This window comes from Leuciscus leuciscus (assembly GCF_965113295.1).
Source record: "Leuciscus leuciscus genome assembly, chromosome: 2".
NCBI classification, from domain to species: Eukaryota; Metazoa; Chordata; class Actinopteri; order Cypriniformes; family Leuciscidae; genus Leuciscus; species Leuciscus leuciscus.
In genome coordinates, this window is record NC_138726.1 from 58,467,985 (window position 1) to 58,540,073 (window position 72,089).

General features: G+C 38.6%; 3 protein-coding genes and 1 long non-coding RNA gene across 11 annotated transcripts; 2 read left to right on the forward strand and 2 right to left on the reverse strand.

The window, feature by feature from the left end:
• Nucleotides 1–5,611: 5,611 nt before the first annotated feature.
• Nucleotides 5,612–14,864, reverse strand: LOC309493274 (uncharacterized protein). Of its 2 annotated transcripts, none has more exons than XM_082162446.1 (7): nucleotides 14,432–14,864; nucleotides 13,023–13,130; nucleotides 12,815–12,892; nucleotides 11,484–11,561; nucleotides 10,238–10,305; nucleotides 9,983–10,154; nucleotides 5,612–8,236 (listed from the first exon to the last, which is right to left on the reverse strand). In XM_082162446.1, the coding sequence occupies exons 2-7, from the start codon at nucleotides 13,089–13,091 to the stop codon at nucleotides 8,018–8,020; spliced, it is 684 nt and encodes a 227-aa protein (XP_082018572.1). In that variant the 5' UTR covers nucleotides 13,092–13,130; nucleotides 14,432–14,864; the 3' UTR covers nucleotides 5,612–8,017. The 2 variants fall into 2 exon arrangements, with proteins under 2 accessions (XP_082018572.1, XP_082018571.1); XM_082162445.1 differs by having other exon boundaries at nucleotides 10,238–10,308; nucleotides 14,432–14,850.
• A 2,386-nt stretch (nucleotides 14,865–17,250) lies between these two features.
• Nucleotides 17,251–25,931, forward strand: LOC309493225 (FH1/FH2 domain-containing protein 1-like). The gene is made up of 9 exons (XM_082162375.1): nucleotides 17,251–17,797; nucleotides 18,811–18,954; nucleotides 19,129–19,311; nucleotides 21,718–21,837; nucleotides 21,924–22,085; nucleotides 22,611–22,840; nucleotides 24,347–24,563; nucleotides 24,715–24,826; nucleotides 24,900–25,931. Exons 1-9 carry the CDS (start codon nucleotides 17,354–17,356, stop codon nucleotides 24,926–24,928), a joined length of 1,641 nt encoding a protein of 546 aa, XP_082018501.1. The 5' UTR covers nucleotides 17,251–17,353; the 3' UTR covers nucleotides 24,929–25,931.
• A 413-nt stretch (nucleotides 25,932–26,344) lies between these two features.
• On the forward strand, nucleotides 26,345–39,902 carry hnrnpc (heterogeneous nuclear ribonucleoprotein C). Of its 6 annotated transcripts, none has more exons than XM_082162433.1 (11): nucleotides 26,345–26,457; nucleotides 28,384–28,417; nucleotides 29,894–29,938; nucleotides 32,088–32,353; nucleotides 33,080–33,152; nucleotides 33,240–33,287; nucleotides 33,476–33,499; nucleotides 33,760–33,917; nucleotides 35,611–35,724; nucleotides 37,290–37,408; nucleotides 38,305–39,902. In XM_082162433.1, the coding sequence occupies exons 3-11, from the start codon at nucleotides 29,934–29,936 to the stop codon at nucleotides 38,404–38,406; spliced, it is 909 nt and encodes a 302-aa protein (XP_082018559.1). In that variant the 5' UTR covers nucleotides 26,345–26,457; nucleotides 28,384–28,417; nucleotides 29,894–29,933; the 3' UTR covers nucleotides 38,407–39,902. The 6 variants fall into 6 exon arrangements, with proteins under 6 accessions (XP_082018559.1, XP_082018561.1, XP_082018563.1 ...); XM_082162436.1 differs by having other exon boundaries at nucleotides 26,347–26,457; nucleotides 32,088–32,224; XM_082162435.1 differs by lacking the exon at nucleotides 33,476–33,499.
• Nucleotides 39,903–41,400: 1,498 nt separating this feature from the next.
• LOC309493375 lies at nucleotides 41,401–56,412 on the reverse strand. 2 transcript variants are annotated; one of them, XR_014203884.1, is made up of 3 exons: nucleotides 55,949–56,412; nucleotides 44,388–44,596; nucleotides 41,401–43,077 (listed from the first exon to the last, which is right to left on the reverse strand). It is a non-coding gene; the product is annotated as an uncharacterized lncRNA (long non-coding RNA). The 2 variants fall into 2 exon arrangements; XR_014203885.1 differs by lacking the exon at nucleotides 55,949–56,412 and having other exon boundaries at nucleotides 44,388–45,170.
• Nucleotides 56,413–72,089: the final 15,677 nt, after the last annotated feature.

Sequence of the window (72,089 nt, forward strand, 5' to 3'; positions counted from 1 at the left end):
AAATCCACCAACTTCGCACAGCCATTGAAGAGGAGTGGACCAACATTCCACAGGCCACATTCAACAACCTGATCAACTCTATGCAAAGGAGATGTGTTGCACTACGTGAGGCAAATGGTGGTCACACCAGACACTGACTGGTTTTTGGTAACCGTAGCTTATTAACATTTTTAACAATTTTCCATACTTTCCATACACATCACATCTGCACAAATAAAAAACTGAATATTTCTTCTTCTTTTTTTCTTTTTTTTAAAGAACATATAAACCTATAAACCTTTCTTTTTTTCTAAGAAGGGTGGGGTAGACTGCCCATTCCTTCTACTAAGTGTGGGGGTTTATTCTGCCCCGTAGCAAATCACTCAGTTCACCCAAAAGTACCTGCTAACTATGCACAAAATTTTTCAAGTACCTTGGGGGTCTTCTGTCCCTGGAAGGATATCTTTTCACCGGAGTGTTGAGAAGGACTGAAGCATTATCCGAACACACAACATCTGGTCCAACACCAGAATTTTTGTTTACCAGTACAGGTGTATTAAGACTTGATGTTTCTACTGGCAGTGCTACTGGGGTTGACACTAGGCGACTACGATTCCGACGAAAAATACCCTTAGGTGAATCCACCATGTAAGATCTTGGAGTCTCTGCTTTCGTAATCACAGTCCCTTTTTCTTTAGTGTTACTAATCCACACTGGCTCACCTGGATGCAACTGTGGTAAGTCATGTGCTCTGTTGCTTTTATTATACTGTTTACCTTGTTTCTCTCTCTTAACCATTTCCTCTGCTTTCAGACAATCCATGTCCATCCAGCCTGAGTTCAACATTGATGGAATAACTGTGACAGTCGTGTGAAGCTTTCGACCCATCAGCAGTTCCGCAGGACTATATCCATTAGCAAATGGTGTTGCCCGATATTCCATAAGAGCAAGATATGGATCTGCTGCTTTGGTAAGAAAATCCTTCACAGTCCTCACAGTCCTCACTGCCCTTTCAGCTTCCCCATTGGCTTGAGGATATCTGGGACTGAAAACCCCACTCTTTGGCGAATTTCTTGAAAAATTCTGCACTTAATTGTGGTCCATTGTTTGATATAAACTCCGTAGGAGTTCCATGTCGGGCAAACATACTTTTGAGATGAGTTACCACACCTGCAGCAGTTGTTGATGACAGTTTCGCTATTTCCACAAACCAAAAATAGTCAATCACCAGCGAGTATTGATCCTCTTTCCACTGAAACAGATCTGCTCCGACTTTTGTCCAAGGCCTCTCAGGGAATTCTGTGGGAATCAATGTCTCTGGAGAGGACCATTGGTTTGGAGGACCAGGGGTGACAATGGTTTGTGGTCTGTTTCTACTTGAAAGGAAAGACTTACGAGAAAGTCTGAGAAGTGCTCACAAGCCCAGGTGACAGCTAAGGCCTCCTTTTCAATTTGCGCATATCTCCTTTCTGTATTTGTGAGTGCTCTTGATGCGTAGGCTACAGGTTTAAGCTGCTTGTCACCTTGTATCTGTAGCAATACAGCTCCTAGCCCAAATGATGATGCATCAGCTGAAACAGCTGTGATGGTTTTTGGATCGTAAAGAGCCAGCCCCGGCGGTGTGCTTAGATCTCTTTTAATGTTCTCAAAAGCTCTCTGTTGTTGCTCTCCCCATGCCCCCATATTCTTTTTCTGCAGTAGATCTCTCAAAGGCTGCGTTTTCTCACCTAGGATTGGTAAAAACTTCCCTAGGTGGTTTATCATGCCCATGAATCTCCGCACTTCACTTTTGCTCACACTCCTCACATTTGTTGGCTCGCTCATTTGTGTGTCTGCACGCACCTTTTCAGGATCTTCATGAACTCCTGACTCATCCAGTATCTGCCCAAGGAACTTCCCACTCTTCTTAGAGAATTCACATTTATCATTGAGAGTCACTCCTTCCTTTTGCGGTTTTTGCAGCACAGCAAAGAGACGCTGATCATATTCTATCTGGGACACTCTGAACATTAATATATCGTCCATGTGGCACAAGACTCCTTCTAGACCCTCCAGCATTTGCGACATCCTTTTCTGGAAATGTTCTGGAGCCAACGATATTTCAAAACAAAGTCGGTTGAAGCAGAACCTTCCAAAAGGAGTAATAAAGGTGGTGAGGAGGGCTGAATTCTATGATAAATGAATGTGCCATAATCCTGAGTTGGCGTCGAGTTTTGAGAAGACCGTGGCAAGAGAATGTTCCACGGAAGGAAGAATGTATCATCGTCGTGTCCATCTGCTCCCGTGTCCACTTTGAACAACACCTCAGAATTATTCCCTTTTAGTTTTATCAGCCAGGGGGCATCATTCTGCTCTGTACTAACAGTACCTAAGAATGCTATATCACTTTCTTGTCATGTTTACCTCACTTATTCCTCTGGACTTGCAAACTTTCGCATAATGACCCTTGTCATTTGCTTGTCTCGCTGGGCATTGAAATTTGTTTGAGTTTGGTGAGTTTTTCCACACCACTTACATGAGATGGACTTTTCTGACCCTGTTTGCTTCTCTGCCATCCTAGCAGGCTTCCTCTGCATCATATCTCGTCCTTTATTGTAAGGTCGTTGCTGTGCATGAACAATGTCAACATTTGTTGCTATGTCACTTTTGAAATTGGCTTTCAGCTCCTCTTGCTGTTTCTTTACCAGCTCACTTTGGCATACACGTGTGACAGCCTTCTCTAGAGTGAGTTCAGCATCCTCTGACAATCTTTTATCTCTCAGTCCAACCACTAATCTGTCCCAAATCATTTCACTATATAATTCTCCATAGCCGCAATGCTCAGCTAGGCAATGTAGTGCTGTGGTGAAATTATCAGCAGAGTCTCCTGTTTCTTGCTGTCTCATATTAAACTTTGCACGTTCAAATATTGCATTTCTTCATACTACAAAGTGTTCATTCAGTCGCTCCATGACAGTATTGTACTCACTAAGCTGTTCTGGAGTGAGACACAGTGATGTGAGGATGTCCTCTGCCTCATCGCCCATTGTATACACGAGTGCATTCACTTGGTCCTCTTCTGCTTGTAACTCAAGTCCAGATGCAACTCTAAATCTTTCAAACCCTTTACTCCACTTTGGCCACTCTTCTGGTTTTGAAAAGTTGAACTTTTGTGGTGGAAGTACCTGAAAACCGATCCATTTTCCCTCACGCAGCTCTCTCCTCTGCACGTGTCGAGCAATCTTTTGTCTGTGAAATTTCACATCCACTAGAGTGAATTCTTTGTATCACTCTTGGCAAAAGGGCTCCTCCTATGCTGTTCTTGTGCAATCTTCTGACACCATGTTGTGTTAGGATGGCTATTTATTGATATTTTATGCTGAAGTAAACCAGGTCAGACAAACGTGATGATATATCTTTTTTATTCTCCTCCAAGTCCCCAACTAGGGGGCGGTATTTAACCATATCACATTTAACCATATCCACACCATCCACACTGAATCTCTGCCATTATCAAGACAACACACAATTATAATGACGAGCCCCCAATTATGTTATGCTAGGGCTAATAGGGTATGTAACAAATACGTGATATTTTAACACACACTCTGCATTTAACTCCATTAACCCTGACAAATTGATTAACAAATTACAAATACTGGGTCTGGGAGATCTTCTCTGCCAGTGGATCAGAAACTTCCTCACCAATAGACCTCAGCGTGTCAGGATTAACCATCACACCTCCTCTAGCATTACTCTTAATACCGGCGTCCCCCAGGGCTGCGTCCTAAGTCCAGCCCTCTATTCACTCTTCACCTACGACTGCACTTCCTCACACAACTCTAACACTCTCATTAAATTTGCCGATGACACAACCATAGTGGGACTCATATCAGACAACAATGAAATAGTCTACAGGAAGGAGGTTCAGAACCTGTCAGCCTGGTGCACGGACAACGACCTCAACCTCAACATTAAGAAGACAAAAGAAATAATAATTGACTATAGAAGGAACAAAATAAACCACAACGGACTGTATATCAACGGGAAGGAGGTGGAGAGGGTGGCAACTTTTAAGTTTTTGGGAGTGCACATTGCAGAAGATCTAACTTGGAGCCAGAATACCTCCCATACCATTAAAAAAGCCCAGCAGAAGATGTTCTTCCTGAGGACCCTGAAGCGCAATGGGCTCCCTCAGGAACTTCTGACACGCTTTTATCGCTGCACAATTGAAAGCACTCTGACATACTGCTGTACTGTGTGGCACTCCAGCTGCACAGCAGCAGAAAGAAAGGATCTGCAGCGGGTTGTTAAGGTGGCTGAGAGAATAATTGGCTCTCCCCTACCGAATCTAAGTGAAATATACTCAAGCCGTCTTCTCACTCGGGCCACAAACATTATGCAGGACACTTCACACCCCGGACACTCACTGTTCACTACCCTCCCCTCAGGCAGACTGAGAACCCCCAGCACACGCACAAATAGACTCCGGAACAGCTTTTTCCCCAGAGCTGTGAACATATTACAAAGATCATACGCACACCCGTGCATACAAACATAGATCTCTCATCACCTTTTTACCTTCTCAGTGCAATTGGACTCTGTGCAATAACTGTTGTGTTTATTGTTTTTATTTTTACTGTTTTAGCTGTTTTATCTATTTATTGAGAATGTGTTAGTGTATGTGTATATGTATGTATTTATGCATGCATGTATGTATGTATGTTTATATTTTTTTTTTTATATATTTCTATCTTTTTTACTATGCTGCTATCTGGAGAGGACTGCTCCAACAGAATTTCGTTGTATCGCATACAATGACAATAAAGATATATCATATATCATATCATATCATATCATATCATATCATAGTTAGATAAATTAAGAAAATATGAAAATAAAAGAAACAGGCTAAGTTAATCGATGACTTGTGTGGTGAAATTAATCAGGCAGTGACAGTTATGAATAAGAGTCAAAATCGTAAAGAAACCACAGTGCAGTAGTAAAACAAGAAACAAATATTTACAGAATATATACAAATAATAATTTGGGACCATGAGCGGTGCTAAAGCAAAGAAATCAACCAAACTTACATCATTTAAAGTACTAAACTAACAAAGAATTTTTTTTTTTTTTTGAAAATAAACAAATCTTCTGCAATGAAACGCCAATCAAACTACTATTCGCTCCTAACCTGGTGTGCATAAACAAACTCAATCTCTAACGTGATGCATTGTGTAGATATACGTGACATAATAAACTATCCCTCCTCTCTGGGACCAGGAAGATATTTCGATTGAACACTTCAGTAAAATCACGTCACAAATTAATCAAACAATTAAAGGAAACATAACTCAATTTCACCAAGCAAAAAAACAACAACAAACAGCAAGTCCTAAGACAACCAAGAGAAAACACGCGACTGAATCCTCTCGTCACTTCAGGTTCTTTATACGGAGAAGATGAGTTCGGATTGGTTCCTTTAGGGTGTCGACACGTTGATTAATGATGATTGACAGGAAAACCAACCAATCGCAAAACCTAAGAATCATGACAGTCAAGAATGAAAGAGGAGAAATAAAACAACCAAAAATACACCGCAGATACAACAATAGTATTTGTTAATTGTGAAAATAAGACACTCAAGACTTGCTGTCAAACTATAATTTTATTTCTCTTAAAATCCAGACATAGACTCAATTTACAATACCATTTCCACAGGGAAAATATATATATATAACATAAAAAGGAAAATATGCAGTAAGCAAATATGAATAAATGTGAGATCTAGAATAAGCTGGAATGTGGTACAGATGCACACCGGTAGTGAATCGTTTTAGCGATTATAAACATGCAGCTGATAACTTAGAGGAAAACTGTGAACGGTCACGTTCAGATAATGAACTAATGCAGAGAGATTATGGGAAAGGCTTGTCTGAACTCATTTGACCCGCCTCTTGTGCTTCTGTCAGTGAATAATGCGTCTCAAGACGGTTCAAATGCGGTAAACTGCGGTAAAGCCGTAAAACAACAGCCCCTTTACACAGAGGAACGAATCCATGAACACAAATGAAGAATCAGGAACAGATGAAAGACAGAATAAGCGAGAAGAACTGAAACTCTTAAGAGCATATTTACACCAAAAAAGTAAAAGGGTTTGTAAAACGATTGACGCTTGCATAGATTCAGCCCACATGTGGCGGTGGGCCTTTGGCTTCTCTCCCACACATGAAGAATTAGATAACAGCTCTATTACTGATGACACTGAGAGACGTGCAGTGATTTACTCCATCAAGATGATGGAAGCAGCTGTCCTCATAAATGTTGTGCATGACTTAAAAAATGTTTAAAGGGTAAAAATTTGTTCTGACCGGAAAACATCTTTCTTTTGCACTCAGATGCTGTTATAGGTGATGCAGCCTTTCTACAATCTTCCTGAAGTAATTGCATGCTGGTTAATGTACTAAAGGTCACGGCTAATAGCAGATGAGGATAGATCTTGCTCTTGAGGGTGAACACGGCCTTCATCCTCCTCGTCTGGGTCAAAAAAAACCTCCTCAAACTCACTAAACGCCCACTTTACGCCATCGCATGAAACCCAAGGGAAAAACTACTCCACATTTCAAAGAACCAAGTACATGGTCATTACTAACATCTTTTGTATTATATTAAAAATATAGGCCTATATATATAAATTATGTTCTCATCTTACTAAACTGCTGAGTCCATCAATTTGAGCTCCGGTGCTTTTTATTATTATTATTATTTAAAGCCAATGAAATTTCAATGTGAAATGTAATTAGCCACAATTACAGTCATTTTTCCTTGTGAAGAGATGCCTTCGTTAAAAAAAGTACAACTTTATACTTAATACAACTTTATACTTAAACACGATTATGTGTGGAAACTTGTTTTTGACTAGATACTTTGACGTTTGACACAGTGATTTCGCTTAATTACATTATCGCTGTAATTTCACACTCACGTCATGCATCCAAATGTGCTTTTTGTCAAATGAATTTGATGTCTTTGGTGTTCGATAACTATGGAAGCCTATTTCATCAACCTTTTGAACATAAATCATTCAAACATAAAATGTCCTAATCACAACATAAAAAGTCATAATTATGATAAAAATGTCATAATTTTTGTCATCATTATGACTTTGTATCTCATAATTATGACAGAATTTTTATTCTAACTTAGTATGTCATAATTTTTTATTTTTATCTCATAATTATGACAGAATTTTCAGTTTCATAATTATAACTTAGTATGTCATAATTTTGTATTTTTATCTCATAATTATGACAGAAATTTCATAATTATGTTATAGTAATAGTACATAATTATATGTAATAATGAACATTTATAGTTTCATAATTATAACTTAGTATGTCATAATTTTGACTTTCAATCTCATAATTGACTTTCATAATTATGACTTTCTAATTATGACTTTTATGTCGAGTTTGACTTTATCTCATAATCATGACACTTTATATCATAATTATGAATGTCAATGTTGACTTTTTATCTCATAAGTATGACTAAGTATTTTCATAGTTTCATAAATATAACTTAGTATGTCCTAATTTTGACTTTTTATCTAATAATTGACTTTTTTGTCATAATTATAACTTTTATGCCATAATTATGACTTTGTATGTCAATTGTTTTGACTTTATATGCCATAATTATGAATAAGTATGCCATCATTTTGACGTTTTATCTCATAATTATGAAATAATTTTCTGTTTAATAATTGAAACTTAGTTTTTCATACTTACTTTTTTGTCATAATTATGACTTTTTATCTCATAATTATGACTTTGTATGTCATGATTCTGACTTTTTATCTCATAATTATACCAAAGCATTTTGTTTTGTTACGTGGCAGAAATGGTCTTCCATAGATAAAACTGTACAAAAGAGTTTAAAATGAAATGTCTTGATTAAAAGTGCATGATCTAATATTACTGTACATGAGAACAAATCTAGAGAGAAATGCATGATTCATACAGTGAGGAGGATTATACAGTGATGTTATAAGGCGATGTCAGGTATCTGTGAGCAGTAAGAGGAATGACATGAGAATGATGATAATAGATACGGACAGAGGAACGATGAGTAGATAGCAGGACACAGGCGAGGACAGTGGGACGGGGAACGCTGTGAGGAGCCATTTTCCCCCGACGGGTTTGTCATCCGTCACGGATTGAATGTCTCGCGCGGCACAGCGACAGATGACCAGCGGACGAACCTGAGACACACTCTCCTGCGGGACAGAGAGATACGATCAAGAGGAACCTACAGTCAATCGGGTTGCTTCAAAACACCGGTTCAAATAGTCATTTACTTCATTAATATTAGTCCATATGTGATGTTTTACATATATAAAATTATATTTATTTTATTTATTTATTTATTTTAACACATTTATTTGTATTGTACTAAAGAGTTTGACTTATTATACACAGATTTGACTTATTTTTTAAAAATAATTCAATTTATTAAAAAAAAATATAAAAAAAAATTATATTTATTTTAAGATTAAACTGAGAAGGGTCACATCACTTGCATATTGTTGTCCTATAGTTAGTTTAACTGCTTCTATTGTTCTCATTTGTACGTTGCTTTGGATAAAAGCGTCTGCTAAATGAATAAATGTAAATGTAATATAAAATTGTTTTACTTGTGGCATTAGTTCATATATTAAAATAAATGTCATCTAGTTCCCAAGGCAACATTTTAGTTTAACTTGAATTCCTAAATTTGGAAGAAAAAAAAAATACATAAATAAATAATGAAAACTATATTTAAAACACAGATAACATTTATTTTATCAATTTTTATTTTTATTAGTTTTATATTTTAAAAATATATTTGAGACATTAAAACATATTTTTTTTTATTTAATTTAATAAAATTAAAAAGAAAACAGAAAATATAAAATTAAAAATGTCAATAAAAATATAAAACTGAAAATGTAAATAAATATAATAAACTATAATAATATATTGATACCATATATATATATATATATATATACATATAATTTATTATTCACTAATATGCATATTTTTGTCTATGCATATTAAAACAGTACATAAATAAATATATATTTTTTTAGTTTACATGGTAAAAAAAAAACAATCAGTGCTTTTATTATTTCATTAACTAGGTTGTATTATTTAATATATTGTACTTCTCGAACACAATTACACAATTAAAAATTACAAATTACAAAAGTAATTTCGGTAACACTTTACAATAAGGTTCATTAGTTAAAGGTATAGCGGAGGATCTTTCCAAATTTTAGATAAGACCCGCCCTCTCCACTTTTTGAAAAGTTTGATTGATTCACCAGAATGATTGACAATTAGGAGGACCAATAGTTTAGACTACCCACCAGGAAGTAAAACATCCTCCGCTATACCTTTAACTACCTTAGTTAACTTGAACTACGAATGAACAATACTTCTTCAGCATTACTTAATCTTAGTTCATATTAATTTCAACACTTACAAATATTTTCTTTTAAAGAAATCATTTTTTAAGGACTACAACAAACGGCTGGTAGGGACTACACCACATTCTGACATTTTAGTGCTTGTCTGCGTGAGGTAATCAGAGCTGCTAACACACACACACACACACACACACACACACACACACTTGAAGCACCGCCTTCTGTGCCGGGAGAAGCAGCTCATTTGCATTTAAAGGGACACACACGAAACAACGTGTTTTTACTGACCCTTAAAAAAGGGACAATTTTAACATGCTGTAAAAAATGATCAGGTGTTTTGAGCTAAAACTTCACATACACACTCTGGGGACATCAGAGACTTATTTTACATATTGTAAAAAAAGAGCATTATACCACCCCTTTAATAAATACTGTAACAAATGTTTAGTTCATGTTAGTTAATACATTAACTAATGTTAACTAATGAACCTTATTGTAAAGTGTTACCGTAATTTCAGACCAGATACAGAATAATTAAGACATATATTTGACCTCCAGTATGGTCCTGTTGTGTGAGCGATGAGGGCTGAGTCGGAGACTCCAGCGGTGAGTCCTGTGGCTCCGCCCACCGTCGTCTTCGCTCTCCGTCGTGTCCTGTCGCGTGATTCGCTGACGCTTCCTCTTCCGGGAGCTGATTCGCTGGAGGGAACCCACAATCTGGAGCCTGAACCAATCACAATGCAGAGAAAGAGTCGTAGAAGTGGATGCAGTTCAGCACGTGTGTGTGTGTGTGTGTGTGTCACACACCTGCTGTCCGTGTCCTCGATGTCTGCGTCTGCATCACTGTCTCCCTGAGGATGAGACTGGACACACTCCTCCTGAAACACGAGTCACACACTGAAACACACACACTTGCACTCATACATTCAGAGACGTCCAAACCAAGCGACAACCTTCCGTCTCTCTCTTGAACCCAACACTGAAGTGACGGCCCAACACTAGAGACAGGCTGCAGGAGAGAGTCAGTCCCATAGACCCACATGTTAAAATGCCCAACTTTACAGCAGAAAGAAACATGTTTACAGTCTGGTGCAAAAAGTGGTTTTGGTCTATATAGCTAATTTTGCCCATCATGACAACTGGTGAATGTTTTTTATAACTGTATTAAGTGTATAAAACTGTATTTTATAATTGTATTAAGCCTTAACCCTCATCCTTCCCTCGCACTTTGTAACAAATCTTTCCCTCGCGGGTCAAAATGACTAGATTTAAAGAAATAGTAATTTAAGCACATTCTCACATTCATTCAACTGAAATTCAAATGAACTCAACTAACTTAATTCAGCTCAAAATATCTTACATTGGGTGTCTTTGCCGACCTCTTGTGGAAAAAAAAAATATATAACTCTTGATGGCCTTATATCTCTATATGGAGCAAATGAGCAGTTCCGCTGGGTCCTAAAGTCAGTTTTTCTTCAGTGTGCATTCAGATACACATGTAGACATTATAAAATATTTTTTGTTGAAAAGTTTTAGCATTTTTGGTTTGAATTTTGAGCATTTTTAGTTTTTTCTATGTGTACTGAAGCATTCCTCGCATTCTATTCATTCCTAGAGGGGTCAAATTGACCCGTGAGGGAAGGATTTGTTACTTTTTAAACTCCTCGAATCCATAAAAAAAAAAATTGTGTGTAAATGTTCATGGTTAAAGTGCGACAAAAGTCCTGGGGTCTTGGACCCCTCTGATGAACACTCAATTTTTAAAAAAAAAAGTAAAACCAGAGGGAAGGACGGAAGTTCTGCATAATTAAGGGCGTGGCCACTTGAGTGACAGGTGGATTGCCGCTGATGTCACTACTAGCCGTTTGTCTGCTGTCTGTTAGCGTCACGTCACCTCAGCTAATCCGCCTCTTTGCCCATTTTCGTTTATTATCCATGAGTGATAAACTGGCGACGGCCGGCTCCGCCCACTTTGGACTTCGAAAACGGGTGACGTCACGGACACTATTATTATAATTCATATTTTTTTACAGTCTTTGGTGCAGATGCTCACCTCTGTGCCGTAACCCTCGGAGTATCTGGTGATCATGGGTCTGTTCTTCCCGCACTGGACACACTTCACACGGGAGTCCTGGTGAGAGACGAGACACCACAACCCTTTTTACATCATTCACTTTTACTTAACAGATGATAAAATGGTGGTTGATAAAATGGCTGAAAAAAATCCCATAGATTTACATTGTTAATATTTTTTTAATTATTTCAAAACCATGCATGCAAGTGTGTGAAGCTTCTCTCTGTAAAGGGTCGGTTTTCACCGTTGCTCAGTGAGGCTGCAAATGTGGCATTTTCACTTGTAACTTAAGATAAAGTAATTAAATGAATTAAACAGGTAATTTAAGGTCCTTTTGCAGTTACTGGCTGCTTTCTGAGACATTATGATATGATTATTCCTGTGGCACTTCTGAATATTACAGTCAGACCCTCCAGTGAGTTTGGAAGCTCTGATTATTTTGTGAGACATTTCAATGTATTTTGAAGTCATGTGCTTTCTGTGGGTCTTCATATCAAGTCAGGTCACTGATGTCTGTAGTGCTTTATTCAATAATCAATAGTCAATGAGCTTCACCGTGATAAACTGGACTCTTAAAGATAATAATGTCATTATTTAGCTCAAATTTAGCTCATGTAGTCTCTGGAAATTTAAAAGAAGAATAGAAGCTTATCTCTCTTTGTTATATAACATTGCCTGGACAGAAAATGTATAGATTTATATTATGTAAGCCTGTTTTAATAAATGTAATATTATAAATAAATATATTATATAAATTGAAGTTACATTTTTTTAGCACTGTGTGTGTGTGTGTGTGTGTGTGTGTGTGTGTGTGTGTGTGTGTGTGTGTGTTTGTGTGTTCATTTAATCAAAAATACAATAATATTGTGAAATATTACAATATAAAACAGTTGTTTTATGTGAATATATAGTAAAGTGTAATTTATTCCTGTGATCAAAGCTGAATTTTCAGCATCATTACTCCAGTCTTCAGAGTCACATGATCCTTCAGAAATCAGGATAATATGATGATTTGATGATCAAGAAACATTTATGATTATTATCGATGTTAAAATCAGCTGTGCTGCTTAATATATTTGTAAATACAGTATATCCATGATTCTTTGATAGATATAACGTTCAAAAGAACAGCATTTATTTGAAATAGAATCTTCTGTAACACAATAAATGACCTTACTCTCTCTCTCTCTCTCTCTCTCTCTCTCTCTCTCTCTCTCTCTCTCTCTCTCTCTCTCTCTCTCTCTCTCTTTCTCTCTCTCTACAATATATATATATACACAGTATGACAACAGCCATCGATAGACTCTCACCTCCTGTGTGTGCTGATCGCAGAAGGGTGTATTTTCACACAGACACACACCTGTACTCTGTCCACACGCCCCCATGTTCTGCAGAGAGACCATCAACATGTGTGTTTCACATTATGACACTCACAGATCATCTCTGACACACACACACACACACACACACACACACACACACACACACACACACACACACACACACAGACGTTCATACCTCACAGTCGTTGTCGGAGTTGTCTGAGAAGAGGCCGTTCGAGTCTTTTCTTCTGATTACCTCCATCATCTCTTCCTGACTCACTCTCTCTCTCTCTCACACTTCCACCTACACCGGGCGAGCGAGGGATAAATAAAGACAGAGCCACTTCCACTGAAACTCACACATGCATCACCAGTGCATCAGCAGGCCGAATGCAAACGATCACTACTAAAATAATCACACATATTAGGACTTTGAAAAAAGAGGAGATATTCATCATACCACATGAATCTGTTGGCATTATAAAATGAATTGGTAACACTTTACAATATGGTTCATTATTTAACATTAGTTAGCTACATTAGTTAAAGGTATAGCGGAGGATCTTTCCAAATTTTAGATAAGACCCGCCCTCTCCACTTTTTGAAAAGTTTGATTGATTCACCAGAATGATTGACAATTAGGAGGACCAATAGTTTAGACTACCCACCAGGAAGTAAAACATCCTCCGCTATACCTTTAACGTGAACTAAGATTGAGCAATACTTCTACAGAGTTTATTAACCTTAGTTAATATTAATTTCAACATTTACTAATACTATTTATTAAAATCAAAGGTTGTATTTGTTACAAACATGAACAAACATGAACAAACAATGAACAGCTGGATTTGTATTAACTAACATTAACAAAGATTAATAAATACTGTAACAAATTGATCTTTGTTAGTTCATGTTAGTAAATAAACTAAAGAACCTTATTGTAAAGTGTTACCCATGCATTTAACATTTTCATCTTAGTGTCATCATAGTAGGTTAATTTTGGACTATGCAGTTCGTGATCATTTTAATACATTTCAATGTTTCTATAGAGACATTATTGCATGATGTCAGCAGTGACAGTGATGCGCGTGACAAGTGTTTTGAAGTGGTTGCACCATCAGTCTATCATGCAGCTGTCTGAAACTGAAACCGGCGTGGTTTAGATCATGTTACGAAATGCATAAACTTATATACATACAGTTTTCTTTCTCTTCTAATCATTTTCCCAAGGAACTGCGCTTTTAAGAAAGCCTAGATGAACTGCAGCTCAATCCCACGCGCATCTGTCCCGCGCGCTCATTACGTAATAAATACAGGCGCACATATTTCGTTTGTTCGCGCAGTTTTTTTGAACGCGTTTTCTTCGTATCGTCTCTCGCGAACACTTTAAATAACATTATACGCTTCGTAGCTGTAACACACGTAGATCGAGGTTGACGTCAATCATTTAAAGTCATTATAAACACAAGAAACAAACAAAAAACTGCGAGTTTCATATGAAACAAACGCGCGATAATTTAACAATCGCGTTAAAATGTTCGTTATCAGCGCAACAGAAAATAACACTGCGGTGTGAAGTTCGTAAAGCGCTCGCTCGCCACTTACCTTATCTGAAAGATGACACATCCTCTCAATCTTTTGCGTCCAGAAATACCATTTGATCGCTGGGAGATTTTGCGCGTGTAATATAACTAATCAGGATGGGTCCTTATTCCCGGCGCGCGTGAACACGGAAGCGCTCAGAGTCCCGAAAATGTTTGACATTGTAGTTTCGGTGTCAGTCGCTCGTCGAATAATAACGGTGCGGTCCGCGGGAACGCGCCTGCCATAAATAACATTCCGGAGCAGGGCAAAAGGAGCGTGCGCGCTCCCGGCGTTGAGAGATGACGTATGGCGTTACGAAGAGCCAATGAAATGTCGTCGTGACGATCACAGCAAATACAGCACCATCACTGGAAGTACAAAGATCAGAGATTTTAATGAGATAATAAGGTACATTTTCAAATAGTTGGACATTAAAACATAATAGGCTATTTTAAACCACATTAAAACATAAATATGAATTCTAAAGGAATACTATGACATTTATATTATAATTGGTAACACTTTACAATAAGGTTCATTAGTTAACATGAACTAAGATTGAGCAATACTTCTTCAGCATTTTATTAATCTTAGTTAATATTAATTTCAACATTTACTAATACGTTATTAAAATCAAAGGTTGTATTTGTGAACTAACATTCACAAACAATGAACAGCTGTATTTTTATTAACTAATATTAAGAAAGATGAATAAATACATGTATTGCTCATTGTTAGTTCATGTTAGTTAATACATGAACTAATGTTAACTAATGAATCTTATTGTAAAGTGTTACCTTGTCATTTGTTTCTTATGCTAGATGAGCTCAACCAAGAATCCTTTAGAATCAACAGGATTCTAATGCACAAAATGAAAAGATTTGTTTAGGAGCTTTTTAAAAGGACCAAAAGAAAAAAAAAAGAAAAAAAGGAAAGAAATAGAGAAAGAGAGAAAAAAAAACTGAGAGACATTTAATTTAGCTATTAAAGTCTAGCAGTTGAATAGCTTTATTGAAGGCTCTCTGACTCATACGTCTCTTTCACATCATAAAGAGAACGAATATGAATAACGTTTCACTGATTCTAATCAGAGGTCGTTCCCTGTGGACCGGAGTCTGGGATTGCCCTCTCAAAGCTCCGATAATTAAACATCATTAAACATAATTATAGACAACATTCGGTCCTGTGATGCCAATGACTTCCCCCGAGTTCCCAAACAAACATCAACAGCTTCTGGAGACTGAGCCACATGAGACGCCGTTATTCTGAACAGTGTTCACTTCAGAAACCAGCAGATTCTGTATTGTGCCATTCAGATCAAGCTATTCATATACTATTAGGCCTATAAATGTTCATTACTAGAAAAATAATAAGTGAAAAAATAAATGCTGTAGAAAAAATAAATTCAGCCACATAATTTTTGTCTCTATATCTGTGCTACTAATGTTTTAGAACTGATAAAAACTCTCTATTTCAAACCTAAGGGTTGTTAAGAGTCCTTGAACCATATATATATATATTTAAAGAGCCATTTTATCTGCAGAATGACAGGAAAACAGAAAAACTAATGGCATGTTTATAGGAGCTGAACTGGAAAAATCCACTGCGTGATTTTCTCACACACACACACACACACACACACACACACACACACACACACACACACACACACACACACACACACACACACACACACACACACACACACACACACACACACACACACACACACACACACACACACACACTTTGCTTCTTAGGCAACTTGAACTGAGTTCTTCAACTCTTTTAGTTCATGTTCTTGCAGACAGAAAGCAACCTAAAGACATTTTCTAATTATATATAATGCAATATACTTAGAATTAGACAGTTGTTCGGATCCCAAACCAATCAAGAATCAGCAACAGTTATAGTGATTATTGACCCAAAATCCATATGCAGTCTGAGTCTCAGCATGGAGAGCCTGAGAGAGAGGGAAGGAGAGCGAAAGGGTGGAGACGGAGAGATAGTGAAGCTGTGATATAAACAGGAGATGCTGGAGAGATAAGGAAATTAAGGGAAAGGGCGCAACTCAAATAAACACCGTGTAAACGACCCCTCATAATGTCTGGGACACAGACGGAGTTTCACGTCTCTCTCACACACACAGACACACACATGCTCAACAGAGCGCTTAAATGAAGACGACGGCGTGGAGAACGTGCTAAAAAGGATCCTATAGATGCTTGACGGTCAACGGATGGATTCACTGGGCCTTCTGAAATACACATCACATGATCTGCAAGACTTTCTCATTTGACCCATCAGACACATCAAGCTCAAACCCAGTGTTGACGGAGGAGCTGTTGTTTTATGAATGGATTATCTTTACTAGCCTTTTTTTTTTTTACTTTGAAGAACATGGGAGTATGTTTCTTTATTATTGGTTCAAGGCAAATCTTGTAACGTTGGAGGATCATTTGCAAAGCTGGGTGCAACTATACCGACACTGATCAAGGTAAAGCTTTCCTCTGAGCTGCATTGAGCTGATATTTGGTCATTGTGTTGATTTGGAGAAGAAGCAGAGCCAGGTTCATTCATTTTCATTTCATTTCATTTCTTCATTCTTATTTTGCACAAGCGCACTCGAAACCCCTTCATGAGAGTTCTCACATAACGTTCACCACCTAGGCATCATTTTGCACAACATTCATTTACTTTAAGTTTTTTTTATATAAATCACCAACGAAGACCCAGTGAAATTGTACAAGGCAAATCTTGTAACGTTGGAGGATCATTGGATCATCGGACACTGATCAAGGTAAACCGTCCCTCTGAAGTAGCGATACTGAGCTGATATTTGGTCATTGATTTGGAGAAGATTCACCTCCTATCCATCATTTTGCACAACATTCATTGACTTTCCTCAAGTAAAAAAAAAAAAAAATCCCTAACGAAGACCCAATGAAACAAGCCGAATCTTTCGAATCCCTCATAAGCCACGCCCCCCTGCTCCGCCTCAACGCCCTCGACTTCTCCGACCTCTGGGATGACGAGGATCTTGAGCTGGACAGCATTGATGAAGACTCCTCCCGCATTTCGGCCAATCAGATTGCAGCCTCCCTGGTGCCCCCGCCCCCTCCCCCTTTGGCTCCACCCCCTCCCCCCTCAGCTCCTCCTCCTGTATCCAGCGGGTCGCCGGGTCCGCCAGGCGCTCGTACGCTGAGGCTCCACTGGAGGGCGCTGGTGAGTCTGCAGCCACTGCCGAGAGTGGGCCGCTTCGGGCCCCAGTCCATCTGGGCCGGTCTGGAACCGGTTCATCTTGACACCAATCGACTGGAATACCTGTTTGAGAGCAAGAGCAGCAGCAGCAACAGCGCGCTCTGCTGTCTGATGGAGCGACGGCGGGTAAGACTATGATGTTCACATATACATCTAAAATAAATCTTTCAGTAAAGGCTGGAATTCACTACACGACTTCTTAACGGGACAGATTTTAAAACCCCAAGGTTCTTTATTGGCTCAGTGAAGAACCTTTACAATCCATAGAATCTTTTCCATTCCACAAAATGGTTCTTTAGATATTTTAACTAAGGGGGAAAATATAGTTATTTTAAGAACTTTTCAATGAAAGGTTCTTTTGGAATAAAAAAAAATTGCTGTGAAAACCTGCTTTTTGGAAGGTTTATTTTTAAGAGTATTGGGGGCCCGTGAGAAGAAAAAAGTTAAGAAAAACAGTGTAAAAAATGTAAAAATAAACAAATAATGAAAAATAAAGATTAAATTAGCTAAATAAATAAATTAAACATTGATTAAAAAAATAAATAATAATACATGTACAAAACGGTAAAATAGTGAGTAGAATTCTTCTTCTTTTTTATAATGCAATATAGTAGAAATTAAATATTTTCCAAATAAAATTCAAAGCATATTTATAATATTAATTTTCAAGGTACAAATCTGGTCTTTTTACATGAAAATATATAGCTGGCTTTTGAATGTTAAAGCGGGGGGGGGGGGGGGGCCTTCGTACCAGAACGATCATATTCCGGCATCTAAAATGTTGAAAACGCCGCACTAAACGCAGAACAGACGTTTCAAGTTGTTCCGAAAACAACAACCGTGCAGCTTGTTGCTAGGAGACGTGTGACAAATGTAAACAACACGTGTTCTAAAGTCGGTTCAAAACATCAAACATGTTTGATCTCCTCCGACTCCATGGAATCAAAGTCTGAGGCTAAAAAAACAGAGTTGATTTTCTGTGAAATCTGTCAACTCTAGCTGGCATGGCAACTACAGCTTCATCTCATCCCGACTGCAAATCAGTCAATAATCGTAGTGCATTCCAGCCTCAAGCCTCTACGTATCGAGCTTTTCAGTGTTTCTGCTCCACATCTCTCTCTGTCTGTTGGTTTGCGCAGCAGAAGCAGCCGTGTGTGTGTGTTTTGAGTGTGAAGCGCAGTAACATCATCACTATAGCGCTGAGCGGACTCCCACCGGCTCACCTTCTCCCTCCTGCCATATTCAGCATGGACAACACGGTACTAGACAGAGAAGACATCCAGGTGAGCTCCCTTAGTCATGACATCAACATTCAGTCTCTTTGCCCTTTAATATGGTCTCATTTTGGAAGATTCACCATAGATATGATGATTGTAATGTAGACACATGCATTTGCTTTGAAACGATGTGTATTGTGAAAAGCGCTATACAAATAAATGTGAATTGAATTGGTTCAGAGGTTGCAGATGCTGGTTCCCACTGAAGACGAGCTGAACGTGATCGCAGAGGCTCAGGCTCGGGCCCCGGGCTCGTCTCTCGGCCCCGCAGAGCAGTGTCTCCTGACCCTGGGGACCGTTCCTCATCTGAGCGCCAGACTGCAGATCTGGGCCTTCGCTCTGGACCACGACAGCATGGAGAGAGTGAGAGACTAGACTATCCATTACCCTTCAAATTGCACAAATTGAAATTGCGAATTGAAAATACGCCCAATGGAAACATGTCAATTTCGCAAAAAAGTTTTTCCGCTCGCATGAGGTGGTTTTTCAGGCAATTCGAAAAAGAAATATTTCACAAAACTGCAATGGAAACAGTTTTTGCGCATTTACAGGTCAGCTGACGTAGATGAGGCGGTGTGTTTGGACAGAATACGAGACAGAGTTCTTTATTAAATTCATATAAGACAAAAGAATTACAGGAATACTGGATTCTAAACCTCAAAGAAATGCCACAATCAAGACCTGGAAGCAGATATGAGGGAGAAACACCCATAAAACACCTCATACATCCAGTATAGTTACCATCCATATATCCAGTTCACAAGTATAGGGTCTTTCCTTACCATTAGTGCTTGGATAACACACATGCGTCTCCTTCGATTAATGATAATGGTGGCCAGTGCAGTGGCTGGGATATACGTAAACCTACCAACATCTGTCGCCATGATTTTTTAAATGACTTATCGCGAGAGGAAAAAAAGACGTTTAGTCGTATAACATCGGTTAATGGAAACGCCGTCATTTCACAATAGTTTTTTGTCGACATTTAGAAAAAAATCGCAAAAGTTTTGAGCAAATTTTCACTTGAAAAAATGTCTTCATGCCTTAAAATATCTTGAATGTAACTCGACACCCTTGCCTCATTAAGTATACACGGTTCTATGAATATGCAAATGAGCCCCGCCCCCACTCACTCACTCAGATCAGAGATCCACTGGTTGACGATCACACGGTTACAAGGTAGTTTGTGTCGTCAGAAACACCAGCGATTTCAAAGTGTGTTTTTGAGACTGTCTTTGGTTCACTGCAGTTTTAGGAAGAAAATACTCAGAAATGCTGTCGACTTATGAATTTACACATGGTTTGTCTTAAAGCATATTAAAAACACCACATAGACACATAAACAACATTAAAAACTGGATTTTCACCACAGGGGGTCTTTAAGCATTAACCAATCGACATATTTTTGCCCCTTACCACGATTTGGCCTGCCGTGTAAACACATTAACATGCGTTGTGTTGTGTGGCTCATTGAAGTGTGCATGTGTGACAGGTAGTGATGGGGACGAGACCACCTATGCCGAGTCCGAGTCAAGACCGAGTCTTTGAAGGGTCGAGACCGAGTCGAGACCGAGTCCATTGGTTTTCAAATACAGTCGAGTCCGAGTCAAGACCGAGTCTTTGACGAAGCAAGTCCGAGTCGAGACCAAGTCTTTAGGAGTCGAGACCAAGACCATAAAAACATGTCAGTTTTCATATTCATGATTTAATATCACCCCAGTTAATAATCAAAAGTTAGGCCTACAGACTAAGCTAGATTGGGAATTGTTTAGAGGAGCAGGCTTAACGTCTTAATATGGACTATGCTTTTACTATCATTAAAAAAATCCCTACCACATGCATCATCTTCTGCCTATTTTTCTAAACTGCTTCAACAGTGCTTCTCTGTCATCAACATGTTAAGCCCACCCTGACTTTTTTAATCATAGTTAGGACATGCAGAGCAAATTCAAATTTTCTAGTGGTATGTATTCTAGTGGACTAAGTTAGTGATGGGGACGAGACCGCATATGCCGAGTCCGAGTCAAGACCGAGTCTTTGAAGGGTCGAGACCGAGTCAAGACCGAGTCTTTGAAGGGTCGAGACCGAGTCTCGAGACCGGACTCGAGTACTACATCACTAGTGACAGGAGCGTGACCTTGCTATAGATTTAAGCACATCCAAACAGAGCGAGAAGGGGACGAGATAATATATCACAAACTCTTATAAAACTGTGATCATCTCATGCACAAGTCAAAGAATCCGTAACTGCATGATTGGAGAATATGAGTCTATCATTTTCCCTGTGACATTTTGGAAAACTTTTGGGTTGTTATTTAAATGGATAGTTCACACCAAAAATAAAATAAATCTGTCATCATTTACTCACCCTCATGTTGTTCCAAACCTGTTAAAACTTATTTCTTCTGTTGAACACAAAAGAAGATATTTTGAAGAATGTCAGAAACCAAACAGTTGATGTACACCATTGTGAACTTCCATACTGTTTTTGGAAGTCAATGGAGCCCATCAACATTCATAACCAAGAATAAAATAAATAAATAAACATTTACAAAAAGCGGACGTTTTGATTGTTCAGGGAACATTCAGGAATCATCCAGGAATAACATTTTTATAATTTAATGGGAATGTTTGCAAAATGTTCTTTGGCTATGGGATTATTTATTATTGTTTGAACTGATGTGAATAAAAAGCATGAACTAAAGAGCTTTGAACTGTTGTGATGTCTGTTGTCTGTGATTTGTGCTCACAGTATGTGTGTGTAAACAGGAGATCGCAGAGCCGCTCTTCCATCTGAAGCTTGCCATGGAGCAGCTAGCGGCTAATCAGACGTTTCGCTGTATACTTGCAACTGTTCTGGCCATCGGCAACTTTCTGAACGGCTGTAAGGTGAGAATGCCTGCATAAAGATGTGTGTGCCTGATTACCTGTATCCTGCACATTGCATGAAGGTGTGTGTTTTCTGTTTTGTATAGGCGAGGGGGTTTGAGTTGAGTTACCTGGGCAAACTCTCTCAGGTGAGAGACACACACGGCCGGCAGCCTCTTCTTCATCACGTGTGTGTGTTATTGCTCCAGCTTTACCCACAATCCTCTGATCTCTACTCCGACATCACTGCTGTCACAAAAGCCAGCAAGGTATGTGAATGTGTTTTGTACTAAGAATATTGTGCATTTCTTTAATGTTGGCAGTCTAAGCAAATAATAACCCAGGAAGATGATAAAAACAGATATGACCTCGTTCATTGGAAAGGGAAAGTCATGTTCAGTGCATTGCATTGTGGGAAACACGTGTGCTTCTCAATCATTAGGCTAAGGCTGCATAATGCTTTTGTTGTGTCAAAAGTTTTGACTAAGTAAACATGCATACTCGTTTTGTAAGTTATCCTACTTCAGCCTAATGATATCCAGTTAATTTGAAGCCTGTTATTTGTTCTGGACATGTAGTGACCATATTTCCTTCTCTTGGGAAGGAAACTTGCGAAGTTTTCTTCTTCGTTGGTTCCCCAATTATGCGGTGTGCCCCAAGGGTCCATTTAAGGCCCTCTTCTCTTTTCACTTTAGATGCTACCATTTGGTGCCATTTATAAGAATAAATTTGGACTTGACTCTTGACTCATTTTCTCCCTCTTTTCCTGTCTCTCATAAACAACTGCACTCCAGTGTGACTACACACAAGTGCAACTGAATCTCTCCCAGCTTGAATCCCTTTGTAAAGCATCCTGGGATCAACTAAGACTTCTCGAGAAGGATGGAAAGAAGAAGAAAGGAGGAGGAAGAAAAGAGGAAGGTGGAGAAGAGGCAGTGCTCCATCTTCGGCTCCGCCAGTTTCTGAAAGACTGTGAGGAGAGGTTGAAGGTGCTACGAGCAGTTCACCGCAGAGTCATCAACAGGTAAAACCATTTGCTTTCTACAAATGAATAGTTCAGCCATGAAACTCTATTCGCATTCGGATTGGTTTATTCAAATGTAATGTTCCCAGCCAATCGATTTCATGTATTCATCATTACTATTTCCCAATATAACCTCGACGCATCCGTACGAATGCACTATCGCTCCGCGCAATGCGAGATTTATGTCTACAAAACAAATTTCAAGCATTTAAGTGAACCTTATGAAACATTAATTCAATCCAGTTTGTCAAACCTCTTGACTTGTAATAGGCTTAAAAGGATGGTTCGGAGTAAAATCAACCTAGGGTCCTTTGCACCATGACCTCGAGCCAAAAACCCCCCAGAAGCCTTTTCTCCCTTGGGTGAACATTATTATTAAAGTTAGAGCTTATTTAGAGATATCAGCTGAATGGCTTAGTGCAGGCGCTAATGGATCCAAGGTTGTATCTCGTAAATTACCCCACTAATAATGCCCAGAATGGCACCGAACTTCTACAGTAGAACAAATAGGTTCTGTACTCATAAAACGAGACATTGGAAAGTTTGTAGTACATCAGGAGTTTATTTAAATAACACTTGCCTGATGGTTCATGCTACCGCTAACCCGGACGTCGACGTCACTTCAGGGGTTTGGGAAAAGCACGTAAAAGTCCTGGCAGAAAGCGATGCATAAGGATGTAGTGTAACGACACATTATTATTTTTTCCGAAGTGTTGACAACTTAGTGTTAACTAATAATTGTTGCAAACTGGTACTACCAACAAAATATTAGTGCATTCCTGGAACTGGGCGTCGTTACACTACATCCTTATGCATCGCTTTCTGCCAGGACTTTTACAGGCTTTTCCCAAATCACGGAAATGACCTCGACGTCCGGGTTAGCGGTAGCATTAGCATTAGCATTCCGTGTTTTCACTGCTATATGGTTGGGGGTGCTATGACACATCTTCTGAAAGATTACTGAATCTCCTGATCAAAACAAGAAGATGCAGAAACAAGTGGTATGTTATCATATGTAAAATAACGGGATCATCAACATTAAACAGCATATGAATCAAAACTACCTAATCTTCGATCTACTCCATATGTTTTGATCATCGTTCTGAGTTTGATCCAGATGTAGTGTTTGACAAAAACGTGATTTTCTCAGCTTTTTGCTTAGAATGTTGCTTTTTTTATGAAACTTTCCCACATTCAAGTGTTACCCACATTCAAAATAATGCATGAAGCTAGAATAAAACAGATTTAAAAATTTTTTTTTTTTTTTTAAAGCAGAGTTCTTTCTTTTGACATATTGCATGTTCAGGAATTCATACAGTTGCTGGCAACAAAAAAAAAAAAAAAAAAAAAACGCTGGGGGGGAAAGAGTTAATTTATTGAATATTATTTATTATGCTTTCAGCTACCAATAGTGAGGGATTAGTGTTAAAATCCGTTCCACAAAATTACTCAGACAATGCAAACAAAGTCTACAGGTCCATTATATTCCTTTCTTCTTGCACTCAGATTCCACTCGTTCCTGCTCTTCCTCGGTTACTCGCGCTCCATGGTGAGAGAAACGAGCGCAGAGGCCTTTTGTAAGACCGTCAGTGACTTCGCTCTGGAGTACAGAACTACTCGCAATGCTATTCTTCAACAGAGGGAGAAAGAGAAGGAGAAAGAGAGGGAGAAGGACAGCCAAAACACACCTAAACTCAAAACCAGACTCCAGCAAAGCCCATCTGTAAGTAATGGCTCTAACTCACAAATAAGGGCCTAAACTCCTTTAAAAGTAGCTACACATTCTCACAACATAGCCTTCTATGGTTTTATTTGATGTTTCATTTATATTTTGGAGAGAGAATAATTATGAAGCTATGACTTTTTCACTGTAGGAGAATGAGGAGCAGATGAAACTTGAAGAGGTTTTGAAGACTCCTGAATCATCATCTTTCCGCTTTGACTTCACTCTTCCACGACAGCGCAGCAAGACGACCGACAAGAGAGGTATTATTCGTTGCCAAATTCATTGGTTGCATTCAAGTAAAATTGAAATACATATAAGAATTGTTTGTTGCAGGTTGTCACTCCCGAAGGCTGAAGTGGTGATCTCCAATCCTTGTTCGTTTAAAAGTGTTACCCGTTGATGCGTTAGCTTGTCAACTAATATGTTTTTTAAGTATGGAAACAAAACTTGAAATAACATCTCTTTTCTGTGATTTCTTTTTGCATTGCTACTAGGCTACTTTGTTTATATGTTTTAGTACATTAACGGTACAGTGGTGTAACCTACAATGAACTTTTAAGCATATTCTTTTTGCCTTATTTCCTGTGAATTTCAAATAAATTCAGTAGCCTATATTTCTAATATTGCTTGATTAGCATATCTTGATTAGCAAGGATCTTGGCTTTTTTGTTAAGTGTATTTTTTAATACTATTTTACAACAACCATGGTGCTAATGGTTTACAGATGCTTGAAACCATGCCCTGCTGAAAGAAAAGAAAAGAAAAGAAAAGAAAAGAAAAGAAAAGAAAAGAAAAACAGCTAAAACCAGCCTAAGCTGATTGGCTGGTTTTAGCTGGTCTCCAAGGCTATTCTTTAGAGGGGTTTTGGACGCTTTTTTAGCTGACCAGGCTGGTCAAGATGGGATACCAGCTAAAACCAGCTGAATACTTGGCCAGCCAGCCTTGGCGATCAGCTTAAACCAGTTAAGACAAGCCTAGGCTGGTTTTAGTGTTTTTTTTGTTGTTGTTGTTGTTGGTTTTTTTCAGCAGGACATTCAATATCAAATTGCCTACCATAATTACTACAGTTATTGTTTATTATAACAATTTTAAATGAATAACGAAGTTCTGACAGTGTTTTCTGAACCATTTATGAGAACTGAACTGAGCTGGATGATGGCATCACTGTTTTCTCCAGAGTGGATAGGCTACAGATTGACTAAATTAATAAATGTTTTTTTACAACAAAAATGAACCAACACTTAATTTACTTAAGATGGACTATGACACTATTTTTTTGTTACATTTTCCCCTGTTATCACTGTAAAGCTGCTTTGAAACAATCGGTATTGTAAAAAGCGCTATATAAATAAAGGTGACTTGACTTGACTGAACATTTCTTTCACTTGTGTTTAATTTACAATCAATTTACCACCTTTTATTGTCGTACAAATAACTATTTTGTAAGAAATGTGGTTTACCATAGTACATTTTTGTTTCGTGAATAACTTTATTTCAAATTCAACGACCTAACTGTACGAAAGCTTTCCATTTAATTTATAAATGAGATGAATGCTTTTGTAAAGCGATTAGTGCTGCTCCGAGGGGAGGTTGCTTGCTAACCAAATCCGGCATCAACCAATCAGACGTGCTCTTTATTTAAAAAGAAACGCGTACAAGAGAATGACGCGTAAATCCACCAATCGGTGTCATCTGTTTCTCCGGCGCGTTGAAAAGCAGCCAATGAGATTCGAGGACATGCAGAGCGGGGCGGGGCTTGTGTTCAGTGCGCATTTGCTCGACGCCATTTCGTGCACTCGTCTGGTCGGTGTCTACTGAACGAGCTGGTACGGACTGTATCCACAAAACAGTACAGCACCGAATTTTAATCATTTTTAGTCTTAAACTCCCGGTGAGTATTTTGATTCGAGAGATTTTTGTCACTTTTTATTTTTGACTGACTTTGAACTATCTTTGGAGAATTTTTGTGGTTTTTATTTTTTATTTTTAATGCATTTTTCTGGTCATTTTCTGCTTGGCTTTGGTGGCGTACATTTTGTGATGCCGTGGTAGAGCAGTGGAAAAAAAGAGAGAGAAAAAAAACATATGCTTTGAGAGGACCGCACCATTTTATTTTTATTTTTCAAAGTAGGAGTTATTTTTCACCCCATTTTTTGCAGGACTACTGCTAGAGCAGCTGGTTTATTTGTTTTTTTGAAGTTATTGTGGAGGAAATGTCTCATGGACCGGTGGTTGTGTTTTCAAGATGGGGTCGTTTTTCCCTCCATGTCCTGGATTCAGAATATTTATCATGTTTTAAGACCATTTTTAAGATGACAGACTGTTTCCCCCCAACACGAGTAGACTATTTTTATTCAGCTGTAGACATTTGGACTGAGCGTGTCCTTTTTAATACGGTTATTTGGGCGTTATTTTTGCTCCTATTTTTGAGGGTCGTTGCGTTCCAGAATCGTGTCGATTGAATTTTCAGGCGCCGTTTTTGCAGGTTTTGATTTGTTTCAGCACTTTTAATGGACTGAGAAAACACGTTTTCTGCCTCATGCAATTATCTATTTCAAAGCATGGACCATTTGAACACTTTTTACATTGCATCCAAGGTCTATGCGAAATCATGTAAACGGTCAATCTTTCCATTAAAAGTACATCAAGAATGATAATTGAGCTTGGTTGCATTACTATTTATTTAATAAATGTTTCAAGAAGTGGGCCAAAATCAGTATTTCTGCCTTCGCTCATGTGCTCAACTGCCCCATGCTGCATAGATCTATTCAATTAGATATTACATCATATCTGTGTGTAATCCAAAATTTCAGCCCATGAAGAAGCTCTTGTTGAATGTCTTGATATGAAAATTATATTTATGTCCTCCCTCCCTCCCAACACACACACACACACACACACACACACACACACACACACACACACACACACACTTTGTCGTGTAAGACTTCAATGCAATATCACATTTGAAAGTGGATAAATTTGTTTTATTTCTGTGCTTGATATAGATTATACAAGTATTTGTCATTTGTTTTGGTAAATGAGTAGGCCTATCTTATATGAGTATAGAGTGCACCAAATCATGTTTATCACTTGGCACACATCAGCATCATACTCCAGCTAAAACTGGTTTTGCTTTTATCAATAATGTATGTGTAGATCAGGGGTTCCCAAACATGCGAATCATACACACCCCTGAGATATTGGGTATGAATAACCAGCCTGTCCACCACTTTCATTACATTTGGTTTATTTTATTATCTCAATAGTGTTTTATTATTTCTCTCAAGAATATGTTGTACAATTATTTATATATTTGATTTGATTATGGAATGTGGAGGGAGGAATTACATTGTTTATATTGTAATTGAATCAGTTTCTCTCTCTGCTTTATCACAAGAAACAAGTGTTGTAATGTGACTGCAAAGACAGGATCACTACAACTTTAAACAGTGTTGTTTAATGACATGGGATTGATTCAGTGTTATCTTTGACTAAATTAGATTTTTCACAGAACTTGTGACCCACACTTTGGGAAACCCTGGTCTAGACTCATGATGTCTTTGTATAGACTACAACACACATGTTCTTTAAACTCATGAAGGTCACACTTTCATAATCAAGTCCACATTTTACACCAAATTTGTCTTGAAGATGGATTAGCCCTATCGTGTAGGCTAGACTTCAGGTCTGTCAGCCCAGTGCACTCAATTGGTTAAAAAACAAAACAAAAAAACATTCCCCTTTCTTTAGTGATCTAAAAGGGGCACATCTCAGATGTTCATTTCTGATTTTATTCATTTTGCTTTTTTTGTAGTTTTTGAGGCAGCTTTTTTGACCCACGTCAATCCGTAAGTTGGTTTTACTTTATTCTCCACTTCCGCACCAATCTTCCTGAAAAGTGTGCAGACTAGACTCCCGTTTGTTGTGTGTAGCCTTTACTTGCTTTCGTCACCTTTTAAATCTGCCATAGTTTAAAAAATACTTTATAAATAGTGTATAGACCTGTGCATTTTTGTTTATTTAGTTCAATTAGAGACATTTTCATAGTCTGAATTAGCTTAAGCAAACAAGCTAGCACAACACTAAACCAAAGACACACTGTTTTTCTGAGCAACACTTAGAGAGAATCCCAACATTTGATACTGAGGTCTTTTGAATTTGTGGTAGTGTACTATATAGAGGACAATTGCAAGTTTACGTCTACCTTTTTCTTCATTTCATGTCGTTTAAAAACATATTTTCTGTCTTTCACCGCCCCCATACAAGTGCAAAGATGAGTCTTCAGCATGTTGGCTGCCATGATAGATGCTTCAAGAACAATATTTAAAATTCACATTTTAAATTCATTGATTTCCCAAGAACTTTCATGCTGAAATGCACACATTTACACCATTGCATCTTCATTTGTCAGGGGTGAAAACACTGTATTTACTGTATTATCATTTGGTCTTGAGTCTTGGCTTTATACAGTCATGCTTTGCTATTGAGACATTAATCCTTAAATACCCACATTTCCACCATTGAGAAAACAATATTGTCTTCATTACATTTTACTGTTGACAATTTAATATTAAGACATTGAAATGGTCTTCATTCTCAAATTCCTTGAGGAAACACAAGGGCACATTTATACAGTAATGTTAATATGCAACTTATTACCAATTACAGGTCCAGATTTCCCTAAATTCATGTGTATTTTCCAACTATCTATCATGGAGCCTGAGGAGAATTTTAGTTTTTCATTTGCACAGACCTCTGACTCTCTTTGGCCTTAAACTTTCATCTTTATAATACTGAAATTTCCTACAGACACACTGATATTCATCTCTTTGTGTTCAGTGGTCTGTAATGCAGATTAATGGTGTGTCTTAAGCTGTGCCGAGGGCATCACTTGATAGGCATCTTTTAATCTCCTTTGGCGGCTGTTTCAAAGGGTTTTTTCTTTTTTCATTAGCGCAGGATTTGATGCGTCATTTCGTCACGTGGCTAAGCACACTTTTGACATTTCTCCTCTAAATTAAAAGGGTTTTAGTTTGGGATTGAGTGGGTTTAAATAACACAGATGAGATGGCTGTTCTGTTTCACTTGGGATATCTGTCTGGATTTCATTTTCTTTGCCTCAAGTTTTGTACACCAACCACTGGGTGGCAGCAGCCGAACACTAGACTGCGTGTTTGACCTTGGGAAAGTGTTAAAATTGGTGTGACGTCTGTTTAAAGTGCGGTGGGTTACATCACCCACCCACACAGTACGACCTTCACCCACAATGCACTGCTGAGCAGCAGCTCAATGGTGTCCAATAACAACCCTCTTCTCTCCAACAGAATCAGGCAGACAGACGACTCGACCTGAATTACAGACAAAATGGAGTGAGTTCTGACTATTCAACCCCCAACATCCCCCTCAGCACTCTTAAATCTCTCAATGTGAACGTTATGTGGCGGTCTAAGCGTCCAAAGATATTTCCAAACACCAGTTTGCCGCTCTAACGTGCCATAAGCATTGAAAATGATCCACACACATAGTGCTTCTTAAAACCAGATACATTTTAAAGACACTTCCATGCATATTACTCTTCATCAAACCCATAAACAAAGCAAAGCGATAATAAAACACCTGGATGATTAGTTTCACTTCTGCTTTTTTAGTTTGCATGCAATATCTAAAGTCAGCCCATAAATATCTACGTTACTCGCCCAGTCCTGGTGTGTGAAGATATGAACACCATCGCCCAACAAACTGCATAAACTATAACATACAAGCCCTTCTAGTTGATATGTGAATCTTCTGATTTCAAATGTACACCTAAGCACATTATAGTACAGGAAAGCTTCATATTTGGCTGCTGTGGCTCTGATTTTAAGCATACTAGTTGATATAACTTATGAAACCAATGTGAATTATGATGCTTAAACATTTGATCTTGATTGTTACAAACTGTACATACATCTTGGAAATGTTTGTTCCTATCCCAAATGTCTTGTTTTCTGGTAGTAATAACAATGGACCAATTGAAAATGCAAATAGATCTGGACTGTAATCTTCATGTGGTTCTGTAAGAATTCATTTAAAGTCAACATGAAACCAAAATGGCCACATTTACTCAATAATAATGTGTTTCTGGTCTTATTTGAGCGATTTGACAGTGCATGTTATCATTGAAGTAAAATGGGTTGCGAATGCCGTTTCATGTTGACATGAACACTAACTCCAGAACTGATCCGATCTCACTAGCTGGTTTCCATCCACTTATTTTTGAGAATTTTGGGATATTGCATAAAAAAAAAAAATCTTTAAATAGGCTTTAAGTATGTACTTTTGTATCAGATAAGAAGACATGCGCATGAACTATTATGAGAAACAACAAAACACTCTGACTTTGATCAGATAACTGGACTAACCAGCAGACCAATCTCATTACACAGCATCTCAAATGTTGTTTTAGAGTATGTTTACTTGACAACAACGTACTAAAAATGGTAGTTTTTCCTTTGTGTTTGTCAAACGATGTCAAAACTATCCCCGTTCACACGGATCCTCGAAAACGACTAAAAACGCTGTATTCTGCTGCCATGTGGCGATGTCATTTAGTAAAGAAACACTACGCGCCTATAGACTAAGCGTAATACGCATGACGTCACCGTTTTCACAAATTCGTGTTTTTGTAGTTTACACAGAGATGATTACGGTATAGTTTTCTAAAGTTTGTGTTTTCAGTGCCCCAAAACTTCGTTGTTGTGTAAATGAAGGGCCAAAACACACAAAGTTTTCCATTTTTAGTTGAAAACGGTGTCGTGTAAACGGCCCCTCAATCATTCTGAAATGCCTGCGCTAAAGTCTGTCGTCAAAATGATTTGGTTTAATTCCCTCCCAGAACGCTCTCAGACGGTTGAGTTCCCAAACATCAGGCATCCGAACTCGAGAGAGGACATGAGGCTTCCCCGGTTGCAGCAACTTCCTTTTTATTATTGTTACTTTGCATAAGTTTGGTGAATTTGTTCTCATGAACACATGGGATGGAAAGTGTTTTAGGCGATATTCCAAATTTAGGCTACGCTTACACGACAACGAGATGCATAACTGAGAAGTTTTTCCTTTGAGTTTTCCGTGTACAGACGACGCCATTGTCAAATCGATCCCCATTCACACTGATCCGTAAAAAACGGCTGTATTCTGCTGCCAGGCCAGTAGATGGCGATGAAGCACTATAGACTGAACACGTGATACGCATGTGCATGACGTCATCGTTTTAAGAGATTCACGTTTTTGTTGTTTACACGGAGACCGTTTTCAAAACTTTGCGTTTTCAGGCGCACAAAACGCCGTTGTCGTGTAAACGAACGGCCAAAACGCATAAAAATCTTTACATTTTTAGTTGAAAATGGTTAAATTCGCAACTTTGGATGGAAACAGCTACTGTGGCCATTAGTGTTGTTATCGACAAGCTAATTTCTCGTTTTTCTTTCCCGTCTTTGTCAATCTTCTGCACACCCCTTCCATTCCTCTCTTTTCACCCAGACATTCCCCCACAACCAGCAGCCTGATGGCCAGTAACGTCACCAACAAGACGGATCCGCGCTCGCTGAACTCCCGGGTCTTCATCGGGAACCTCAACACCATGCTGGTGACCAAGGCTGATGTGGAGGCCATCTTCAGTAAGTACGGGAAGATTGTGGGCTGCTCCGTGCACAAAGGCTTCGCGTTCGTCCAATACGCCAATGAGAGGAACGCCAGAGCGGCGGTCGGCGGGGAAGATGGGAGGATGATCGTCGGACAGGTGCTCGGTAAGTATATTTCAAATCAGCAACTAAATCTGATATTAACAGTCCCATAAAAGCGTACATTTAGTTGCTGATTTGAAATATGTCAATTAAATGTGAATTTGGCCAACAGTTTGAGTATTTCCCCATTTCAGTCATTGGGAAATCTCACAAATTCCCACTGAAAATCAAAAGAATAAGAATTATACTTTTCTTAAAGTAAAGCAAACATTTTTGGAATATTAAGTTTTGCATTCTGACACAAAATCTGATATTAACAGTCCCATAAAAGCGTACATTTAGTTGCTGATTTGAAATATGTCAATTAAATGTGAATTTGGCAAGTAGTTTTCGAGACTTCAGTATTTCCCCATTTCAGTCATTGGGAAATCTCACACAAATGTCCACTGAAAATAAAAAAAATACGAATTATATTTTCCTTAAAGTAAAGCCTAATGCAAAATCTCAAGAATAGGCTTTATGGCTATTTTTTTTTTTTGGGTGGAAGCACATTTTACAATAGCATAAGTAAAAAAAAACAAAATGCAATTTCTATGATCCCTCTTACTTTTAAAAGTATAAACATTCTGCCAAACCGTACCGGTAGCATTGAAAGATGTTTTACATGCATGTTAAATGTCTACATGCATGAGCACCTCATGTTTACGGTTACATTCATTCATTTAGCAGACGCTTTCATCCAAATCGACTTGTCCTGTGGTTTAATGTTTAATCTTTCTGCTTTTTTAGATATTAATCTGGCTGGTGAGCCGAAACCTCATCGGTCAAAGACTATTAAACGCTCTGCAGGAGATATGTACAGGTTTGCATTTCATATAATTTTTCTATTTTAAAACGTTATATAGTTTGTGTAGAAGTTTTGTTAATTCTTTGCCTTCTCCCCCCACAGTCCTTCGTTTGATCTGGACTACGACTTTCAGAGAGATTACTATGACAGGTGAGCGCTCGCTCTTGAAAGATTCATGCATGGTTAAACTCATCAAATGCTTTTTTCATTATTCATTAAAGGCTTTTAAAGGGGTCATCGAGTGCCCATTTTTCACAAGTTTGTATGTTACTTTTGGGTCTTCATGTAAAGTTTGTAACACACTTTTTTTGTTTTGTTTTTTCCCTCCTCAAAAACAGCCCTGTTCACAGCGACCCGTTACGGTGCGTCTCTTTAAATGATATGAGCAACTGCATATTATCACATTGCTCAGAAAATCCAAAACAGCTTGATTATTGAGTGTTTAGGCTTTTTGGGGATTAAAAAATAAGATTTTACATTTAAGATTTACATTTATATGCAAACACCATAAAAAAATGAATTTTGCATCCGATGACCCCTTTAATGTCTGTCTAAAGTGGGATTTGACGGAGTGCATGATTCCCGGAGCGTGTGTGTTACTCTGAGCATGTGTGTGTTTCAGGATGTACTCGTACCCGTCGCGTGTCCCCCCGCCTCCCCCTCCCCCACTGTCGCGAGCGGTGATCCCGTCCAAGCGCGCGCGAGTGAGCGTCAGCGGCGGCAGTCGCAGGACCAAGAGCAGCTTCTCCTCCAAGAGCAGCCAGCGCACCTCCCGCACCAGTGAGAGCTTTCCCTTTATACTCACTCTTTATTCCTCAGGGGTCCTACACAGTTTTGAAAAAAAAATAATATATATTTTTCCGATAGTCCACTTTAGACGTTCCACTGACTATAAGTAATTTTGCAACTACATGTCAACTAATGCCGAGTTCACACCGCACGATTTTCGTCAGTAGTCGGGTCACTGTTCTTTTCAACACTGTGTGACTATCTGGGGTAACACTCAGCTTCTGCTGTGTGTGTTCACACTGAACGATGGATCGGCGACAGGAGGTTTCACACTCTGACTTTACAAAAGAAAGATTAGCCGACCACTCTGTTCCGCAAACTACGTTTCACAACCAAACACACGCGAGAAGTGATAAGGAAATAATGCAAGATCACGCGTGCGAGTTCTCGCGTGAGACTGAAATTATTAAAAATGATAGCCTGCAAGAAGGCTTGCGATCCAAATTGCCTGTGCGCTGATTTGCAGCGAAAAGAAGAAAAAACGGTTTATGCAGAAGGGAATGTTGGGGAGACGAGAGCAAGGATTGTGTGTTCTGCAAAGAGAGTTGGGGGTAAATAAATAATTTAGCAATGTGCTGCTGGTCAAGCAAATGTTTGTGCTTTGTTTCTGTTTGATATCACTGTAAATAAACCTATTAAAATACTGATATTGTGGTCTATAACTCCTCCCCGAACTCCCCGCTGTCCTGTATCTCGCTCTCTCATTGGCTGTAGGTCTTCGCCGATGTAGTCTTCAGTCAGAACACATTCGCACAGCAGGATTGTGAATCGCCGACAGCTCCAGATATTTCACAAGCCAAATATCTCACGGGCGTCTGCGATTCTCTCAGATCGCGTCTTTGATCATTCATACTGCGTGATTGTCACTCGCGTGAACGAGCAGCGATTTGACTATGATTTAGGGCATTTGTCGGCGATACACAAAACCTGTCGGCGAGTGAAAATCAGGCCTAAAATCGTTCAGTGTGAACTCAGCATTACGGTCATTAGACTGTTAGGTTAGGGTTAGATATTAAGGTTCGGGTTTGGAGAATAAGTTGACTTGTAGTTGCCAAGTTACTTATAGTCAGTAGAATATCTGTTGGGGGACCAACACAATAGTGTTAGCAGATATTAGGCATACTGATACTCTAATGACAGTTGACGTTGTTGCAAAGTTACTTATAGATCGTAGAATGTATAAAGTGGACTATCCAATTACATTTTTAATATAATGTCTGGATAAGTATGGAAAACATTTTTGTGTTTCCATAGGCTATTGCCCCAATTTAGTTTTCTAAAAACATAAATGTATCATATAAGCAAAGTGTTTTCCTGGGTCTTGAGTTTAGGGGCTTTTGCACCGGTTAGTTCTAGGAACTTACGGGCTAAACACAACACCGTTTTCAACTAAAAACATAAAAAAATGTGTGTGTTTTGGCCGTTCGTTTACACGACTAGGACAGCGAGAGCTTTCCCATGCTGGATTCTCCCTTTTTTACACTCCCCTCTTTAATCACAGGAATACATTACACTTTACTATATATTCACATTGAAAACGGTGGTTTTAAATTAATGTTTTATAGATCTAATATATGTAGCCTCTGTGTTTTGGAGCTTCTTTAAAAACATTTAAGGAATCTTGCTGACCCCAAACAGTAGTATACATTTGGGCTAATAAGCGTGTGTGTGTGTGCGTGCGCAGTGAGAACTGATGATCTACAAACCATTAAGAAGGAACTGACTCAGATTAAACACAAAGTGGATTATCTGCTGGAGAGCCTGGAGCGCATGGAGAGAGACCACAGCAAGAAATCAGGTACGGGCCAGTACATATACTCGCTTCTAATGGCACAAGTTTATATTTACAATTCTGGTTTGTGGTGCAAAAATGACCACCTTTTCATATGGGTGGGCCATCTGGCGATTTAATATGACAGTTGATGGACCCCATTGACATCCAAAAATAATATGGAAGTCAATGGGGTCCTTCAACTGTTTGGTTATAAACATTATTATTCAAAATATCATCTTTTGTGTTCAGCAGAAGAAAAAACTCATACAGGATTGAAACAACTTGAGGGTGAATAAATGATGACAGAATTTACATTTTCAAGTGAACTATTTCTTTAACGTCCAAATCAGTTCAAATCATGTAACGTGACTGTCGTTTATTTTAAAGAGTTATTAAAAGCGCATTAAACTGCAAAAGAGACTGATCCCTACGAGCTTTTTTTGCGAGACAGAGAGAAATACAGACGGGCAAAAGTATACTTGGGGTTTTAAGACTTGCATCTAAACGGTCAAATATACACAAAAATATGTCGGACTTGGCCGAGTCCGTCTTGGCGTGTGTTTACGTAAAGCCAATCAGTTTTGTCTTAAGTTGGGAAAGAAATCGGATGCATGTCATTATATTAGATCCATGCATTTGGTCTTAAAGCCTCATGAAATACCTCCTGCTGTCTGTCATTAATGTCCAAGACAAAATCACTCGCTGCTCTTGACTGAATAACTAGTAGATTTAATAAGAATCAATGTATATTTAAGCTTATACAGTGATGCCTATGCAGTGTGTTTAAAGGGTTAGTTCTCCCAAAAATGTAAATTCTGTCAGTAATTACTCGCCCCCATGTTGTTCCAACCCCCGTAAGACTTTCGTTCATCTTCAGAACACAGATTAAGATGTTTCTGATGAAATCTGAGAGCTGGATCACTCCTTCATAGGCTTCTAGGCAATTTCATTCTGCCGGCCCAGAAAAGTTAGTAAAAACATTGTTAAAATAGTCCAAGTGACTACAGTGGCTCAACCTTTTGTGCGCAAAAACAAACAAAAATAACGACTTTATTCAACTATTGATTTAGTGTGGGCCTCTGAGTGAGTTCACGAGAGTCACGAACGCATGCGCGAGAACTGAGAAGATGACGCTGATGGGTCTCAATGCCGTGTTTAAAACGGTTCTAAAGTGTGCATTTCCTGGATGTCCGAATCATGAGAAACCAACGAGAAAACGTAATAGTGCCTTACCAGTGCCGCCAAATGAATGGCTCACCTTTCACACTTTCCCATCAAATGATCGTGAGCGTCATCTCAGTTCTCGCGCATGCGTCGCGGTGCTCTCTCGTGAACTCGCGTCACACACCCACACAGAAGAAAATCAATAGGTGAACTAACCCCTTAACTCTTGGTTTAATGACTATTGTGAAAACTGATGGTTTAATGCAATACTGTGTGTTCCAGTCTGGATATTCCCGGTAGCACATCTAAAAATTGGGAAGATCGTGATCCATATAAAGGATTTAGATCGTTATAAGATCGTGATATGACATTTTGAAAAGATTGACCGCTCCTACTTTACACAATCACTGATTATTTCTGCGCAGATGTGAAGGGCGCTAAACCAGAGGAGGTTTCCCCACAGCACTCCAGCGGGAAGAAGGAGCGCGAGAGCACGGATATGAACGACTACGAGGACGAGGGAGACCTGCTGGAGGAAGAGGAGGTGAGAGAACCAGAAACAGCAGAGAGAAGTCTAGTCGACTCGCCGTTAGTCGACCAACATTTGTAATAAGTCGTTTAGTCGCAGAGTAAATTAGATATTAGTCGCAAATCACGCAGGCTGTAACAGACAGATCTTTAACGGCAGGAAATCCAATCATTCGCTTATCATTTATCGACCTCAAAAATGGCTTATCACTTGAAACACGCAAGTAGGAGCACTTTACAAGCCTGCTAGATAAATATAAATAAGTATAATAAATATACCCGAGACGCATATTGAAGCGTTTGTGTGGAGAGCTCTTACTGCATGACATACTGGCGCCGGTGCCATCAGTTTAACTTAACATACTCCGTCATTTTTGGTCATACAGTAAAGAGTAATGCAAACTGTGAAGGGTCTTTTATTTTTGTAAAAAATAATGGCGCTTTGTTGATTCGGTCTTAAATGAACCGAGCCTATACTTGCCTCACAGACATGAGAAAAATATTTATAGAAAGCCTGACATTTTTACATTTCAATGAACAAATATTCTTAGACTATGTAATCCGTATGAAACGTCGACTTAATCTCTGCAGCCGAAAACACATTACCAATAAATGATTAAAATGTTAAGACGTCTCAATCTGTTTTTTTTTCCCACGACACATTCATAATCATTGTTTGCCGTTGCGCTGTGGCAAGCCTTATGTGTTGCATGTGATTGCTGATTAGGCTATACGTATTTTATATTGGCAATTAAAGGCGCATTATGATTCATTGCTTATTAATATAAGCGCGCGATTAGTCGACTAATGTCTTAAATGAACTAGTCGACTAGAAAAGTCTTTAGTCGAGGGCAGACATAGAGAAATCCCATATCGCCTCGCTCGTATTCACTCTGCATTTGGTGTGTGCAGATCAAGAGTCGAGGAAGAGAGGATGATGACGAGGAGGAAGAGGAGGGCGAGCAGGAGGAAGGAGAGGACGATGGAGACAGCGCCAACGGAGACAACTCTTAAACGCCACAGACACGGACACACATGCATGCTCGCCGTGAGATATAGAGTAGATCCTCTGACCCTTAATGCACAGCTGAAGTTTCATTTCATAAGTCCAGAACGATTTCGAAGACTCCGTGGATCATGATAGTGAATCTCTGCTTGATAAATGACACTTTTAGACTGATCAATCGCATGATTGCAACTACCTTACTCTGAGATCCTCGCATTACAAAACAGCCAGATGGTAAGCTTTCTGCTTTAGGGTCGATGCTTGTGGCGGTTTATCTCCAACATTGACATTAATGCACAAGTTTGCAGCAAACTTACCATGTCCAGCTGTTTTAAGACTGGCGTCCTGAAAGCTCGAGTGTGTTTGCGTGAGATTTGGAGGAGGAGCTACTGAGCTAGATGTTTTATGATTGGATTTTTAACAGATGGTTATAGGTTGTGAGTAGCTGAAGGTTAGAGCAACAACAAAACCAAAAAAACTAGTTTTGTGGAATAAACCGCTTAGTTTCTCGATACAAATCAACATCCTAAAACAACTAATGTTGGTATACTTGGTGGGACAGTGGTTTAGTGATTGACAAATTGATAGGGCCAATCAGAATGCATCATATTTAGATATTAGAGATCTTAAAGAGACACTAACATGCATTTTGTACCTTATCAATATGTTTGGCGCTAACCGTATTCTGCCAGTACAAACAAATTGGATTGTGAAACCTTGAAGGCAATTGCGTTCCCACTTCAGAACCCGTTCAGGTCCTTCTGGTTTTTTGTTTTTTGTTTTTAAAGTCTTCGACCACTGCGTTAGTTAGTGATGATAACAGTGGCTTGAGTTTGAGGTCATTCACATTTTTAAGCCAGCCTGTGCAGAAAGATAATGCGTTTAATACCCAAGAACGTATTTTTTCTCCAATGCTTTTCATGGTTCTTGTGGTTGTGAAACCCTTCAGTCCAGATCCTAAAAGCACTGTTCATCGTAGTGCTCTTTCCCAACACACACTAGACAATTAATTGATTGGTTTGGCTCATATTAGTCTCAAATGACTCTCCCGAAGCTCTTGATGGACCCTGAACTCATGCAGTAGGTGAAGTTGAGTTCAATCATGTGTGTGTGTGTGTGTGTTGTGTGTGTGTGTGTGTGTGTTTGTGTGTGTGTGTTGGTTCAAGCTCAACAATGTTCCTCTAGGACTTGTTTTGGGAGTAAATGTAGTACTCGTGCTGACCAGTGGGCGGCAGTGTGGCCCAGTTCTGTTATTTAACCTCTCAGAAATACTGTATGATTGAAGGAAACCTTTTTTATATATTCCATAAGGGGTCACTGAGTGCGTGAGAATAAGTTTGGATTGTACAGTCAACGTAATTTTACCTATCGGTTTGTATTTGTGTACAGTGACACTAAGGTGAGTTTGCTTCTGATAAATACCAGATGTGTTTTGTTTTCTTCATTTGTTCTGTTTGTCTTTTGTTTGGTCTGTGTATTAAGTTTCAATAAAACTACAAATGTTCATGACGTGTTTGCTGTTATTGGAGCTTATTAGACTGCTCTTTCCAATTATTAGTCTTACCAATAATGTTTCTTTTCCCCCCAACTAGTAGCCATGTAGTGTGACAAAATGCCATGTGTTTTGGATTTAATTGCATGCAGCCTAATTGCATACAAGCTGAAACCGATATTTGAGTGAGGCCTTCAATCGTATTGATTCACTTTAGGGAAACGATTTGCTTCATTTCAATGAACTAATTAAAAGAGACACTGATTAATTTGAGTCATTTAATGGCGTTCCCAGTAGACGCTGCACTTTATAATCTTTCTGGATGGTGAGTTTATTACTGCTGATTTCTTTAGGGCTTTTGGTTTTCTTGTTTTATTTGATCTGGTGTAAATTTGTGTTTGTTTGCTGTCGCCCGAAATGAAATCTCATTGTTTTAAGGCAGCAAACTGCTTTTCAGAAGAACCTGACTGACGTTAAAGCAGCCTGGCATTACAGTTTCAGAGCTTCTTCAACGTTGCGATTGGTTTTCAGTTCTTCTTTTGAGAACCCTTTGCAATTTGTTGCATGCAATTGAATGTTTAAGAAACAGATGTGAGTTGTGTAATGAAGTTAAGACTAGATTCAGACAAACACGTCTAGACTAGCCTTTTTCCTCTTTTCTTTTTTAAAATGTTTTTTAGCCTTTTACCACCTTCTACATTCATCTCTCAATCTGTCTGTCGCTGCAAAATTAGAGGACCTGTTAAAACACAACCCAAACCGCTCGAAACACTTCTGTTTAGGCCTCAGGAGCCTGTATAAGTGTTGACCCAAAATGTTCCTGGCTGATGTACAACCACAGTATCAGATGAAGGATTTACATGTTGCTCCAATGTTCTTTCATGAATGCCAAAAGTATGTTTGACAAGCACTGATTGGCTAAATCTGGAATCGCCCCCCTATACCCTCAAATAGGGCATTATTTTAGGGGACAATCATTTGTAGTGGTGTCTGAAAAAAGTGGGCATTATTTCATTCAATCCCATAATGCACCGTATTGAGTGTACAGCCGATGTACGCTCAACGGCTGTCTGAATTCCCTCATTCGTTTTCATTCTCTCCTTCAAGTGAACCGTATTAGTGGACTAACGTAGGGAATAGTGATTGAGGGTTTAGGGGGTGATTTGGGATTCAGCCATTGTATCTTTTGGTTATCTTGTTCTCATCTCAATTTTGCTAGTCAATTTTGCACCCAGTTATTCAAACCCTCTAGTGCCACAAATTGTTCAAAGTTGGTAATGGTTAAAAATGTTTTAATATCTGTTGTATTTATGCTATTCTCAACCAATTCACATACGTTTTTACTACTTGTAAGTCTGTGTAATTTTTAGGTCAGTTTTAGGCCAATCCTCAGAAATGTTCTATTTTTATAATGTTATTTTAGAACATTTATTTGGTTGAGCAGTTGTTGGGGGAATCACACATGTATTCATTATTTTTATTTATTTTTACTTTCACAAGATTTTTATACATACATACATACATATACATACATTTTTTCAATGAATTTGCATTTGCACGTTCTTTATGACCTCCTTCCTGTTAGATCACTGCGAAATTGAGCAACGTTAAACAAGACTTGTATGAAATTAACTTGCAGTTCAATTTAATTAAATTGGGATTATTTCAAGCGAATGAAGTGACTCTGTCATTCTCTCGGTGCTTTGGAAGCAGACGGACGCAGGAACAATCAAACGAATTGAGTTTGTGATGCACATCTGCTCGATTTCAGATGCGGCGACAGAACGAGGACCGATGAAATGAAGATGAAGAGAACAATTACTGCGTGAAACATGCCACAGATGGCAGGACGGCATGCCACCCGGACACGAATATTCATTAATGAAGCTCTGTGTGTGTGTGGCTGTGCGTGTGTGTGCGTGCAGCGCTTCACATCCGACGCCTCACTGCTCACGATCATTCCAGTGCAGTGATCTCTCGCTCTCTCTGTCTCTCTCTCTCTCTCTCCTCCCCTGTTGGCCTCTCTGCCTTATCTCTTCTCTTTTGCATCCTTTATTCTCCAGACTATCTACATGTCTGTCTTTACTCATTTAGCTCATGCTTTTATCCAAAGCGACTTACAAATGAAAGCAATAGAAGCAATCAAACCAACAATAGGGCAACAATATGCAAGTGCTGTGACTATTGCCAGTTATCTAGCACAGCACACGAAGCAAAGGTTTTTTGAATTTTTTATTTATTTTTATGAATGTATAGTGCCCAGTGTGTGTGTGTATATGTATATAAAGTTACTGTTTTGGATTTAAATAGGCAAATGCTTAAGTGTCAATGGAAATAACATCATACGTTTTGATGTTTGGTCAAGATCTTATATTGACAATGCAAGAGTCCAGCACTCTGTAAAGTCTCTTCCAGCACATCCCAACGACTTTCAATCCCAATTAATGTGTGAAAATGATTCTTCATGCTCCTCCCAACCATTCTTTCACAATTTGAGCCTGATGAATCTTAACATTGTCATCCTGGAATATGGCCATGATGTGTCTTCCTACTCCATTAATTAGGTTGAATAACTTGCCAAACATATAACATCCTAGAACGATAATAATCACTACTGAAGTAGTGAGTTTAGGTATAGAGGAGCAGGGCCAGTGGTTGTTCTGTAGTCAAACATCAGTGCCTTTAATTTGATGTGAGCGGCAATTGTCAGCCAGTGCAAGATTGTGAGGAGATGTGTGACGTGCATCTCTTTGGTTCATTAAAGACCACCCTAGCTGCAGCGTCTGGATCAGTTGCAGAGGTTTGAAAGTGCAAGCTGGAAGACCAGCCAGGTGAGCAATACAATAGTCCAGTCTGGAGAGAACAAGCGCTTGAACAAGGAGTTGTGTAGCTCTGATAGGAAGGGCCTGATCCTGTGTTGTGTAAGGCAAATCTGCAGGACTGGGCAGTTACAGCAATGTGATCCATAAAGTTCAACTGATCATCAATCACTTCTCCAAGGTTCCTGGCTGTCCTGGATTGAGTTTTGGATGACAAAACTAGCTGAATGGTGAAGTTGTGATGAAGTGTTGGGGGTTGGCCGAGACCACAAGCAGCTCTGTCTTCACAAGGTTTAGTTGAAGGTGGTGGTTCTTCATCCTGCAAGAAATGTCTGTCAGACAGGCTGAGATGCGAGCCGTCTGATCATCTGGTTGGAATGAGAGGTAGAGTTGTGTGTCGTCAGCATAACAGTGATAGGAAAAACAATATTTCTAAATGAGAGCTCCTAATGGTGTCATGTAGATGGATAAGAGAAGCGGTCCCAGCACTGAGCCCTGAGGCACTCCAGTAGCTAGATGTTGTGACTTAAGCCGCGTTTCCACCAAAATTACCCAGAACAATTTGTACCAGGAACTTTTTTCCCAGGAACTTTTTTTGCCCCAGACCGGTTGCTTTCTGCGTTTACACCGCGGTCTAAAGTACCGGGAAGGTAAACTGCGCGCAACTGCTCCTCCCAGTCTGCGACGGACAGTAATCAGTTGCGCCACATTTATAATAAGTATGGAGGAGATTCAAACTGTGCTGCAGTTATGTATTGGTTTACTTACGAGGTAATTAACAAAACAAAATAGACGAGCACTGATACTAAAGCGTGTTCAGAAAGCTCGTATGCGTATAAAATTAGACAACGTATGTTATCAGTTATTGTGAGATGCCTGGGACGAACGCGCAAAAAAATGTCCTCTTTCACAAATACGCTTAAAAAAAAGCCTGAACCCGGTCTATCAATCATAAATAGTGACAGTCTTGTAAATAGTTGTTTGTTACTAACCTCAAAGTGCTATTTCAATCCTGTTATAGTGAATTTGTAACATGGTTTGGAGTGCCTTGCAATAGATGACAATGTGTAAACATAATGACTTAATAATAAAAGCTGTGGCAGAAAAGAGACGAGCACTGATAAAGCGTGTTCAGTAAGCTCGTAATGCTAACGTTAGATATCAAATTTGTATGTTATCAGCTATTGCGGACATTGACCGTGAGATGGCTGGGACGAACGCGCAGAAAGTTTTCTCTTCCACAAATACTCTTAATAAAGCCTGAAACTCGTCGCCAGTCCACCAGTTTTTTTTATTAAATTCCATATTTGCAGACAGACAACTCTTACTGCATGAAGCCACGACACGAACCGCAATAGATTTTTTAAAAAGGGAGGTTAAAAATAAATAAAATGCTGCGTGGAATCATCCAACCAAAATGCGGCGTGAACACAACCAATCAGCTTGTGCAGCGCACAAGTCCCACCCCTGAAAGTTCCTGAACTTTGAAAAAGTACTACCTCATGAGCAGGGACTATCGGAGGGGGAAATATTTACCCGGAACTTCATTTAGACCCTGGTTCCTGCGGTGTAAACACATTGAGTACCAGCCCAAAGTTCCTAGTTCCTGGGGAAAGTTCCTGCGGTGGAAACGCGGCTTTAGACACCTCACCCCTCCACGACACCCTAAAGGACCTACCTGAGAGGTAAGACTTGAACCATTGGAGTGCGGTTCCTGAGATGCCCTTCGTCTTGAGGAATTGGAAGGAGGATCTGGTGGTTAACTGTCTTAAAAGCAGCAGCCAGATCCAGCAAGATGAGAAGTGAATCTCAGAGCCACAATAAGAGAGCAGTCTCAGTTGAGTGTCTGCTTTTGAAACCAGACTGGTTGTTGTCCAAGAGGTTGTTCTGTGCAAGAAAGGTAGAAGGCTTGGTTGAAAATGACTCGTTCAAGTGTTTTAGCTAAATGGATGAAGAGAAAATGGTCTGTAATTTCTAGAAGTGCTGGATTTAGAGTGGGTTTCTTAAGCAGTGGGGTTATCCGAGCCTGCTTAAATGCTGTGGGAAAGGTACCAGTGTGAAGAGAGGAGTTGATTATATGAGTGAGTGTGGATACAACTGAAGAATAAATGGCTTGAAGGAGATGAATGGGGACAGGATCAAGTTTAGAGACTTCTGCCTCTGATAGTAGAGAGAAGGAGGGGTGAATGTGTGTGTTTGCTGTTGAGATAAGTGTGTCAGTTTGTGGTGTGGAAAATTGGCCGCTGATGGTGGTTGTTTTATTAATGAAAAATGTGGCAAAGTTGTCAGCTGTTAGGGTTGATGGACAGGGAAGAGGAGCACTTAGTATCTAGTGATGAGCGCTGAATAGGGGAGGAAGTGTGGATGAGACCAAAGAGGACATGCGGGAGGGTAAGAATAGGTTACGCCGAACAGTGACCTGTGGAGGAGTGAAGGTGACATGTGAAGGGCAAGTGTTGTAAATGGTAAATTGACTGCATTTATATAGCGCTTTCAACAGACCCATGGCCACCAAATCACTTTACATATTGCCTCACATTCACCCATTCATTCCCTCATTCATACACCGACGGCGGTGTCAGCCATGCAAGGCGCCATCCAGCTCATCGGGGGCAGCTGGGGGTTAGGTGTCTTGCTTATGGACACCTTGACACTTGGTCAGATGGAACCGGGGACGGAACCACCAACCTTCCGGTTTGTAGACAACCTACATGAACCACTGCCGCCCAACTCTAACTTGTAACCCATACTCTAAATTGGATGGGTTAAATACAGAGGACACATTTAGTGCGCACACATTAGGAGCAGTGAGTAGTGAACACCATACCTGTCAACACTCCCGTTTTTCCCGGGAGTCTCCCATTTTTCACACTCGTCTCCCGACCCCCTCCCGTTTTGTTATTTCTCCCGGGAAACTCCCGTAATTTGTATGGCCCAAACCTCGTTATATGAATAATCACATCAATATATTTTTCCAAGGTTGTCCAGTTGCTAGATCTTGTATGAAACATAATCAACACATCATACAAATTTCAACCTATTTGTAAGCTCAACCTACAGCCCAGTTGTGCTGTTGATGTCAGCGCAGGGAGTAGACATGGGAAGTCGAATAAGCGTCACTGATAGAATGTGAGGAGAAGACTCAGTGGTAAATATTTAACACCATTAACGCAGCATCTGTCTTTTCTGTCATCCTTTGGCTAGCGTTATATTATATGATCACGCTCGTATTCATGCAAATGCTTTTAAACCATTCAAGCCAAGACAAAGAGAATCTATTTATGATTTATGCAGTGCAAACTGTTTGATAACTTTATTACATTTATGTATATTTGAAATATTCTGAAATTAACCTTGAAATGATTACATTGACATATATTAAAAACGTACGGGGTTTTTTTTGAATGGCGATTAATCGCAAAAAAAAAAAAGTTGATTAATCTAGTAAAAAATAAATAATCGAATGTATTAATAATACTAATAATACGAAACATGAATAAATCCTATTCATTTTTATTTTGATTGAAAATGATGTAGTTTGATGAATATCTGTGCACTTTGTGTATTTATTTGGCCTCTGCCAAATGGTAATTATTCAGTTGAAATCAGTTCAGTGCTGTCCAGTGATCAACACACACACACACACACACACACACACACACACACACACACACACACACACACACACACACACACACACACACACACACACACACACACACACACACACACACACACACACACTGCACATTCACTTGCTTAAATAACCAAAGGTCAACACTCCCACAACCACACACTGTTACAAACAGTTACACAAGTTTCTGCAATCACACTAAATCTCCAATGTTTGCCAAAGCACGGTTCTCACAGTTCAGCAAACACAAGTCTATGCAAACACACACACACTCTCTCATACATGCGTGATGTGACATACATTTCATTCAGAGACTCTTAACGCTAACAGACACGGAGATCGACCAACCAAACCAGAAACGCAACAACACAAACACTTTGGTGCAAAAAGCACAAACACTGATGCAGCCTGGGAGATCCTTCAGGATGTTTGGGTCTCGAGGTGATTTATGTCTGAGCTACAGTGTGTTGAAATACCTGTGTGTTTCTTTGAGAAGGTCATGTGTGCAGTGCTGTTGCCTAGACAGTGTTTGTTCCTGGCCGAGAGTGTGTTTTGAGTGAGTGAGTGAGTGTGTGTTTGTTCAGTGCTGTTGGATAACATGATCTTTAGGAAGTGTGACTGCAGTGCAGTGTGTGTTTTGTGTGTGTCTGCGCATGTATGTGTGTGATCCTCTGCATTGAGCCGCTGCTGGTCTACGGATGACTTGCTAGAATGTAAATGAGAGCGAACAAAGAGCGCTTTAGTGAACAAGACAGACACACTTACTAGGGCACTATGAAAACTGCTGAGTGTACAGTGTGAGAAAGTGAGCTGATCACTAAACTGATGATTGTCATTATTACTGGCAAAATAATCAAATTGTATCCCTCATAACTACTCCTACTTAATCTCAAGTTACTTATTCTCTTGTAATATTTCTATTATATATATTTTTTTTGTTTAATCTGCATTTTAATTGTTCATTTAAATTAAATTATGATTATTTTTAAATTATTGATATATTTTGCGTTTCTGTTATTTTACTTCTCAACATTACTGGTTTACTGTATTTGCACTATTTCTATTTATTTTATTGCTTATTTTACTTGTATTATTTTATGTCAACAATGGTTTACTCATTTGCATTTTCTTTAATTTTCTTATATTTTTTCTTTTCTTTTTCTTTTCTTATTTTTTTTATTTGTTAGTATCACTGGTTTACTGTGTTTGCCCTATTGGTATTTAGATATTCCATTCAATTTATTATTATTATTTGTTAATATTACTGGTTTACTTCAATGTAATGCTTTGGCAAACATGTTGCATCATGCCACTAAAGCACATGAAACTTAAAGAAACTGATTTATTGAGAAATGCCTCATTCTTGCGTTCTCAAGTCAGTGTGTCTGAAAACAAGAGTGGCGTCTGCATAACTGAACTCCTTCATATCATACCTGAATTTTTAGGACTAATTTTTAGGACTCAGAATTGTGTTTCCGGTAAACCTGTGATATGCATGCTGTGTGTTTTATTGAGGGATGTTGGTGACTGACAGCTGCCCGTCATGTGAAGGGATTAAATGTGTGTGAAGCACATTGAGTGTGTGTTTTGTGCGAGAGAATAAAAGATGAGAGAAACAGAAACCAGATCTGTGAAGGAGAGGAAGACAAAGACAACATTGTGAGATTAAAGCTCTGTGGAGATGAAACTGGATCTACCAGCTCCATCCACAACACTTCTCCTCAGTTTATCCACACTGAGAACTATACAGAAAATGAGATGAAATGCAGCTGAGATGCTTCTGATTTTCTCAGTTCTGATCTCTCTTCTTCATGCGTTGGTTTCTCCAGAGCTTTAGTGAAGGTGTGTTTGACCTCATCAGGAGGTCGAGAGCTTCACACACGCTTTGGAATGTTGACAGGTGGATCTCGGAACCAGCAGAACTCCCACACAGTTCCAGTGCGTTCCAGATGTGTTTATATTACACACACTGAAACACGTTCAGTATTCAGTATATATATTACATTTATCAGTTCTAATAATGCATTTATTCTGACTTTATAACACGCAATTCTGACTTTAACACGCAATTCTGACTTTATATCACGCAATTCTGACTTTAACACGCAATTCTGACTTTATAACACGCAATTCTGACTTTATAACACGCAATTGTGACAATATAACAATTCTGACTTTATAACACACAATTCTGACTTTATAACACGCAATTCTGACTTTAACACGCAATTCTGACTTTATAACACGCAATTCTGACTTTATAACACGCAATTGTGACAATATAACAATTCTGACTTTATAACACGCAATTCTGACTTTATAACACGCAATTCTGACTTTATAACACGCAATTGTGACAATATAACAATTCTGACTTTATAACACACAATTCTGACTTTATAACACGCAATTCTGACTTTAACACGCAATTCTGACTTTATAACACGCAATTCTGACTTTATAACACGCAATTGTGACAATATAACAATTCTGACTTTATATCACGCAATTCTGACTTTATAACACGCAATTCTGACTTTAAAACACGCAATTCTGACTATATAACAATTCTGACTTTATAACGCAATTGTGACTTTATAACACGCAATTATGACTTTATAACACGCAATTATGACTTTATAACACACAATTCTGACTTTATAACACGCAATTATGACTTTATAACACGCAATTCTGACTTTATCACGCAATTATGACTTTATAACACGCAATTATGACTTTATAACACGCAATTCTGACTTTATAACACGCAATTGTGACTATATAACACAATTCTGACTATCACGCAATTCTGACTTTATAACACACAATTCTGACTTTATAACACGCAATTCTGACTTTATAACACGCAATTCTGACTTTATCACGCAATTATGACTTTATAACACGCAATTATGACTTTATAACACGCAATTATGACTTTATAACACACAATTCTGACTTTATAACACGCAATTCTGACTTTAACACGCAATTATGACTTTATAACACGCAATTATGACTTTAACACGCAATTCTGACTTTATAACACACAATTGTGACTTTATAACACGCAATTCTGACTTTATAACACGCAATTCTGACTTTATCACGCAATTATGACTTTATAACACGCAATTATGACTTTATAACACGCAATTATGACTTTATAACACACAATTCTGACTTTATAACACGCAATTGTGACTATATAACACAATTCTGACTTTATATCACGCAATTCTGACTTTATAACACACAATTCTGACTTTATAACACGCAATTCTGACTTTATAACACGCAATTCTGACTTTATCACGCAATTATGACTTTATAACACGCAATTATGACTTTATAACACGCAATTATGACTTTATAACACACAATTCTGACTTTATAACACGCAATTGTGACTATATAACACAATTCTGACTTTAAATCACGCAATTCTGACTTTATAACACGCAATTCTGACTTTATAACACGCAATTCTGACTTTATAACACGCAATTGTGACTTTATAACACGCAATTATGACTTTAACGCAATTATGACTTTATAACACGCAATTATGACTTTATAACACGCAATTCTGACTTTATAACACACAATTCTGACTTTATAACACACGCAATTCTGACTTTATAACACGCAATTCTGACTATAACACGCAATTGTGACTTTATAACACGCAATTGTGACTTTATAACACACAATTCTGACTATAACACGCAATTCTGACTTTATAACACGCAATTCTGACTTTATAACACGCAATTCTGACTTTATAACACGCAATTCTGACTTTATAACACGCAATTATGACTTTATAACACGCAATTCTGACTTTATAACACACGCAATTATGACTTTATAACACGCAATTGTGACTTTATAACACACGCAATTCTGACTTTATAACACACGCAATTCTGACTTTATAACACGCAATTCTGACTTTATAACACACGCAATTCTGACTTTATAACACACGCAATTCTGACTTTATAACACGCAATTGTGACTTTATAACACGCAATTGTGACTTTATAACACGCAATTCTGACTTTATAACACACGCAATTCTGACTTTATAACACGCAATTCTGACTTTATAACACGCAATTGTGACTTTATAACACGCAATTCTGACTTTATAACACACAATTCTGACTATAACACGCAATTCTGACTTTATAACACGCAATTCTGACTTTAACACGCAATTGGGACTTTATAACACGCAATTCTGACTTTATAACACGCAATTGTGACTATATAACACGCAATTGTGACTTTATAACACGCAATTCTGACTTTATAACACGCAATTCTGACTTTATAACACGCAATTCTGACTTTATAACACGCAATTCTGACTTTATAACACGCAATTGTGACTATATAACACAATTCTGACTTTATATCACGCAATTCTGACTTTATAACACGCAATTCTGACTTTATAACACGCAATTCTGACTTTATATCACGCAATTCTGACTTTATAACACAATTCTGACTTTATAACACGCAATTCTGACTTTATAACACGCAATTATGACTTTATAACACACAATTATGACTTTAACACGCAATTATGACTTTAACACGCAATTCTGACTTTATATCTTGCAATTATGACTTTATAACACGCAATTATGACTTTAACACGCAATTATGACTTTATAACACACAATTCAGACTTTATATCTCGCAATTCTGACTTTATAACACGCAATTCTGACTTTATAACACGCAATTCTGACTTTATATCACGCAATTCTGACTTTATATCACGCAATTCTGACTTTATAACACACAATTCTGACTTTATAACACGCAATTATGACTTTATAACACGCAATTATGACTTATAACACGCAATTATGACTTTAACACGCAATTATGACTTTATATCTCGCAATTCTGACTTTATATCACACAATTCTGACTTTATATCACACAATTCTGACTTTATTACACAACTGTGACTATATCACACAATTCTGACTTTATAACACGCAATTCTGACTTTATAACACGCAATTCTGACTTTATAACACGCAATTCTGACTTTATAACACGCAATTGTGACTATATAACACAATTCTGACTTTATATCACGCAATTCTGACTTTATAACACGCAATTCTGACTTTATAACACGCAATTCTGACTTTATATCACGCAATTCTGACTTTATAACACACAATTCTGACTTTATAACACGCAATTCTGACTTTATAACACGCAATTATGACTTTATAACACACAATTATGACTTTAACACGCAATTATGACTTTAACACGCAATTCTGACTTTATATCTTGCAATTATGACTTTATAACACGCAATTATGACTTTAACACGCAATTATGACTTTATAACACACAATTCAGACTTTATATCTCGCAATTATGACTTTATAACACGCAATTCTGACTTTATAACACGCAATTCTGACTTTATAACACGCAATTCTGACTTTATAACATGCAATTGTGACTATATAACACAATTCTGACTTTATATCACGCAATTCTGACTTTATAACACGCAATTCTGACTTTATAACACGCAATTCTGACTTTATATCACGCAATTCTGACTTTATAACACACAATTCTGACTTTATAACACGCAATTCTGACTTTATAACACGCAATTCTGACTTTATAACACACAATTATGACTTTAACACGCAATTCTGACTTTAACACGCAATTCTGACTTTATATCTTGCAATTATGACTTTATAACACGCAATTATGACTTTAACACGCAATTATGACTTTATAACACACAATTCAGACTTTATATCTCGCAATTCTGACTTTATAACACGCAATTCTGACTTTATAACACGCAATTCTGACTTTATATCACGCAATTCTGACTTTATAACACACAATTCTGACTTTATAACACGCAATTATGACTTTATAACACGCAATTATGACTTATAACACGCAATTATGACTTTAACACGCAATTATGACTTTATATCTCGCAATTCTGACTTTATATCACACAATTCTGACTTTATATCACACAATTCTGACTTTATTACACAACTGTGACTATATCACACAATTCTGACTTTATAACACAACTGTGACTATATCACACAATTCTGACTTTATATCACACAATTCTGACTTTATAACACAACTGTGACTATATCACACAATTCTGACTTTATAACACGCAATTCTGACTTTATAACACACAATTCTGACTTTATAACACAACTGTGACTATATCACACAATTCTGACTTTATAACACGCAATTCTGACTTTATATCACACAATTCTGACTTTATAACACGCAATTCTGACTTTATATCACACAATTCTGACTTTATTACACAACAGTGACTATATCACACAATTCTGACTTTATATCACACAATTCTGACTTTATAACACGCAATTCTGACTTTATATCACACAATTCTGACTTTATAACACGCAATTCTGACTTTATATCACACAATTCTGACTTTATTACACAACAGTGACTATATCACACAATTCTGACTTTATATCACACAATTCTGACTTTATAACACAACTGTGACTATATCACACAATTCTGACTTTATAACACACAATTCTGACTTTATATCACACAATTCTGACTTTATTACACAACAGTGACTATATCACACAATTCTGACTTTATAACACGCAATTCTGACTTTATAACACGCAATTCTGACTTTATAACACGCAATTCTGACTTTATAACACACAATTCTGACTTTATAACACAATTGTGACTATATCACACAATTCTGACTTTATAACACAATTGTGATTATATCACACAATTCTGATTTTATAACACAATTGTGACTTTATAACACAATTCAGATTTTATAACACAATTGTGACTATATCACACAATTCTGACTTTATAACACAATTGTGACTATCACACAATTCTGACTTTATAACACGCAATTCTGACTTTATATCACACAATTCTGACTTTATTACACAATTGTGATTATATCACACAATTCTGATTTTATAACACAATTGTGACTTTATAACACAATTCAGATTTTATAACACAATTGTGACTATATCACACAATTCTGACTTTATAACACAACTGTGACTATATCACACAATTCTGACTTTATAACACGCAATTCTGACTTTATATCACACAATTCTGACTTTATTACACAACAGTGACTATATCACACAATTCTGACTTTATATCACACAATTCTGACTTTATAACACAATTGTGACTATATCACACAATTCTGATTTTATAACACAATTGTGACTTTATAACACAATTCAGATTTTATAACACAATTGTGACTATATCACACAATTCTGACTTTATAACACAATTGTGACTATCACACAATTCTGATTTTATAACACAATTCTGACTTTATATCACACAATTCTGACTTTATAACACAATTGTGATTATATCACACAATTCTGATTTTATAACACAATTGTGACTTTATAACACAATTCAGATTTTATAACACAATTGTGACTATATCACACAATTCTGACTTTATAACACAATTGTGACTATCACACAATTCTGATTTTATAACACAATTGTGACTATATCACACAATTCTGATTTTATAACACAATTGTGACTATATCACACAATTCTGATTTTATAACACAATTGTGACTATATCACACAATTCTGATTTTATAACACAATTGTGACTATATCATGCAATTCTGACTTTATAACACGCAATTGCGACTATATCAAGCATATCTGACTATAACTCGCAATTCTTACTTTATATCACGCAATTCTGAGAGATTCTGAGCTGTAAACTCGCAATTGTGAGGAAAAAAGTCAGAAAGGCGAGATTAAAAGCCGCAATTAATTTATTTTATTTTTTTATTCTGTGGCGGAAACGAGCTTCCATAGTATTTAGCATATTTAAATGTCAAATGATGGAAATCACATTATATGGCATACATCACTTTTAATTGTGCATATTGCACAACCGTGTTAATCATTAATATACTGTTATTGTTCTTATTAATATTTTGAATTCATTTATTATTTTATGTATTACATTTTAATTGTATTTAATGTTTTATTATTTCATTTCAAAGTTTAATTTAATTATTTCATTTAAAGTCATTTCAGTTAACTGTTATTTTATTTCAAGTATTTTTTTATTTTTTTTTAAGATTTAGTTAAACATAACCCTGAGTACATCACCTGGGTATTTTGTGCATATGGAAAATCAATATTCTCTGCACAATCCTGCAGAAAAAGCATGGCTAGTCTGCTTTTCTGAACACACAGTCTCCATCATGGGCCTTTCATCAGTAATAGTTGTTTATGAAATAGCGGTTTTGTCAATATCTGCTCGTCTTTGTGATTTCTGGGTCATTTTCTGTGTTGTTGATGCTGGATAATGCTGTGTTTTTCTCTGATGTGACGCAATCATCCGTGACAGTAACCGTGTGTGTGTGTGTGTGTGTGTGTGTGTGTGTGTGTGTGTGTGTGTGTGTGTGTGAGCATCTGCTTCTCTGCGTTTGACAGACTCGACTTCAGAATCTCAGGAGATTAGACAGAGTTTGAAGATGTCGTGTCCTATTTGAAGATATTCTGTGTGAATAAACCGTGCTGACTAACTGTGTGTGTGAGTGTGTGTGAGTCTGAGACGTCACTGCTGTACTAATGTAGGTCAGCCACTGCAGTGATGTCACTGCCAGAGCAGCCAATCAGAGGAGAGGATCATTCCCTCAATCTGTAGCTAAAGCAGGAAAACTGACTTCCCTTTTCCAGAGCAGTGACGCTGTTCAAAAACACACACTTAACAGCCTGAAAAATGATCTGTAAAAGCTCTACTGTACATTAATACACGTGTGCGGTCAGTGCTTTCTTATTTCTCTTAAAGTAGTGCTGGGCAACGATTAATAATCACGATTAATCGCATCCAAAATAAAAGTTTGTGTTTTTGAACGATAATGTTAACCGTTGAAGACAGACCTACTGTGAGCGACGAGGTTGTTAATTCATAGTAAATGTTTGTTGAAGCCATCAGTGCACATTTTTTTAATTAATCTTGTTCACCAGTGGATTTCCCCACCAATCAGAGAATCACAATCAAAAGAGCTCCGCCCACTGCAAATTACCCAACAGAGTCAGTCACTTTCAAACCACTTAAAACGTTAAACATAAAAAAACATTGTTTCTATACACACGATAATCATCTTTAAATCAGTAGTTTTATATTTATCCATAGTTTGTCATTCGATTGTCATTCTCAATGCATTATGGGATTGCAGTTATTTTCCACACCAAAGCCATTAGGTTCACAGTCGTGTACTTTTGTCTGATTTTCCAAATACTTTTTTGCTTCAAGTCAAAGTTCAATGTTGCGGTTCACCTCATAGCTGGTTGATTTGGTTCATGACTAATACCTCCTCAACGAATAGACTTTTGTTAAAATCCTTATGGGAAAAATTAATGGACAACATACTTTCAGAACCAAAAGTGGGCGGGCACTAAATCGCTCAATAAAACAAGTAGTTGCAACTCTTAAAGTGACAGTTCACCCAAAAAAAACATTTACTCACCCTAATATCGTTCCAAACCTGAACACATTTCTTTCTTCTGAGGAACATCATAAAATGAAGTGCTTTTTTTGGGTGAACTTTCCCTTTAACTGACCTCTCATTTCAACAGCACATTTACTCAACTGCACGGCCTGTGTGTGTTCGGTAGATAACAGTGACCTAAAATACCCCGAGAGGTTCCCCCGTGTTCTGGAACGACGCCTCACAAAGATAAATCCTTATCAAAATCATAATAAAACTCCCTTTCCGTCCAAACGTCTGACCGCTGAGCTTGAAGCACAACAGCATTGGAACTGAGAAGTGTTTTCCTGAGTCCACACCAGAGCTGCCAAACTCCCGCGTGTGTGTGTGTGTTCATGCATTGTTGCGTGTGTAACCTTAGCCGCTCTGAGTCATATTGTTTGATACTTTCTATAGGTCACGTTTATTTCTAGCAAACGCTCTGTAAGACTGAAATAGCTCCACGTTGTAAACAGTCTACATGTATTATATCATCCGTCTACAGTTCATCAAACTCCACTTTCTTTCTCCTTAAGAACAGCTTATTTTCGGATCATCGGTCCTCATGCTCGGTAAACACTGGTCACTATCTTTAATTTCCCATTGCCCACTAAACCCCCACAGTCGGCATGTTTTCAGGCCCTTTCAAGTTTGATTTTGACGCGACATAAAGCGCTGATATCTAAGTAGGGACGCACCGATATGAACATTTTGGGGTCGATACCGATAATTCTTTATATTTGAAAACCGATAACTGATATATTAGTCGATAAATCAAAATCCAAATTTTTATATCATTTTTGAAAGCCTGATTACAAAAACCAAAATCTCACCATTAAAATCCATGTCCCAAACACACAATTATGATGTTCTCATTATAACTGTATGTAGCCGATATGACTGCACATGTTGCACTTTACTGTATTTTCCTTGTTGAGGTGATTTCAATCATATTTTAAGCAATTCAAAACCATCATGTTGAACAGGTGCATCTGAAGTGTCTCAGCTGAAGGAAATAATCCATTATTTATCAGCTTTAATATATCGGCCAAATGTTCTTATCGGGCCGATAATGATAACATTATAAATGAACATATATCGGCCGATACCGATATGGTCAGGTCAAGTCAACTCATCTTCATTTATATAGCGCTTTTAACAATGTAGATTGTTTCAAAGCAGCTTTACAGAGATAAACGTATAATTTAAGGTAACAGAGATTGTTTTGGCTTTATAGCGGTTCTTTAATAACGTTAAATATGGTGGCCGATATATATTGTGCGTCCCAATATCTAAGTGGCTGAGCTTTTTACTTACTATTTAATAAGTCTTCCCATTATCGTCTTCATTTTGTTCATTCACACTGATTCGCGAACGCGGAACACGCATGAAAACAAGAGGCGGGATTTATCACGTGAGCCAGTCGTAACCAATCACAGCGTGCCTCCTCTCACGTGACTTTCATCCATTCATTCTCAGGCCCCGTACATGGTTATTTTGAAAAACTGAGACACTTCCCTTCGTTCGTGCCCTTCGTTTACACGCAAACGGAGAATTCGCCTCTGAAAACGATTCTTTCTAAAAACTCCGGCCAGAGTGGAGATTTTGGAAAAGGTTTAGGCAGCCGACGTCACAGTGTGCGGCAGAACTGGCACCTGCGTCAGAAGTGTGACCAGACAGAGGAAGTGATTCGTTGCTGTTGTTGCTATTTTAGGGATTCTGATTGGCTAACGTGGGCTTGAGCTTCTCGTTACACTGCCACCTACAGGTTTGGCATGCTCTTGACGGCATATATACATGGGTTCGCGTAAACAAACACTTTTCTGAAAATTGAAAGGTGTGCACAATGTTATTTTTGAAAGCGGAGAGGGTGAAATGTCCGTTTATGAAAATAGCTGTCCACGTGTAAACGTAGCCTCAGTTACCCCCCACTAAACCCACCACACGCATTAGCAGATGAGCAGTTACGGTCAATGGACCTACTGGTGTCACTGTTGGACAGTGATTCTTTAGAAAAACGAGGGATGTTTACACTTTTTAAATGTCACATTTTATAATATTTCAGTTGTTTTATATTTGTAAAATGAACTATTTCTCATCGGAGGAAACACCCCTGATACATACACGCATGCATACATACATCTGGAGAAATTGAGAATCATGATTTTCTTGTTTCAAATAAAGATCACGATTCCCCCATGATTCTGAACAGACATCTAAACAAAACTAGATGTACCGCATCGCGGTACAAAATATGACCGCCGCTCAGGCCTGCACTGGCTTTCCACAAAAATAAATGACGTGGAGTAATTTGGCTGTATTGCGTGTTTATGTATATACCTAAAAAAAGTAATAGTATGTGCATGTCTGTCTGTGTGTGTGTGTGTGTGTGTGTGTGTGTGTGTATGTGTGTGTATTTGTGTATGTGTGTGTCTGTGTGTGTGTGTGTGTGTGTGTGTCTGTGCGTGTATGTATGTGTGCGTACATGTGTGCGCGTGTGTGTTTGTGTGTGTGTGTGTCTGTGCATGTGGATTTGTATGTGTGTGTATGGGTGTGTGTCTGTGCGTGTGGATGTCAGTGTGTGTGCATGCTTGCGTTTGTTTGTATTCCTGCATGTGTGTGTGTGACAGTATCATCCTAAACCAGCAACCCTTCGCTCAACAGCACCATCTACAGGCCGATGAGTGTACAGTCACTAAATGTGCACATAAATGAATTTATTTTATACCCCCCCATGGATGAAATTCTACAAAACTTAGCAGAGGATACCCCCAGAGGTTGTCAAGTTAATCATACACATGAAATATGGTGCAGTTCTGAACATCTCCACTGAAGATAGGGGCGATTAAAGCAGAATAATATTGCATTTTCATTTTTTATGGGAGGGGCGCAAATCACAAATGAGTGATTATGGGCTAGGTTGATGTGCCATAAAAATTTCTTCATCCTCGGTGCCACGGTTCAGGTAGTTATTTAGGAAAAACTGAATTTTTTGGGGTTTGGGGGGGCCCAGCGCGGGGGGGGGGGAGTGGCCCCTGGGGACCAAACGAAATTTTTCCGTAGAAGTCTAGTGGGGCTACATGCCCACCAAATTTCATGTTCCCCGGTGTTTCGGTGTCCCTGGTATCGTTGACGAAAAATTTACGGGGGCCCCAGCGCAGGGGGGGGAAGTGGCCCCCGGGGACCAAACGAAATTTTTCCGTAAAAGTCTAGTAGACCAACATACCATAAAAATTTCTTCATCCTCGGTGCCACGGTTCAGGTAGTTATTTAGGAAAAACTGCATTTTTGGGGGTTTGGGGGGGCCCAGCGCGGGGGGGGAGTGGCCCCCGGGGACCAAACGAAATTTTTCAGTAGAAGTGTAGTGGGGCTACATGCCCACCAAATTTCATGTTCCCCGGTGCTTCGGTGTCCCTGGTATCGTTGACGAAAAATTTACGGGGGCCCCAGCGCGGGGAGGGGGGAGTGGCCCCCGGGGACCAAACGAAATTTTTCCGTAAAAGTCTAGTAGACGAACATACCATAAAAATTTCTTCATCCTCGGTGCCACGGTTCAGGTAGTTATTTAGGAAAAACTGCATTTTTTTGGGTTTGGGGGGGCCCAGCGCGGGGGGGGGAGTGGCCCCCGGGGACCAAACGAAATTTTTCCGTAGAAGTCTAGTGGGGCTACATGCCCACCAAATTTCATGTTCCCCGGTGCTTCGGTGTCCCTGGTATCGTTGACGAAAAATTTACGGGGGCCCCAGCGCGGGGGGGGGGAGTGGCCCCGGGGACCAAACGAAATTTTTCCGTAAAAGTCTAGTAGACCAACATACCATAAAAATGTCTTCATCCTCGGTGCCACGGTTCAGGTAGTTATTTAGGAAAAACGGCATTTTTTTGGGTTTGGGGGGGCCCAGCGCGGGGGGGGAGTGGCCCCCGGGGACCAAACGAAATTTTTCCTTAGAAGTCTAGTGGGGCTACATGCCCACCAAATTTCATGTTCCCTGGTGTTTCGGTGTCCCTGGTATGGTTGACGAAAAATTTACGGGGGCCCCAGCGCGGGGGGGGGGGAAGTGGCCCCCGGGGACCAAATGAAATTTTTCCGTAAAAGTCTAGTAGACCAACATACCACAAAAATTTCTTCATCCTCGGTGCCACGGTTCAGGTAGTTATTTAGGAAAAACGGCATTTTTTTGGGTTTGGGGGGGCCCAGCGCGGGGGGGGGAGTGGCCCCCGGGGACCAAACGAAATTTTTCCTTAGAAGTCTAGTGGGGCTACATGCCCACCAAATTTCATGTTCCCTGGTGTTTCGGTGTCCCTGGTATCGTTGACGAAAAATTTAAGGGGGCCCCAGCGCGGGGGGGAAGTGGCCCCCGGGGACCAAACGAAATTTTTCCGTAAAAGTCTAGTAGACCAACATACGATAAAAATTTCTTCATCCTCGGTGCCACGGTTCAGGTAGTTATTTAGGAAAAACTGCATTTTTGGGGGTTTGGGGGGGCCCAGCGCGGGGGGGGGGGAGTGGCCCCCGGGGACCAAACGAAATTTTTCCTTAGAAGTCTAGTGGGGCTACATGCCCACCAAATTTCATGTTCCCCGGTGCTTCGGTGTCCCTGGTATCGTTGACGAAAAATTCAGTAAGGTGACAAAAAAAAAAAAAAAAAAAAACCTTTGACAATCCCTATATGACCGGCTAGCTACGCTAGCGGCGGTCATAATAACATGTAATTCTAGACATTCTACTGACTATAAGCAACTTTGCAACTACATGTCAACTTATTTTCCAAACCCGAACCCTATATAACAGACTACTGACACTCTACTAATACTCTTAGGAGAGTTAGTTGGCACGTTGTTGCAAACTTTCTTAGTACGTAGTAAGTCGACCATCAAATTAGTTTAACCCTCCATGGATTTCAAAACGAAGAGTACATCGCGAGGACGTAAAGAGACGCACTGTAAAAAATGATTGTGATTTTAACAGTAAAAGACTGTAAAACGGTTAAAAACTGTTAATTGGTTAACAGAAAGTTCCCGTACTAAGTGCAGTGAATAACTCTGATAGATCTAACCGTATATTTCATGTATTTTTACAGTAAAATACCATTAAATTTACAGTTTTTGGAAGTGAAAAAGAACAAGTAATTTGTACAATTTACAGTGAAAAAACATAAATTGACATTCCCACAATTCCCTGCGTGACACTTCACATTTGATGTGTTTTTGTTGAAATAACTGTTTCTTCATAGTTTTTCTTAGTCGCCCCCCCACAAAATCAGTTATGTACATTAGGGCTTTATGTTACATTTAATGTTGTTAAATGAATGTTTATTGCATTTTTTTCAATTTAATGTGTGTTACCATCAGAGCCGGATTATCCATAAGGGCACTTGGGCCAGTGCCCAGGGGCACCAACCATTCACAACCACTAGGGGGGCACCACATGACACAAGCTTTAAAAATATTTTTCGTAAATTGTTATATTATTAACTTGAAATTCTTGAAAGACCATACATAACTCGATTATGAACACTAATTTAACAATAACAATAATACTATAAATAATAATATCAATAAATAAAGATTACATGACCACTATCACTCCCCCCCTCCCTCCCCAATCTGTCAGAGTTGAGTTGGTCCACAACAAGTACGCGCAAATGTGTCAAAAATGTCATTTTTTTAACGACTACAGAAAATGAATCTAAATCCAAAATGGACCGACGTCAATTGAGTGGTTTTGCAAAAAGAAAGTTAAAGAAAGACAAGGACGCTAGTCGCTAGACGTTTAGCTACAATTAAAAATGTTCCAGGGATCGAAAGTTTTTTTTTTGTGAGAAGATCACTAGCAGCGAAGCCGGAGCTAACTGTGGAGACGGTACTAGCATCTCAGATGGTACCGCCGTCAAATAATGCACTCGGGCGCCGCATGATTAACCTTTTGAGCGGTATGGTCTCATATACGGGATTTTTATGTCTGTTTCTCACGTAACGGGATGTTCGCTTTCTAGGTAAGGTATAGGGGAACTCCCACTGCCGACGCCCCAAGTTCAGTCAGGCTTTAGTCAACATGTAGGCCTATTTTAAAATAAACTAATATGTAGATTGTGTAACAATTTTAAATGTTGTGTTTTTATTTTTTAGTTAAAAATTTGTTAAAAATAAAACAAAATAATCTGTAATACCATACATTAGCCACTAGATGTCTGTATAGCCCGTTACATAAATTTGTCTGTGTGTATATTTTGAAAATATTGTACACTGGACCAAATTCTTAATAAATAAAAGTTTTTTTAATATATTTTTTATAATATTTCTTCTTGCTTGACTTTATTTATATACGTGACCTTGAAGTAATCCAAAAGTAATCAGTTACATTACTTTCATACTATAGTACTTGGATTACGTTACTGAATACTTTTTTTATGAAGTAATTTGTAACTGTAACGGAATACATTTTTAAAGTAACCCTCCCAAGCCTGTTCATATCAGACAAACATAGTTAAAGTAACTATAAAGTTTACTCTATTCTTCTCAGTTCACCGGCCACTTTCTTGCATTTATTTCGGGAGAAACTGATGAATTCACGTGCTGTAAATCCGACTGACAGGACAACATTGCGGCGCCCATCTTTTTCGATCAAGATTATTTATAGGTTTTTAAACGACCAAACACACTCACTTACACGTTTTTGAGAATCGGATAGGCTAGTTGATGACATGGTAAGCAAGTTTGTGAATATTTTAAACTTACGCGTGAAAGGGTTAAAGAAAAGATCGAAAATAAATATTTGTGTGTGCTGTAAAGTGGTTAGAAAAAAAATAAATCGGAATCGGCTAAAATCGGTATAGGCAGGTCAAACTCAATGAAAAATTGGAAATCGGAATCGGCCTAGAAAATTCTAATCGGTGCATCTCTAAATAAAACAGCACCAAATATTTTCAAAATTATGCCACTTTCCTTTCCTGTTAAAAGACAAATGTCATAAATTTGAAAAAGAGAGAGAAAGTATTTTTACACAAGTAAAATACTTTTTTTATTATTATTATTTTTGGGCAAACATGAATTGACGTTGTAAATGAATTGATAATTGATGGGTGGGGGGGGTGGGGGGACCTTTTGAGGTATAGTGCCCAGGGGCACCACACTGTCTTAATACGGCCCTGGTTACCATGATGGTGTTTAGTGTGTGTGTGTGAATGACACTGTGCAGCTTCTATATATTAATTTTAACTTTACTGTGGAAAAGCTGCTTGTGATGAGCTTCGATTCATCATGTGACTCTCAACACCGCCGTGATTGGTGGTTGTCAGTGTATTACTATGGTGCAAAACAGGGATTAGTACTTCAATAGGTCGGTAAATTAACATTATATCAGATAATTAAATACAACATTTTAGTGTAAATTTAAGTTAAGTCTGTAAATCCTAAAAGGATGCTACCGTATTTTTACGGTAATTTTTTTTAGCATAAATTTAACTTTTTTTTTTCTTTTTTTTTTTACAGAGCAGTGATGCTCCGTCATAAAACATTTCAGCGTTTGCTGCGTGACACTCTAACCTTGGCATTTGATCAATGATCATGTCAGTGAGATCCAGTTGTGCTTTCAGAAACCAGGCTGCTGTATTCCTGCATTAGACTGACTCTTCCCTCTCTTTAAGAGAATCTCCTTTGTCCATCATGTGCCGCTCCATCAGAGATTTCACGAACACAGACGACCTGAATTGGAAATAATACGCCACATTATAGAAATAAATTGGTTTCATGTTGACTTGAACTGCGTAATTTTGAAACAGCAGAGACGCTTTGCAAGTCAAGTTAAAAGGAACGCCTAATCTTATCGATGTGGTTAAGGTGGAACAACAGCTGGTTTAACATGAGTGTTGTTTTGCAGAACTTATCTTCCGTAGAGGTTCAAGTTGAGGTGCAACGGGGATCTGAAACTTCCCCATAGTTCAGCTGAAGGGGACCGGTGAGACCCTGAATGTTTCCCAACATGTTCCTGGACTGAGTGAACCCGCTGAACTGAGCTTTACACGTGGCTCAGTGTTAAAGGCTGCACATGAATATCAAAGCTAAGCATTTGACTATAATAAGACTAATTGGAACTATGAAATATTGTAGATTCACACTAATGTCCTTATTAAACATGTTTCACACAGCTTGCGTAACATGCATGAGTGAAACTGCAATCGCAGGTTTGTGTTGACCTTTCACACGGTAGTGATTTTTGGTGTTACTGCATTGAGTGTTACCTTTGATAACGGCCATATTGAATGATTTATGGGAGATTATCGTTAAGAACAATAACAGACTTCATCGTCATGAAATCTATTTTAAGTAAGATCCAAACTGTAATTAATCTACACTGAACCGAATCCCCACAGCATAGCTTTAAACTTCTTAAAGGGACAGTTCATTCAAAAATGTTGTTTACACCTGATGCGCCGAATCTGTTACTTAATATGTAGAACAAAAGAGAATATATTTTTAAAAATCTTGTTTATTCAATGAAAATCAATGGGGTCCAAAATTTCCACCACAGCATAAAACATTTAAAAAGATAATTGCGACTTTATCTCACAATTGTGGGTTTACATCTCGCAATTCAGATTTTTTTCTCGGAATCGCAAGATAATCTCGCAATTGCGAGAAAAAAGTCAAAATTGTGTGATATAAAGTTGCAATTGTGAGTTATAAAGTCCAATTCTGAGGATAAACAAGTTTTTTTTTTGTATTGCAAAATTCTGACTTTATATCATGCAATTGCGTTTTCATTTCATGCAACTTTTTTCGTGTTTATATCACACGGTTCTGACTTTTTTTCTCGCAATTGTGAGTTTATATTATACAATTCTGAGATAAAAAGTCAAAGAGAGATAAAATAATTGTGAGATCTTTATTCTGTGGTGGAAACAAGCTTCCATATAATATATTTGTGCTCTGCAGAAGAAATGAGTCAAATGAGGATATAATTATTTTTGGGAGACTTTTCCAGTAATCATCTGGGTTCACTCAGAGTCAATGCTGTAGGCTATAACCTATTAATTCGATGGCCAAAATAAATATGCACTGCGTGTGAAACAGGCCTGAACGAAGTGAAGAAATCTGCCTTATAATCACACCTGGCATATCAATACAGTTTAAAAAAATATTTATGGCATATAGCCTATGTTTTAGAATAGCTGCACTGATCATAGTTAGCATGTAATTGTGATATTTTTTGGTCTAACTACAAATACCACGGTGTTGTGTGTCTCAATTGAGCATGTGTCTTCTTCCATCCACATCTCAACAGGACTGCCTGAAGCGAGCTTTATGTTGAGGACTCGGAGGATGACGCGCGTCCCCTTTTCATTCGGCTTTCCAAATCATTCCTCGACCCAATTTGCATTTCATATACATTTCTGCATGAAATGAGAGATTAGTGTATTTATATCTTCTGACGCGCCCCAAATCACAAGAAGCTCTTGCTTCAGACTGTAACCAGAACCTTGGAATGCGAACGCGTTTTGTTCCACCAGGCGCTTCAACAACGGGCGCGAACCATTGCCAAAAAAAGGGGGGAGTCTTTTTCAAGTACGGGGTTTCTTTGACATTCAGCTTCCGAGTATAGATATGTTGGAGGGTTGGCTACAGAAATAGCTTTTCATAACACATACGCCACATAACTGTCCTCAAACACCTCAGCACCGACGACTCGAGCTCGATGGATAATTTCGCGCTCCCCCATCCATAACTCAAGTCGACTTATTTGATTGACGGCTCCACATTTTTTTTGTAAGATTTTTTTTTCTGTGGCTACAGAAAGCACAAAAAACGGGGGTAATACAGAGCGAGGAAAAGAGGGAGAGAAAATAACAAACACCGCTGGAAAGAAAGTACGAGCGCAAGAGCACTGGGAGCCAGCCAGGGTCAAGACTGTGAAAAATACATATATTTCAAAGACAAAGGACTGTCGACTTTTGCTTATTTTTGTATTTTAGGGAAATTGGGGTCGCCGACATCATAATTATTTAAGTGCAAGGTAAGTGCAATTTTCTGAGAAACGCTTTTCTTTATAACAGCATTAATGTAATTGGACTATCCTATACATCGCGTGTGTTTTTAAATGCATGCAACAATGTGTTGCCCGTAACGAACGGTCACGATTTGTTGTGCACAAAGGAATTAAATGTAAATATTCATAGACAATAAGAGCTGATCGTGCCGTTTTAAACGACACATGCGACGTGACCCTAATCAGTTCCAGCGGCTGGACACTTGTAAACATAGAGCTGCGTTAAAATGAACCACGACTGAATAACATTAAGGTTGCAAGCATTACAGAAACCAACCTACAATTTTTTTTCCAGTGTTTTTGGTGGATTTAAGTACGCCAACGTCACTTAACATGTCAGTTTACTAGTGGTTTAATTGATGATGGTCTTTGTTCATGCATTTGCGCAGGAGTGATGCATACGTGTTTTTTTGTTTTTTTGTTGACGCGAACTTGAATTGTGAAATAAAAACATTGGCTCACGCAGCGGGCTTGCAGCTCCAGCCTGGGGCTTTTCTGCAGTTCTGCAGAACTTACGCGCCGTGGCTGTGGAGAATGTGTGTCAATGTCAAAGGGAGGAGTGTCGCGGGCCCAGACAAACCCGCAAGAGCCTTTTCCAGCCACGACTGCACGCAACAAACACGCACAAAGACTCACTGAGATAGGCTGGTTTATCTGGGGTCTTAAAATTCAGTGAGTCATACTACAAGCTTTAAAGAGATAGCTAAATAAAAAAAAAAAAAAAAAAAAAAAAAAAAAAAATAATTCTGCTATTTACTCAACGTCATTTTTACGTAAAGCAAAATAAATAATATGCTATATTAACTCTACTTGTTTCCATACTACAGAAATGGACTCATTCACTCTGTTGCGCTCCAAAAATAGCTACCAAAATATGTTCTTAGAACGTGTGCTAAATGGTTCCATTTAGTTCGGAAAACGTGATAAATTATTTTTTTTTTTTAATTATGTTCTCAGAATGTTCAAGCCATTTGTTTGGAGTATTAAATCTTGTTTCCACCATGGAACAAAACAATTCACAATATAGATTTTATCTCTCGCAATTGCAAGTTTGCATCACACAATTCAGATTTTTTTTTCTCAATTGCGAAATAAATATATGTTTCTCTCAATTGCAAGTTTATACTTGCAATTCTGACTTTATAACCAACAATTCTGAGTTGTTTCTCGCAATTGTGAGTTTATATCTTGCAATTCTTACTTCTATTCCAAGTCCTACTGGAATGAACAATAAAGTCCAATACTGAGGGAAAAAGATTTACGAGAAAAAAATTGGAATTGCAAGATGTAAACTCACAACTGCTAGAAAAAAGTATGAATTGTGTGAGATATTTGTGCGAGTGTAAATTTTAAGTCATAAGTTTTGAGAAAATATTCACAGCACTCAAATGTGCACATTAAAAACAGTCACATTATGATTGGTTATGTTAAAATGCCTTTTTGAAGATTTGATGTAAAAATAATATCATAATGGACCCTTAATACATTATTGTGAATGATTTATCAGTGTTTGTCTTAAAGGCCAAGGGGTGGTATAATGCCCTTTTCACAAGAAGTAAAATAAATCTCTGATATCCCTAGAGTGTGTATGTGAATTTTTAGCTCAAAATACCCCACAGATATTTTTATACAGCATGTTAAAATTGTCACTTTTTGAGGGTGAGCAAAAACGCACCATTTCCCTTTAAATGCAAATGAGCTGCTGCTCCCGGAACAGAGGGCGGAGCTTCAAGAGGGCGGAGCTTTCAACCCGGGAGGAATGTCCTGTAGTCTCTACCAGCCGTTTGTTGTAGTCCTTAAAAAACAATTTATTTAAAAGCAAATATCTCCCTTTGCTTTGAACTTTGAGTGTTGTAACTTTGCAGATGTTGTTTATGCTCAAACAGCAACATTACACACTAACTAAAGTTAGAAAAGTGAAATCATAATCAACCACCCCTTTAATCTTTCATCAACAGTTTAGTGTTTTTTTTCTCTCTACTCCTCTAATTTGATTGGTCTGAGCTCAGGCTGTCAGATTGTGTGTTGCTTGGTGACACACACACTTGATCCAGCGGATTTTCAATGTAACAACACTCTTTCTGGTGTGATAATGTTTACATAATAACTCGCTCCGCCTCTGAAACGATTTTTCTTTTCGGTCGATGTCATCAATCCCTCTTAGTTAGAGACCAACAGTCGGGGTCCAAAAACTAAAAATCCTGTTAAGGATTTCATTGAATTTTAAGTTACATTTCAGTCTGGTCCTCATGGTCCTCACACATATCTAGCATATAGCTTCGGAATATAGTTAACTAGTTGTATTTCATGGTGCTTTCTCGTCTTGCTTGGAGCTTGACAGTGTGAGTCATCTCCCATTTTAGTCTCCTTTCATGCTAAAACAAGATTAGGGTGAGTAAATGACATAACTCAGTTGTTAGATGAAGTGTCCCTTTAAAGGCACGAGTCTGTTAGTGTGATGTGCGTTCACAGCTGGTGATGTCAGAGCTGCTGGTCTCGGGATCTGGTCAGGGTTTGGGCATGTACAGGTAAAGAGAGACTCAGAAGACGCCAGTGGTGGGCTCACAGCACTCCAGGCTATCATATGTTCATCATTCATGTGTTCATCATTCATGTGTTCATCATTCATATGTTCATCATTCATGTGTTCATCATTGTGAGTGATTGAACAACACATAGTTACTATAGACAGGCAATGAGTAGAATAGGAGATATTTAATTCGGCTCAACCGTCTAATGACTGTAGCAAAACTATCCATCCGTTTGGAAACTTTCATTTATCAGTTGAATGAGAATCTATCTGTCTGTCTGTCTGTGTCTGTCTATCTGTCTGTCTATCTATCTGTCTGTCTGTCTATCTGTCTGTCTGTGTCTGTCTGTTTTTCTGTCTGTCTGTCTGTCTATCTATCTATCTATCTATCTGTCTATCTGTCTGTCTGTGTCTGTCTTTCACATGGTACATTTACTTTCAATAGATACAACGACTGAACGACAGACAGAATGAAGAAACAAATGACGGATGGACAGAATGAATAAACTGACAAATGGACAGACAGACAGACAGATGGACAGACAGATGGACAGACAGACAGATGGACGGAGAGACAGAAGGACAGAGAGACAGACAAATGGACAGACGGACAGAAAGACAGATGGACAGACAGACAGAAGGACAGAGAGTAGTGTTGTCACGGTACCAAAATTTCAGTATTCGGTACCGATACCAGTGAAAATCCACGGTTCTCGGTACCAATTTCGGTACCAAAGCTTAATTTAGATTAAATGTACATAATTATATTAAAGTGTTTATCACAAAGATGGAAACTGTAGTATTAAAAACACTTTACAATAAGATTCCATTTGTTAGATAACATTAGATAAAATGACCTAACAAAAAAAAAACAATAGTTATATACTGTCGCAATTATTCTCCTTTAGGGGTTAATTTAAAAATACATTTTTAAAATCAAAAGTTAACATTATTTCTGTTAACATTATTTAATGCACAATGAATGAAGTGAACAAACATGACCAATCAAGTGTTTTGTATTAAATAACATTCACAAACATTAATTAATGTTGTAAAAATATATTGTTTTTTATATAACGCATTAAGTGATGTTAATGAGATAAAATATGTTTTATTTGACTTGACTATACTTTTATTTAATCCAAAACTGTATTCATATTTAACTTTAAAAGGGCTTTTTAAACCTGCTAAGAGTTATCCAGCCAAGAATAAGACTAGAACTACTTTTCTGACGGACTGATATTAATGACGGCTTTTTATTTCTCATCTCCATAAATATATCTAGTAGTAAAGCTAATGCAAGGGCTAGAAATCAATTAATAGGCCTATGTCACACTTCCTCGTCGTCATAGAGAGCGCAGTTCGCACAAGCGTTTGTACTCCCGTGGCGTCTGTCGTTGCTATGCATCCATGAACGTGCATGGAAAAGTGAGCGCGCCGCTTCTATTATGAGCGCGCTTGCCGCGCGCCATTTGAAATAACGTATCTGGTATCTGCACGCGCAAAAACATCAGCACCACATCAGCAGCAGCACCGCCGATCGCCATCAGCGCTTTTATGAAGAGGACCAACTGCATGCGCTTCGGGCATGCACGCGCATCAAATACCGGGTTTGAGAAAACCTGGTACCGTGACGTTTAAAAAAAAATTTGTACCGACTTGGTACCGAAGTACCGGGTCTTTTGACAACACTAACAGAGAGACAGACAGATGGACAGACAGACAGATGGACAGAGAGACAGATGGACAGACAGACAGATGGACAGAGAGACAGACAGACAGACAGACAGATTGACAGACAGACAGATGGACAGAGACAGACAGACAGACAGTCAGATGGACAGACAGACAGATGGACAGACAGACAGATGGACAGAGAGACAGATGGACTGAGAGACAGACAGATGGACAGACAGACAGAGGGACAGAGAGACAGACAGACAGACAGATGGACAGACAGACAGATGGACAGAGACAGACAGACAGATAGACAGTCAGATGGACAGACAGACAGACAGACAGACAGACAGACAGATGGACAGAGACAGACAGACAGACAGTCAGATGGACAGACAGACAGACAGACAGACAGATAGACAGTCAGATGGACAGAGACAGACAGACAGACAGTCAGATGGACAGACAGACAGACAGATAGACAGACAGATGGACAGACAGACAGACAGACAGACAGATGGACAGACAGACAGATGGACAGAGAGACAGTATGAAGAAACGGAAAGATGGACATACAGACAGACAGACAGATGGACAGAATGAATAAACAGACAGATGACAGACAGACAGACAGACAGTATCATGAAACGGAAAGATGGACAGACAGACAGACAGATAGACAGATGGACAGAGAGACAGATGGACAGAGACAGACAGACAGATGGACAGACAGACAGAGAGATGGACAGACAGACAGATGGACAGACAGACAGATGGGCAGAGAGACAGAATGAATAAACAGACAGATGGACAGACAGACAGAGAGACAGATGGACAGACAGACAGACAGAGAGACAGATGGACAGACAGACAGGCAGACAGAGACACAGATGGACAGACAGACAGACAGACAGATGGACAGACAGACAGACAATATGAGGAAACGGAAAGATGGACAGACAGAGAGACAGATGGAAAGATGGACAGACAGACAGATGGACAGACAGACAGACAGAGAGACAGACAGACAGAGAGACAGAGAGACAGATGGACAGACAGACAGACAGAGAGACAGATGGAAAGATGGACAGACAGAGAGACAGATGGACAGACAGACAGACAGAGAGACAGATGGAAAGATGGACAGACAGAGAGACAGATGGACAGACAGAGAGACAGATGGAAAGATGGACAGACAGAGAGACAGATGGAAAGATGGACAGACAGAGAGACAGATGGAAAGATGGACAGACAGACAGACAGACAGAGAGACAGATGGAAAGATGGACAGACAGAGAGACAGATGGAAAGATGGACAGACAGAGAGACAGGTGGAAAGATGGACAGACAGAGAGACAGGTGGAAAGATGGACAGACAGAGAGACAGGTGGAAAGATGGACAGACAGAGAGACAGAATGAATAAACGGAAAGACAGACAGAATAACAATGAACAAACGAGCCATGGACGGATGGTCATTCGTTAGTTTATTCTATCATTCTGTCTGTCTGTCCCTCCATCCACCCGTCCATCCATTTGTTCTGTTGTTCTATGTATTGAATGTAAATGTAGCGTGTCATATATCCAGTGTAAGACTGAACCTGTACCTGTCGTGATGAACAGATCAGTGAACAGCCAGAGGTCACAGAGGTCACAGGGGTCACTGAGTGTTTGTGGATCTGCTCCTGACGGTACAAAGATCCCTCTGTTCCTCCTCATCCTCCATCCGTTCATCTCCAGCTATTCCTGCTCTCCGAGCTCTTCTCTCGCCTCGCTCGGCTTCTGTACATCTGAACCATGAGGAGAGATACCGGGATGTGGGTGGATCTGAATCCAGATCTGTCAGACTAAAGTCTCACTGAAGTGGGATAAAATGTTTTACTATAGTTGATG

Bases quoted from the DNA above. Each gene is read 5' to 3' on its own strand.
- LOC309493274 (XM_082162445.1), bottom strand. From the start codon at position 13,091: ATGATGGAGGTAATCAGAAGAAAAGACTCGAACGGCCTCTTCTCAGAC. The intron at 11,562-12,814 runs GTGAGAGTCTAT...GTCTCTCACCAG, and splicing joins GCGATCAGCACACACAGGAG to GACTCCCGTGTGAAGTGTGT. The intron at 8,237-9,982 runs GTCAAATATATG...TCTGTCCCGCAG, and splicing joins ACAACAGGACCATACTGGAG to GAGAGTGTGTCTCAGGTTCG.
- LOC309493225 (XM_082162375.1), top strand. From the start codon at position 17,354: ATGAAACAAGCCGAATCTTTCGAATCCCTCATAAGCCACGCCCCCCTG. The intron at 18,955-19,128 runs GTGAGCTCCCTT...GAATTGGTTCAG, and splicing joins TAGACAGAGAAGACATCCAG to AGGTTGCAGATGCTGGTTCC. The intron at 22,841-24,346 runs GTAAAACCATTT...TCTTGCACTCAG, and splicing joins CACCGCAGAGTCATCAACAG to ATTCCACTCGTTCCTGCTCT.
- hnrnpc (XM_082162432.1), top strand. From the start codon at position 32,785: ATGCAAAATCTCAAGAATAGGCTTTATGGCTATTTTTTTTTTTTGGGT. The intron at 33,500-33,759 runs GTGCGTCTCTTT...TGTGTGTTTCAG, and splicing joins GTTCACAGCGACCCGTTACG to GATGTACTCGTACCCGTCGC. The intron at 35,725-37,289 runs GTACGGGCCAGT...ATTTCTGCGCAG, and splicing joins AGACCACAGCAAGAAATCAG to ATGTGAAGGGCGCTAAACCA.